We start from the raw sequence: 72,089 nt of genomic DNA, 5'->3' as shown, positions 1-72,089 counted from the left end.
GAACAAGCTATGTTCGCCGGGAACTATTCGCCAGCGAACTATTAGGGACATCTCTAGTTACCATATAAAATGGAGGATGGAGATGGTTGGCAATATCACTTAGTGATGTCATTTCGGCCAACCATTCACACCATGGTTGGATATTTAAAATTATGTTACCATTATGTTACCATTTAAAATGGAGGATGGAGATGGTTGGCAATATCACTTAGTGATGTCACCTCCGCCAACCTTTCACACCATTGGATATTTAAAATTATGTAACCATTTGAAATGGAGGATGGAGATGGTTGGCAATATTACTTAGTGATGTCACTTCCGCCAACCATTCACACCATTGGATATTTAATATTATGTTACTACCAATGAACATTACGTAACTAAACATCACTGATGATTGACAATTTTGTCAACAAATGGCAATTCTCTACCACAGATGTTTTCTCTTTTAACATATAATGTAGAGTGTAGCCTGTTTCCAATTTGTGATTAATTCCACACCATGTGACTTCAAGAGGAGGATCCAAAAGGACTTTCAAACATTTAAAAAGAAGGATTCCTGAGGCTATCATGCAGCTACTGAGGAAGCTCATAGAGTGAAACGCGTTTAGCTGATTATTCTGGACTTTATATTGGACTTTTATTGGATCTTTTTACTTTCTAAGTAGCCATTTATTTTGTTTTTAATGCATTGTTAATAAATGGATATTTACTATTTTATAGTTTAGTCCAAAGTCCTTTCTAGCCATCAGGAACTCCATTGGGGAGAGTGCTATTCCCCCTCTAAAGTAGCACATTGTTTATCAACCTCTGCCGGGATTTCAGGGCTCTGCAGAAGGTGAGCACAACTATTTATATCTCATAATACCATTATAGTATGTTCAATTCTACACAGTTGTTTTTCTGCTTTTCTTCTCGTTGTATACTCCTGGAGGGATACTACCTGGGATAAAGGGGTGTGTTGCTGCCCTAAGAGCATAAAGGATCCTTTTACGGAGCCAATACCATATAGGCTCCTGTCCATGTGAGTGGTTTCAGTCATTATATGCACTATATTTTTTTTGTTTCTTGTTTTTTTGTTTCCTTTTATATGTACATTCAAGTTTTTCACTGAATCAAAGGGGTGAGTAAACCCCTCTACTGTTTAGAGCGCTCCACTTGTTTGGTATAATTTGTATACATAATTTTGTATATTTGTTTTTTGTTGTGGGTAAGGGGTATTCCACTTTTAGTGTTGAGCAGCTTTTACATTTTGGGCACTGTAAAGAAACACTTTCTATCTATTGATTAAGATAACAAAAACTTCCTGTTTTTCTGTTTAGTTAAATAGTTGTACGCTATTCTTGGGTGTTTGTAAGACTATATAAAAGTGAAGAACATCTTCCTGAATGTTGAGAACAATGTCTTGGGAATTGTGATTGGTATAAATTGCAGAATGTAAAGTATTTTAGGTGGTGAATTCATTTTTAGGATGTTTACCCTACTCAGTCAGCTGAACTAAGGTTTATCCCTGGATTTAAGATCCTGCATTATAGTGTGTATGAGAGGCTTGTTATTAAGCTCGTACAGGGCGGAAAGGTTACAAGGGAGAGAACCCCCCAGTCATGTGATTTCTTTTTCCATCCATATGAATGGGAACTGAGTTTGAAGGGTTGTTTTGGTTATTGTGTCTAAATTTAAGGGCAGTATTTAACTTTTCGCGAAAATTACTTTGAAATTGGATATGGTGTTGTATAGTTCCATTTCCTCCACCAGCAGGGCCATGGGTGTATTTGGGTTTACAGTTGTAAAAAGAAGACCATCAGCAAATGCTGAGACCTTAAACTCTTGGTTATGGTATAAAAAACATTGGATTGGGGATAGTCCCTGATTCCCTGAAGGAACGGCTTTAGGATTAAAATGAACAACAAGGCTTACCGGTTTGGACAGTTGACCGTTAATTTTAATCTTCGTGCTGGGGATGGAATATATATTCTGGCTGAATCCACAAGAGTGGAGGATGGCAAACAAGAAGGACCAGTCAACCCTGTCGAACATCTTTTCAGCATTGACAGTTACATAGTTACATAGTTACATAGTTACATAGTTAGATAGCTGAAAAGAGACTTGCGTCCATCAAGTTCAGCCTTCCTCACACCTGTTTTTTGCTGTTGATCCAAAAGAGAGAAAAAAAAAAAAAAAAACCCCAGTTTGAAGCACAATTTTGCAACAAGCTAGGACAAAAAATTCCTTATTGACCAGAATGGCAGTCAGATTTATCCTTGAATCAAGCAGTTATTACCCTACATTGAAAGATTATATCCTTGAATATTCTGTCTTTGCAAGTATGCATCTAGTAGCTGTTTGAACATCTGTATGGACTCTGATAAAACCACTTCTTCAGGCAGAGAATTCCACATCCTGATTGTTCTTACAGTAAAAAAACCTTTCCTTTGCCTTAGACGAAATCTTCTTTCTTCCAGTCTAAACGCATGGCCTCGTGTCCTATGTAAAGTCCGGTTTGTGAATAGATTTCCACACAATGGTTTGTATTGGCCCCGAATATATTTGTATAATGTTATCATATCCCCTCTAAGGCGACGTTTTTCTAAACTAAATAGGTTTAAATTTGTTAACCTTTCTTCATAGCTGATATGTTCCATTCCTTTTATTAATTTTGTAGCCCGCCTCTGCACTTTTTCTAGTGCCATGATATCCTTCTTTAGAACAGGTGCCCAAAATTGCACAGCATATTCAATATGTGGTCTTACCAGTGATTTATAGAGAGGCAAAATGATATTCTCGTCCCGAGAATGAATGCCCTTTTTCATGCATGACAATACCTTACTGGCCTTGGCCACTGCTGATTGACATTGCACATTGTTGCATAGTTTGTTGTCTATAACAATTCCCAAGTCCTTTTCGTGTGTTGTTATCCCTAATTCGCTTCCATTAAGGGTATACGTTGCTTGTGTATTCTTTACGCCGAAGTGCATAACTTTGCATTTTTCAACATTAAATTTCATCTGCCATTTGAGTGCCCAGTCCTCCAGTCTATCTAAATCCTTCTGCAGCAAAGTAATATCTTGCTCACATTGTATTATTTTACAAAGTTTTGTGTCATCTGCAAACACTGAAACATGACTTTCAATGCTGTCTTCAAGATCATTTATAAAAATGTTAAATAGAAGGGGTCCCAGAACAGACCTCTGAGGGACACCACTTGCCACCTCTGTCCAGCTTGAAAATTTACCATTAACGACAACTCTTTGTATTCTGTTTTTAAGCCAATGTTCTACCCAAGAACAAGCATTTTCATCGAGACCGATTTCCTTGAGTTTGAACACTAATCTTTTGTGTGGAACTGTATCAAATGCCTTGGCAAAATCCAAATAGATCACATCCACTGCAACACCCTGATCTATACTTCTACTTACTTCTTCGTAGAATGCAATCAAGTTAGTTTGACATGACCTGTGCTTCATAAAACCGTGCTGATTTTTGCTGATAACCATATTCTTCTCAAGGAATTCTTGAATATTATCCCTTAATAACCTTTCAAATATTTTACCAGCCACAGAAGTTAAGCTCACAGGTCTATAATTTCCAGGCAAGGATTTTGAACCCTTTTTGAATATAGGAACCACATCTGCCTTCCTCCAATCCTCCGGAACACTTCCTGAAAGAAAAGAATCTTGAAAGATTAAAAACAGAGGTTCACTTATTTCTACACTTAGTTCCTTAAGTACACGTGGATGGATACCGTCAGGCCCTGGAGCTTTGTTTATATTAACTTTCTTTAGTTGCTGCAGCACATTGTCTTGAGTTAACCAATTACAATTATTCTGCAAGTTTTTAGTAGCAATCATTTGCACATCTATTGCCATGGGTTCTTCTTTAATATATACGGAGGAGAAATAGTTATTTAGAATTCCTGCCTTTTCTTGGTCTTCATTAACTAACACCCCCGTTTCAGTTTTAAGTGTACCTATACTTTCATTTTTGGGTTTTTTGGAATTTATGTACTTAAAAAATGCTTTAGGGTTGGTTTTGCTCTCTTTAGCTATCATTTTTTCATTTTGAAGTTTAGCAAGTTTAAATGCCTTTTTGCACGCATTATTTGCTTTCTTATATCTTTTATAAGATGCATCTGATTTGTCTGATTTAAATGCTTTAAATGCCCTTTTCTTATTTTTAATCTCTTGTTTTACTTCTCTACTAAGCCACATTGGTTTTAATTTGTTTCTTTTATACTTATTTCCCAATGGTACATACTGAGAAATGTACCTTTCTAATATTTGTTGGAAGATGATCCATTTATCCTCAGTGTTCTTTTCACTAAAGAGTTTATGCCAGTCAATATATTGTAAAGCTTCCCTTATCTTATTGAAATTGGCCTTTTTAAAATTATATGTTTTAGTATACCCCATGTGCTTTTGTTTTTTTGAGTTTATTTCAAAGGACACTATATTGTGATCACTATTTCCCAAGTGCTCACCTACTTGAATGTTGGTCAAAAGATCAACGTTGTTTGTTAAAACCAGGTCCAGACAAGCGTCCATTCTAGTTGGTGCTTGTACAAGTTGTGACATGAAGTTGTCATTTAACAAGTTTAAAAACCTAATTCCCTTTGCTGAGCTACTAGTCCCTATGTCCCAATTTATGTCTGGGTAATTAAAATCTCCAATAATTAAAGTGTTACCAAGATTTGCAGCTTTCTCAATTTGCTCAAACAGCTGTTGTTCCTCGTCAATATTAACATTAGGTGGTTTATAACATATCCCAACCAATAGTTGGTTTCCCTTCTTTTCCCCCAAGCAGTTATTTACCCATAAAGCTTCCACATTTTCCTCATCGCATTCAATTTGCTTAAGATTTGGCTTTAAATCATGGTTGACATACAAACATACCCCACCACCCTTCTTGTTTTTCATATCCTTCCTAAATAATGTGTACCCATTTAAGTTAACTGCCCAGTCATGTGTCTCATCCCACCATGTTTCAGTTATGCCTATTATATCATATTGTTTAGTGTATGCTAATGCCTCTAGTTCCCCCATTTTGTTATTTAGGCTCCTTGCATTAGTAAGCATACATTTAATATCATGCGTCTCTTGTTTATTTTGTGAATTACCAACATTACATAGCTTCTCTGTTCTGAGCTTGCCCCTCCCCCCGTCTCCACCCTCCTTATACTGTTCTAAAGCCCATCTCCTTTCTGTCCTATCTCCATTTTGTAGAATGCTATGACCCTCCCCCCCTACTACTAGTTTAAAATCTCCTCCAACCTTCTAGCCATCCTATCCCCCAGCACTGCAGACCCCCTTCCGTTTAGGTGCAATCCATCACTACTATATAGGTTGTACCCAATCGCAAAGTCGGCCCAGTGCTCTAAAAACCCAAAACCCTCCTTCCTGCACCAAGACTTCAGCCACGCATTAACCTCTCTAATCTCCCGCTGCCTTTCCACTGTAGCACGTGGCACAGGTAATATCTCAGAGAATACCACCTTGGAGGTTCTTTTCTTGAGTTTGCTACCTAATTCCCTGAAATCATTCTTTAGGACCTTCCATCTTCCTCTTACTTTGTCATTGGTACCAACATGGACCATGACCGCTGGGTCATTCCCAGCCCCTCCCAATAATCCATCCACTCTGTCAGCAACATGCCGGACCCGAGCACCCGGGAGACAGCAAACTGTCCGGTTGAGCCGATCAGAGTGGCAGATTGCCCTATCTGCTCTCCTAATGATAGAGTCCCCTACCACCACAACCTGTCTTGCCTTCCTTACATTTTGATCCCCACCCGTACTAGAGGGGCTGTCACCTCGGCTGTTAGAAGTAACAGCTTCCTCTAATACAGCTACTCCTGAGCTGATGCTCCCAACATCTTCCCTCAAACGGGCAAATCTGCTAGGTTGCACCAAATCAGGACTAGCTAGCCCTTTCCTCTTCCCTCCCCCCCTGCTTCCTCGCCCCACTGTCACCCAGCTACATGCCTGTTCCCCATCTGTCATATCTCCTCCCTCTCCACTACCTGTCCCCACTAAACTCTGCTCAGTCAGCAGCAGACTCCTCTCAAGATTGTCGATCTCCCTCAAAGTTGCGATTTGCTTCTCAAGATCTCCAATCTGAGCTTCCAGAGAAGCCACTCGCACACAACCATCACAGAGGTATGGACCATGGACGGGTACATCCAGGCATCCATACATGCAACAAGATGTGCATTGAGTTAAACTAACAATCTTGCAATGATGCACGACAATGATGCACAATGATGCACGGACTGCCGTGAGACCTGGTGTGATAGGTGCATGAGGTTAAAGATTTTATTAGTTGCTCTTTTTAGCTTTGTGAAGAGCTCAGAGAGTGTGGAGGCAAATGTTTTAACATATTTGCCCATAAATACCTCTGATCCTGGACTTTTTCTTGAGGGTAGATGTCTCACAATCATTTAGAATTTGTCCAAGTTATGGGGGAATCAAAAGTTTTTGTTTTTGGCTTCTCGGTGTGGGATGAACACAAATTGATCTAGACTGATAAGGATTTGTAGGAGGGGGCATAGTCTATTTGCAAAGATTTTTATAAATATCTTCAGGTCAACATTTATGAGGGAAATTGGATGATAATTTCCACAATTAGTGGTGTCTTTGCCTTGTTTGGGAAGTAGTGTTATGTGTACTTGTAATGTGGCTTTGGGTAATAATGCAGTGTTTGTGAGTGCGTTAAATGCTTTTGTGAAGGGCTCAGAGAGTGTGGAGGCGAATGTTTTAAAATAGTTGGCTGAAAATCCACCATGTCATGGTCTTTTTCCCGAGGGTAGATGTCTCACAAATGTTTTGAATTTGTCCAATGTTATGGGGGAATCAAAAGTGTGCATGACATTTGCTAGTATAGTATGTTTGATTCTAGTGGACATAAAATGTTCAATCACTTCTTCTTTGGGGGGCGGGAGTTTCTCGTAGGGTATACAGATTAGCATAAAATCATGTATCACGTCCATGATATCTGGAAGCAAATGGGGCATGTCTTCAGATGGTTTCCTGACCTTGGCTATGAATGTGGTTTGTCTGGTTTGCTTTAGTGCATTTACCCTCCCTGGGTGTAGTACGAGCATTTAGTAAGTAATAAATTCTGCTTAATAGTGGTATTTAACAGTTGTTGTAACAGTTGTAACGTGGATCTCTTGTCGGTCAACTTTCTTTATAAGTCTAGGGAATTGTGGAGTTTGTGTGCAGTTTTCTAAAGTCCTTATTTTATGAGCATGTTCTTTTATTTTTTTCACTTTAGAAGCTATTGCTATAATTTCCCCCTGGAGAACACATGTGTGCGCTTCCCACGTGATAGTTGGAAATACTGCGGGGTTGAATTTTCTGTAAAATAATATGCAATTAATTTATATAATTTCTCAACTATGGAGGGGTCATTTAGCAAGAGGTCATTTAATTTACACTGTAATGATATTGGTGGTAAGGAGGGTATCTGAACTGCAAGAGACAGTTATGCATTGTCAGACCAAGTGATTGATCTGTAGGTGCAACTTTGTGTGAGATTTAGGAATCTGTGCATCAGGAAAAGCAGGAACAGTCTAGATTATGTGCCTGTGTCAGGATCGGGACAGGGATCCAACACGCAGAGTACAAAGAGTGGAAAGGTACGTATACCGGGCCTTAGAATGGCCGGACTAACGTACCGAGAGTAATAGAGAATAGTCAGAGACAAGCCGAGGTCGAGGGAACGAGAAGACAGATAAGCGAGAGACAAGCCGGGTCAAGGGATAACAGAGAAGCAGGGTAGTACAACAAGCCGAGTCAAAACCAAATAGAGCAAACCAGAATACCAGAGCACTGAGTGACTAGACAAGCTTGAACCACGACAGGGCAATGAGCTGAAGAGAGAAGTAAGCTTAAATACCCTGGCTCCGGATGGTAAGCACGCCTCTGACAAGTACCGATTGGATATCGGACACTTGAGTGACAGGTCGCTCGTGATAGCGTCATGACGTCACGTATTGAGCGTCCTGCTAGAAAAGGACGTGGATTCCTCGCGGCCGGTGTTTAAGTGACTGGATGAACCGCGAGGAACGAAGGAAACAGCTCGCCTGGACGGGCAAACCACCAAGTCTCTACCTCCCTTAGAGGTAGAGGCCTCAGGTACCCTGACAGTACCCCCCCTCTCAGATACGCCCACCGGGCGGAAGGAACCGGGGCGAGATGGGAAGCGGAGATGAAATGCTCTGCGAAGGCGAGGAGCATGAACGTCCTCCTGAGGTACCCAACTCCTCTCCTCAGGACCATATCCCCTCCAGTTGACCAGATATTGCAATTTTCCCCTTGAAATTCTGGAATCAATGATGGAGCTGACCTCGTACTCCTCCCGACCCTCCACCTGAACAGGACGAGGCGAGGAGGCCTTAGAGGAGAATTTGTTGCAAATAAGAGGTTTCAACAAGGAGACTTGAAAAGAGTTAGGAATGCGTAAGGCAGGTGGCAGAGCAAGGCGATACGCAACCGGATTGATACGAGTGAGAACCCTGTAAGGACCTATGTAGCGAGGAGCAAATTTCATAGATGGAACTTTTAGGCGAATATTCTTAGTACTCAACCATACCCTATCCCCAGGAACAAAAACAGGAGCCGCTCTTCTATGCTTGTCAGCGTGTTTCTTGAACAACGAGGAACTATGTAACAGAATTTGCCGAGTCTGATCCCATAATTTCTTCAGGTTGGCGACATGATCATCAACCGACGGTATCCCCTGAGAAGAGGAAACCGAAGGAAAAATCGAAGGATGAAAGCCATAGTTCATGAAGAAAGGGCTAGAGCGAGTTGAATCGCAAACAAGGTTATTGTGTGCGAACTCCGCCCAAGGAATCAGACCGACCCAATCGTCCTGGTGTTCGGAAACAAAGCAACGCAGATACTGTTCGATCTTTTGATTGGTACGTTCAGCAGCTCCGTTAGACTGAGGGTGATAGGCAGAGGAGAAGTTCAATTTGATACCCATTTGAGAACAAAAGGATCTCCAGAAACGTGAGACAAATTGAGAGCCTCTATCAGAAACAATCTCCGAAGGAATCCCATGTAGGCGAAAAACCTCTCTCGCAAAAATCTCCGCCAATTCAGGAGAAGTCGGAAGTTTAGGTAATGGCACGAAATGGGCCATCTTAGTAAATCTATCCACCACCGTGAGAATAACAGTCTGTCTCTTGGAAGCAGGCAAATCAACGATAAAGTCTATGGACAAACAGGACCAAGGTTTCTCAGGAATGTCCAAGGGGTGTAACAGGCCACATGGAGATGCATGAGGTAGTTTAGTCTTGGCACAAGTCTCACAAGCTGCGACGAACTCCTCAATATCTTTTCGAAGTGAAGGCCACCAGAAATCCTTGGATATCAGAGAGTATGTCTTGCGAATACCAGGGTGACCAGCTATTTTACTTTCGTGAAAACATTGTAAGAGCTCCAGTTGAAGTTCAGGAGGAACAAAGTTTCTTCCCTCAGGAGTGTTTTCGGGAGCTAGATGTTGTGACTTCAAGATCTGGTCAAGTAGCGGAGAATGAATTTTGAGACTGGTATTAGCAATAATATTGCATTTGGGTACAATGGAGGACAAAAGTGGTTCAACTGAAGCAGAAGGCTCATATTGGCGAGATAGCGCATCGGCTTTAGAATTCTTTGACCCAGGTCTGTAAGTCAGAACGTAATTGAAATGGGTAAGAAACAACGACCAACGAGCCTGCCTGGAGGACAAACGCTTGGCCTCTCCGATATAAGACAAATTTTTGTGGTCTGTTAGAATGGTAACAGGATGTAATGTACCTTCCAATAAATGTCTCCACTCTTTCAAAGCCTTGATAACCGCTAGTAATTCTCTGTCACCAATGTCATATCTGCTTTCAGTACCGGTCAATTTTTTAGAGAAAAATCCACATGGATGTAATGGTTTATCAACACCCAACCTTTGAGATAGGACAGCACCTAAACCAGTCTCTGATGCGTCTACCTCAAGTAGAAAAGGCAGAGAAGTGTCGGGGTGAACTAAAATTGGAGCGGAAGCGAAAAGCTCCTTGAGAGTTTTGAACGCAAGGAGAGCTTCAGTAGTCCAATTCTTAGTATCAGCCCCCTGTTTGGTCATATTAGTGATAGGTGCGATAATGGAAGAATAGCCCTTAATAAAGCGCCTATAATAATTAGAAAAACCAATAAATCTCTGTACGGCTTTAAGACCTTTGGGTAAAGGCCACTCTAGAATGGACTGGAGCTTATCCGGATCCATCTTAAATCCCTCCCCAGAGATCACATAGCCGAGAAAGGTTACCTGGGTTTGATCAAAGCTACATTTCTCCAACTTGCAGTACAAGCCATGCTGGAGAAGCTTGTGCAAAACCCTCCTGACTTGCTTGTGATGAGTCTCAATCTCACTAGAATGAATGAGTATATCATCTAGGTATACAATGACGCAATCTTGCTGAAATTCCCTAAGAACCTCATTTATCAGATCCTGGAATACAGCTGGTGCATTGCATAACCCAAAAGGCATAACAGTATATTCATAGTGGCCATATCGAGTATTGAATGCCGTCATCCACTCATGTCCCTGCTGGATTCTCACCAAGTTATATGCCCCTCTGAGGTCTAACTTGGTGAAAATTGTAGAGCCCTTCAAACGATCGAAGAGTTCGGTGATCAAGGGAATCGGGTAGGCATTTTTAATGGTTATCTTATTTAGGCCTCGATAATCAATACAAGGTCTCAAAGAACCATCCTTCTTTTTAACAAAAAAAAATCCAGCCCCGGCAGGGGAGGAGGACCTCCTAATGAATCCCTTGTCTAAATTTTCGTGAATATACTCCTCTAGAACTGAGTTCTCTTTCGTAGATAACGGGTATACATGACCTCTGGGCGGCATGGTACCAGGAAGTAGGTTAATTTTGCAATCAAAGGACCTGTGTGGGGGTAAGGTATCGGCTTTCTTTTTGTCAAATACAGCCTTTAAATCTAGATACTGAGACGGAATTTGTGTCTCTGTAGGGTTGTCAGAGTTAGCCGATGTGTTGGTTAAGCCGAGAGGTGAGACCTTCCGCAAGCATTTCTCTTGACAATTCTGTCCCCACGAAACTATCTCCCCTGACTCCCAATTAATAATAGGGTTATGTCTCCTCAACCAGGAGTACCCCAGGACTATGGGAATAGACGGAGAAGAAATGAGCAGTAAGGATATGTCCTCTCTATGTAGGATGCCAACAGTTAAGTTAATCGGTATGGTCTCATGAAAAATAACAGGCTCAAGTAACGGTCTACCATCGATGGCCTCAACAGCCAGTGGTGTCTCTTTTAACTGGGATGGAATAGCATGCTTGGCAGCAAAACCCTGATCTATAAAGCTCTCAGCAGCTCCAGAATCGATTAGTGCCATAGTCTTAACTACTCCCTTTTCCCACTTTAAAGAAACGGGTAACAGAAGCCTGAGCTCTTTGTAGTTGTGAATAGAGGACAAAGTAGAAACACCCAAGGCCTGTCCTCTAGAGGAACTTAGGTGCGAGCGTTTCCCGAACGATTGGGACAATTTAGGCGTAAATGACCCCTGACTCCACAATACATACATAAACCCTCCCTTCTCCTGTACTGTCTCTCCCTCTCTGTGAGATGAGTACTGCCTATCTGCATAGGTTCAGGAATACGTAAGTCCTCGATCTCAGAATTTTGAAAGGTAGGCGCTAGTTTAAAGGAGGGTCTACGGGTCCTATCTCGAGTGTTCTGCCTCTCTCTTAAGCGTTCATCAATACGAGATAGAAAAGAAATTAAATCCTCCAAATTTTCAGGGAGTTCTCTAGTAGCGACCTCGTCAAGAATTACATCTGATAACCCATTCAGAAACACATCTATATAAGCCTGTTCGTTCCACTTAACTTCTGCCGCCAAGGACCTGAACTCTAGTGCATAATCCACAAGTGTTCGATTGTCCTGTCTAAGGCGCAACAGTAATCTAGCTGCATTGACCTTTCTACCAGGAGGGTCAAAAGTTCTTCTAAACGCAGCTACAAAGGCATTATAATTATAGACTAGTGGATTATCATTCTCCCATAAAGGATTGGCCCATCTCAGAGCTTTTTCAATGAGTAAAGTAATAACAAATCCAACCTTCGCTCTATCTGTAGGATAAGAGCGGGGTTGTAATTCGAAATGGATGCTAATCTGGTTCAGAAAGCCACGACACCTCTCCGGTGACCCGCCATAACGTACTGGTGGGGTGATACGGGAAGAAGCGCCTACAGTGGCTACCTCTAGACCTGAGACTGCAGGAGAAATAGAAGGAGTACGTGTCTCCTCAGGTGGATTACTAGCACGAGACAAAAGTGCCTGTAGTGCCAAAGCCATCAGATCCATCCTATGCTCCATGGCGTCAAACCTGGGATCCGAAGAACCAAGCTGACTGTTTGTACCTGCAGGATCCATTGGCCCTGTCGTAATGTCAGGATCGGGACAGGGATCCAACACGCAGAGTACAAAGAGTGGAAAGGTACGTATACCGGGCCTTAGAATGGCCGGACTTAACGTAAGGAGTAAGTAGAGAATGGTCTAGGAACAAGCCGAGGTCGAGGGAACGAGAAGACAGATAAGCGAGAGACAAGCCGGGTCAAGGGATAACAGAGAAGCAGGGTAGTACAACAAGCCGAGTCAAAACCAAATAGAGCAAACCAGAATACCAGAGCACTGAGTGACTAGACAAGCTAGAACCACGACAGGGCAATGAGCTGAAGAGAGAAGTAAGCTTAAATACCCTGGCTCCGGATGGTAAGCACGCCTCTGACAAGTACCGATTGGATATCGGACACTTGAGTGACAGGTCGCTCGTGATAGCGTCATGACGTCACGTATTGAGCGTCCTGCTAGAAAAGGACGTGGATTCCTCGCGGCCGGTGTTTAAGTGACTGGATGAACCGCGAGGAACGAAGGAAACAGCTCGCCTGGACGGGCAAACCACCAAGTCTCTACCTCCCTTAGAGGTAGAGGCCTCAGGTACCCTGACAGCCTGTGACCGGAGAGTAGTAGGAGTAGTCTTTTGTATGGAGGTTAGTGACCCTCCAACTGTCAAATAGTTAGGAGTCGCCAAGTAGACTCTGTATACACTGAGGTGCAAATGCCTGGTATGTAGTTGCATGTGAGGTCGTGTCTAATCTCGAATCTAAATAGATGATCAAGTCGCCACTACAATGAAGACTCCCTTTATAAACTTTACTATGGGGCTTAAATGTTTATGTAGCATTCTGCCTTGTTTTCTATTCAGTAGGTAAAGGTTAGCAAATGTTACCATGTTGTGTCCTAAAAGGCCTTTCACTATGACCAGCCATATGCTGTCTTCTACTTCATGTACTTTGTGTGTAAAGGGAATGCATGCTGATATGAAGATAGCATCCCCTCTGGATTTTGCCTCCACGTAATAGCTAAAGTAGTCATGGGTGTAATGTCTGTTGATGAGTGTGGGGGTATCGCGTTTGCGCAAGTGTGTCTCCTGTCAGAAAGCTACGTCTGTATTGAGGTTGTGGATTTCCAATAATACCTGTGTATGTTTCTCAGGAGAATTCAGGCCTCTAACATTAAGTGTTGTTACACGTAGGGTCTCCGCTGGTATATTTGTTATGTTTGGGATGGGCATGTTTCCTTCGGGCGGCTATCATAATTGTACATCCGGGAACAATGCCCAGAAAGTATAAACAGTAATGCAAAATTCTAACTATGTACAATCAAAACTAAAAAAGAATGAGAACTGATTGTGGTGAAAGTACCATCAGTGTCTGTCCGAAATTGGAGCTCTTAGTCCAACTGGGATCCTTAACCCCTTAAGGACCAAACTTCTGGAATAAAAGGGGATCATGACGTGTCACACATGTCATGTGTCCTTAAGGGGTTAAAGGAAACCTGACTTACTTTGGGGATCTAATGTCTCTGAAATGGAATAGTGTATGTGTGGGCAGCGTGCATTTTGGCTCATAGCCTGGGATGATAATATGATCAAGTATGAACAGCCAAAGATATACTTAGAGCTAGAGAACACAAATCTTAATGATGCTATCTGTGATCAGTGGAGTGGGCATTGTGTGAGCAAGGGTGTCTGTAGTTTCTATCACCCTGAACTAGCTTCATCTTAATATGTAATTCACCCTAGTTTTGGGTCTTAAAAAAGCTAGGGGGGGTCATTGTCTCCATGCCCAGAAGTGGTGTCTGTCATGTGACTCCAAAGTCTTGCCACCTGATCTACCCATTGGTCTTATGTTTGACATTAATGTGCCAACATTACCTTATATGGTAAGTGGTGGCAATGGGTTGTCATAACTTTCAATATGGCTGGGGGTACCTTCTCTAACCAATCTTGTATGGTTTTGTGTTATATTCAACATTCCTCTGTCCCATCCCTACCGATGTTTGTATAGTTATCCCACCATTTACCTTATATGCATTTTAAAACGTTGTATAAAACCGTATATACCATTGTATAAAAAGGCAAAATAAGAGTCTGTAATCTGTATGCCAGACCTATAGTTGTTGCATATTTAGCTGTTTTATGATCAATCAGGCTAGGTCATGGGTGGTACGGAGGAATATCTGAGAGGTGGGGGTATGCACAGTTTAAGCATGTGGGTTGTAAAGGTGAAACACGGTTGATGTGTGCTATGAAGGGTACACTCTTAATTAACTACAATTGCTTATAAAATTGTTTTGACGATGCTGCATCATAAGGTGTATAAAACCACTTCCCGAAGGCCTCAAATACCTCTACAGTTCAGTTGCAGCACCTGAGAAGTTACCTGAAATAAATAAATGGTTGCTATACATTAGAGTTCAATACTGTAGTGTTGTCCTGGCTCTCAATGTGGCTGGTCTGGCTGATGCTTCTACATGTTCAGGCCTTTTCCTCTTTGGCATTTGTTGCCAACTTTGATGTTGGGGTAGCTGCGGTCTTGCGGTATCCTTCGTATCCATGTGCCAAAAACAGATAATTACCTTCCGAAGATCAAGGGGAGTGCCACTGGGCGGTCTTCTGCCATGATGCCTGGCTTATGCGGCATGTCGGTGCACGATTGGTGGCAGTGGACCCACGCAATTATATAGCCACATGTCCGTCCATGGTAAAGACGACATCAACGTGCGTTAACATCATGCAAAAGATGCACCATTTTGAAGCCTCATCTGGATCTTTCCCCACGGATAGAGATAAAATTGGGTACTTAATGATCCAACTACAAGGTAAACCCTTAGCATGGGCCAATCCATTATGGAAAGTAATTAGACTGTTGCCCATAATTACCATGAATTCCTTGCAGATTTCAAAGTAACGTTTGCACCATTGGGAAGGGAGAGCAACGCCTCCACTGCCCTAATGCATATCAAGCAAGGGAACCAGTCTGTCTCAGAGTATGCAATAGAATTCCGCACCCTGGCTTCTGAGGTAGACTGGACCAATAATGGATTAATCACCGCATTTTCAGAGGGATTATCCGAAGCTATCCTTGATGCGATTGCAGCCAAAGAACTACCAGGGAGATTAAATGAATACATCACTTACGTGATGCATATAGGTAATCGAATTAGGAACAGGGAGATAACTAGAAATGGAACCAGACGTATGGACATGTCATTGGCGCCTCGCTTCTGTAGTCCTATTATTTCTGGCCCTCCTGCAGTCTCAAACTTAACCTATGCAGTTAGGGAGAGTTCTCAGAGGGAGAGTTAGGATACCCCTTTGCATCCTTGTGGGCTCTTTACTAGAAAGTTGTCACCAGCGGAGCATAACTATGATATTAGTAACAGAGAATTGTTGGCCATTATCCTAGCTCTGAAAGAATGAGGGCAGAGAGGCAGTACCTGGTGAGTCAGGTGCCATCTTTATGAAGGTTTCAAGGATCCCCTTCTGATCATAACTGATCACAAAAACTTGGCATACATTGGAGATGCTGAATGGCTGTCTTCTAGACAAGCTAGATGGTCATTGTTCTTGTCACGCTTTAACTTTATCATCACGTACAGACCAGGTCCTAAGAACATTATGGCTGATGCCCTATCTAGGCAATATGACATACTGTCAGAACAAGAACAAGAGACCTCCCTTATCATTCCACCTGAGTGTATCATTGCCTCTACTGTCCTTTCCTTGTCTTCTCCTCTTCTTTGTGCTATCATGGTGTTCAGTCTCAAGCACCTCAAGATAAATTATTTTTTCCGTTGCTAGAAAGAGAGAAGGTACTAAGAGTGTTCCACAATAATGTGACAGCTGGACATCCGGGTATTACTAAAACTGTATCCGTTGTCTCCAGATCATTTTGGTGGCCTTTTCTTAGAAAGGACATCAGAGCGCATATGGAGGCTTGTACTGTTTGTGCAGTTTCTAAGGTTTCCCATAAACTACCATGTGGGTTTTTACAACCACTTCCTATCTCCAGTTTTCCATGGTCTCATTTGTCTATGAACTTCCGATCGTTCTTGGGTTCCTGCTTCTGATATACATGCTAGCCACAAAATCCATTCTTTCCATGCCAAATTTCCTCTCAAACCTGGTCCTGCCCGTCTGGTGGGTGGTTTTCAAGTGGGGGGGGGTAATGTCACGTATCCTTCATATCCATGTGGCAAAAACGGAGATAATTCATTTCCGAAGATCGAGGAGAGTGCCGCTCGGCTGTCTTCTGTCATGATACCTGACTTGTGCGGCATGTCGGTGCATGCCAGCCACTGCAGACCCACGCAATTATATAGTCCCACGTGTATCCATGGTAAAGACGATGTCGGCGTGCGGGTGATGTCACGCAAAAGAGCAAACGCATTGTTTTTCTGGTCAAGGGCTAGATACAGCCAATAGGATCTGCAAGAGAGTTATTTAAACTCACTTATTCCTTAGCTCATTGCCCTGTCTTGGTTTCTCTTAGATGGTTATCTGAGAGTGTGTTCCTGATCGTTTTTTTCTGGTTTTTGACTTTGGCTTAGTTTTGACTTTCCTGATTTGTGGTACCCTTGTCTTTTGGCTTTTCTTTATCAATGTGTCTCGTTCTGTGTCCGTGACCTCGGCTAGTCTTCTGACTATTCTTGGGTACGTTAAGTCCGACCGTTCTAGGTCCGGTAAGTCTTACTAACCCTTAGTTCTAGGGTGTGATAGTATTCTGCGTGCTGGATCAGTATAATTCTGACATTCCCGACGTATGCCAGGTAAGTTCTCTGAGTTATTCTCTGGGAGTAAAGTGATGCGGAGGTTGTTCTGCTTCCCTCTACTATCAATATCATTGAGGGATCTCTGGACTGCAGAAAAGTGAGATGTATGTGTCTCAATAGTGGTCTGCAAGTGCTGGACCTGGAGGTATAAGGCGCCTCCGTCGTCTCTGGCGGATGTCAGTGCCAATTTTTTCCCAGCTTGGATTGGAATGAAGCCTCCAGCTTGCCCAGCATATTTGTAATATCTTGGTTGGGGGGTACGTTTTTTAGGATTTTTTTTTATATCTGTGTCTAATTGTAGCAGTGAGCTGACTGATTCTCCCGGACTTGAGGGTAGAAAGGCAGTACCTGGTGAGTCAGGTGCCATATTGGGACCTATCATGCTTGGATGGGAGTCATTATTGTCCCTGAAATATTTTTTCAAGGCCCCCAATTTAGTTGATATCGTTTTCCCAGTCAAGTGATTAAATGATGTGGAACATTTGGGGTGTCCCATGATGTTTTTAGTGCCTGATGTTGGCGAATTTATGACTTAAAGGACCACTCTAGTGCCAGGAAAGCATACTCGTTTTCCTGGCACTAGAGTGCCCTGAGGGTGCCCCCACCCTCAGGGACCCCCTCCCGCCCGGCTCTGGAAAGGGGAAAGGGGTTAAATCTTACCTTTTTCCAGCGCTGGGCGGAGAGATCTCCTCCTGCTCTCCTCCTCCGATCCTCCTCTTCTCCTCCCCGTCGGCTGAATGCGCACGCGCGGCAAGAGCTGCGCGCGCATTCAGCCGGTCACATAGGAAAGCATTCATAATGCTTTCCTATGGACGCTGGCGTGCTCTCACTGTGAAAATCACAGTGAGAAGCACGCAAGCGCCTCTAGCGGCTGTCAATGAGACAGCCACTAGAGGACATAGGGGGAAGGCTTAACCCATTCATAAACATAGCAGTTTCTCGGAAACTGCTATGTTTATGAAAAAATGGGTTAACCCTAGAAGGACCTGGCACCCAGACCACTTCATTAAGCTGAAGTGGTCTGGGTGCCTAGAGTGGTCCTTTAATCTCTCGGATCTCAGTTACCAGGCGTGCATGCAGCTCGGCAGTTGGCTTCGCACCTCTGTGAACAATAGTTCTATGTAAAACAAATGCCTAACATCCATACTGGTTCTTTACAAATATATATTGACTTAGTCTCATTATTTTTGAAGCACTTTTTATGGAACTTTTTAAAGGAACTATATAGCATTAGGAATTCAAATCTGTATTCCTAATGCTATGGTGTCCCTGTTCTTACTTGTTTTCAGGTCCTCCCACCATGTGCATTAAAATAGTAATAAAAAAATAAAAAAAAGGTTTTACTACATTTTTTCAGCACCAAGGCTCCCTTGGTGCTGTTAAACTCACCGCCTCCTGCAATGTACAATCAAATGCTCTTCATAGAGCAGTATTGGGGAAGTATTGCATCAATGCTTTTCAAAGGGATCTTCAATGCGGTCTTCAATGGGGCAGTCTGGGGGACTATAGAGTCTCCTTAACTTCTGCTTATTTAAGAGGCCTGACATCACTAAATAAATGGCAAATTTTAATTTTATATAGGACTAGAGTGTGGTGGAATGATACCATTATTGGTCCTTAAGGGGTTAAGAATCCATATTTCCCAGTCTCTGGATGTGATCACTTTATAAATTTCATATTTTACTGCATTTACTCCAGAACATCTCCAGCTAAAAAGACAATTTAAAATAACAGTCAAATAACTTTGCAAAGTTCCAGAACATTTTGATCAGATCTTTTAATATGCTTAAGTGCAATCATTTACTCTTGGACTTTGCCCTGTGCATGGTTAAGGTTTAATTATATTGTGAGATTTGTCTTATTAGTTTCTCCTTGGAATACACCAGAGATAAAAATGAATTAAAGTGCATGTAATGTCAACCAATCTTCATAAGCTTTGAGCAGAGCTATGAATAAAAAGTATTCAAATCAGGAGTAGAGGTTTTTTTTTTTAATTTCTAGAACAAGGTTTACGTACAATGCTTGAAGAAAATGAACATCTGACATTTTAGACTTAAAAATGTATTAATATACTTTTTCAATTCTTTAAGTCAACACACATTTTATCATTACATATGAAAAATGTGAATTAAAATAATCCCTGCCAATGTATAAATGTATGCAAAGCACTCAAAAATAAATAAAACTTATTTAAAAAAAATCAGTGTACCTTTCCCATGGCTCCATTGTTGCTTTGCACCCTGCACTAGTGGGCCTTTCTCTATTTCAATTCTCTGTAAAAAAAAAATTGTAGGTAAAAATAAGTATTAGGATGAGACAATGGACTTCCATTGATTCTGCCATAATTTTGCAGTGTAGATTGCTATTAGCACCATCATTATACCACCCTTTAACCTGCTGCTCCAAAGGATGAAAGATACTCAGCATCCCCTGATTTTAATTTTGAACAAAAATTATGCTAAATGGCTGATCAACTGCTCAGGTGGATAGGGATGGACATTCATGAAGTTTAACTGGTTGTCATTAACTTGTATTATCTATCCCCCCTTCTACACTTAGAGTGGAGGAAAGTGTAAGAGATGTTTACCACCCCCCATATTATGGTCCACATTTCATTTTTTTTTTTTTTTTTTTAAATCTTACTTGATAACACTGTAGATATTAAAGAAAATTGTGGTAATGTAATAGACAGATGAATTACTGGAATAAAAATTGAAACAGTGCAGATAATCCACTCTTTCTCTCCATCCAACCAATTTCTCATTTCTTTAAGAAAAAAAAATAGTGCAATTAATTAAAATAAAAACACATTTACAAACTTTAACAAAGCCTACATGTTCTATTTAAATTTGTGGGTGCCCTTAAGTTAAGCTCTGTTTTATAGTAGACATTCTTACATAAGATATGTTCTGATCGTCAGTTTGCTGTCTCTTGGTTGCTTGGGTCCGGCATGTTGCTGACAGAGTTATTATTGGGAGGGGCAGGTGATGGCCCACTGCCATGGTCCATAATGGCACCAATGACAAAATCAGAGGAAAATTTAAGGTCATAAAGAATGAGTTCAGGGAATTAGGAAGTAAACAGAAGAAAAGGACCTTGAGGGTAGTATTTTCAGAAATATTATCTGTGATGTTCGCTATAGTAGAAAGGCAGCTGGAGATGAGGGAGGTTAAAGCACGGCTAAAATCATGAAGTAGGATGGAGGGCTTTTGGCTTTTTAGCGCACTGGGTGATTTTGCCCTTGGTTACAATTTTATATTCATGATGAAATGCACCTAAATGGAAGAGGGCTTGATGTGCTGGGGAACAGGATGGCTAGATGGTGGGAAGAGATTTTTAACTAGTGGTGGGGGGGGTGGGCATATAAATCTATAAAATCAAGACAGGGCAGAAATGAGATGGTCTTTATCTCAGCACAGGGGGTAGGGATGGGAGAAGGTATGTAATAGTAATAAAAATTCACATAACGTAGATGTGATTCATGATAGTATTAAATATATGCGTACTAATGCAAGGAGCCTTACTAACAAAATGGGGGACTTGAGGTAATGGCATAATTAGGGAACTAGAAGCAATAGCATATACTAAGTAATATGACATAATAGACATACCAGAAACATGGTGGATCAGACACATTACTGGGAAGTAAACTTAAATAGTTACACATTATTTAGGAAGGATATAAAACACTTGAATGGTGATGGGGTATTTGTGTATGTCAACCATGGGTTAAAGTGAAATCTTAAACATGTGGAATAAGATGAGGAAAATGTGGAAGCTTTATGGGTAGATATCTGCTTAGGGCAAAAGAAGGGAAATCAGTTATTTCTTGGCATATATTAAAACCACCTAATGTTAATATTGATGAGGAAGAACTACTGTTAGAGCAAATTGGGAAAGCTGCACATCTGGCTAACATATTACTTATTGGAGATTTTAATTACCCGGACATAAATTCAGATAGAGGGACTAGAAGTTCAGCAAGGGGAATCGTTTTTTTTTTAACATGCTAATTTACACCTTCACATAGGCGTGCGCAGCCTATTGCATTAGGGTGTGCACCCTAAAGCACAAGCGGCGTGTATATATATATATATATATATATGTATATGTATGTATATATATATATATATATATATATATATATACAAATATATACACACACAGACACAAAGCTGTGTGTGTGCTGTGTGAGGGTGCTGTTAGTGTGATGTGTGTGTGAGGGTTCTGGTAGTGTACTATGTGGGTGAGGGTGTTTGTGTGTGCGTGCTTGTGAGGGTGCTGTGAATGTACTGTGTGTCAGGGTGCTGTTTGTGTGTGTGCACTTGTGAGGGTGCTGTAAATGTACTGTGTGTGAGGGTGATGTTTGTGTGTGAGGGTACTGGTAGTGTGCTGTGTGTGTTTGTTAGGGTCCTGTTTGTGTTTGTGAGGGTACTGTTAGTGTGCTGTGTGAGTGTGAGAGTGCTGTTTGTGTAATGTGTGTGAGAGTGCTGTGTGTTTGTGAGGGTGCTGTGTGTGTGGGTGCTGTATGTGTGTTGGTGCTGTGTATGTGTGTTGGTGCTGTATGTGTGTGTGGGTGCTGTATGTGTGTGGGTGCTGTATGTGTGTGGGTGCTGTATGTGTGTAGGTGCTGTGTATGTGTGTGGGTGCTGTATGTATGTAGCTGCTGTGTATGTATGTGTGTAGCTGCTGTGTATTTCTGTGGGTGCTGAATGTGTGTTGGTGCTGTGTATGTGTGTGGGTGCTGTGTATGTGTGTGGGTGCTGTATGTGTGTGGGTGCTGTATGTGTGTGGGTGCTGTATGTGTGTTGGTGCTGTATGTGTGTTGGTGCTGTGTATGTGTGTGGGTGCTGTATGTGTGTGGGTGCTGTATGTGTGTGGGTGATGTATGTGTGTGGGTGCTGTATGTCTGTGGGTGCTGTGTATGTGTGTGGGTGCTGTGTATGTCTGTGGGTGCTGTGTATGTGTGTGGGTGCTGTGTATGTGTGTGGGTGCTGTATGTGTGTGGGTGCTGTATGTGTGTGGGTGCTGTATGTGTGTGGGTGCTGTGTATGTGTGTGGGTGCTGTGTATGTGTGTGGGTGCTGTGTATGTCTGTGGGTGCTGTGTATGTCTGTGGGTGCTGTGTATGTCTGTGGGTGCTGTGTATGTGTGTGGGTGCTGTGTATGTGTGTGGGTGCTGTGTATGTCTGTGGGTGCTGTGTATGGGTGTGGGTGCTGTGTATGTCTATGGGTGCTGTGTGTGGGTGCTGTGTATATGTGTGTGTGGGTGATTGTGGGGGGTGGAGGTGGGGGTACATTACTTAATATCCCCCCTCCCTTCTTACTTTATGTAGGGAGGGGGGATCCTTCCTTGCTGCTTTCCCTGGTGGTCCAGTGGAGGTGGGGGCAGATCAGTTATCCCCCCTCCCTTCTTACCTTATGCCTGGGAGGGGGGATCCTGCTGCCGCCATCCATCCCTGGTGGTCCAGTGGAGAGTGAACTCTAGCCCCGCAGGGCTAGAGTTCACTCACGCGAGATCTGAGCGTTGCCGCGGCAACGCTCAGATCTCGCGAGAGGAACCCGGCGGAGCTGCTGGCAAGAGCTCCGCCGGTCCTCTCCTGCCTCCCTCCCTGCCTGTGAGCCGGTGAGGGGAGGCTGAGAGCAGAGCCGGCGCTCGGATAGCGCCGGCTCTGCATGAGCCGGCAGGGGAGATCCTGAGATCTCCCCTGCCGGTCTCAATACATAGCGCGTGCCGCGGGGATTAGGGTGTGCCCAGGCACACCCGGCACACCCCGTGCGCAAGCCTATGCACCTTCATGTCACAACTGGTATAAGCATCCACTATAAAGGATGCATGTCTGGATCTGTAATAACAAACAATATTTAACTTTTGACCAACTTTCAAGTATGGAAGCACACAGGAAATAGTGATTAAAACATGGTGTCTTTTGAAATAAACTCGAAAAAGCAAAATCACATGGGTTTTAGTGTTACCCATGTGCTTTTGCCTTTTTCAATTTAAAAAGGCCAGTTTCAATACGATAAGGACAGTTTTACAACATATTGACTAGCATAAACTAATTAGCACCAAAACACTGAGGATAAATGGAATAGCTTCAAACAAATATTAGAAAGGTACATTTCTCAGTATGTACTATTGGGTAATAAATATAAAAGAAACAATTGAACCCAATGTGGCTTAGTGGGAAAGTAACCATATAAGATATAAGAATGCCAAAAATGCAATAGAGTGGCTAAACTAAATACTGAGAAAGTGATAGCAAAAGAGAGTAAAATTACCCTAATACATTACTTCAGTACATAAATTATAAAATGCTTGTTCTTGGATAGAATATTGGCTTAAAGATACAGTACAGAGAGTTGCTATTAATTGTAAATTTTCAAGTCGGACAAAAGTGGCAAGTGGTGTCCCTCAGGGTTCTGTTCTGGAAACACTTCTGTTTAACATATGTATAAATGATCTTGAAATAGGAATAGAAAAACCATGCTTCAGTGTGTGCAGATGACACAAAACTGTGTAAAGTAACACAATATGAGCAGGATATTTTGGGAGAGACTTGGAGATTGGGCACTCAAATGGCAGATTAAATTTAATGTAGAAGTAAAGAATGCAAAGCAACGAACACCCTAAATGGTAGTGAATTAGGAATAACACACAAAAAAGATTTGGGAATTGTCATAGACATCAGACTAGGCACAATGTCAATCGTCAGTTGTTAAAGCCAGTAAGGTATTGTATAAATAGAGGCATTAAAGGGACACTATAGTCACCTGAACAACTTTAGCTTAATTAAGCAGTTTTGGTGTATAGAACATGCCCCTGCAGCCTCACTGCTCAATCCTCTGCCATTTTGGAGTTAAATCCCTTTGTTTATGAACCCTAGCCACACCTCCCTGCATGTGACTTGCACAGCCTTCCATAAACACTTCCTGTAAAGAGAGCCCTACTTAGGCTTTCTTTATTGCAAGTTCTGTTTAATTAAGATTTTCTTATCCCCTGCTATGTTAAGAGCTTGCTAGACCCTCAAGAGCCTCATGTGATTAAAGTTCAATTTAGAGATTGAGATACAATTATTTAAGGTAAATTACATCTGTTTGAAAGTGAAACCAGTTTTTTTTTTTCATGCAGGCTCTGTCAATCATAGCCAGGGGAGGTGTGGCTAGGGCTGCATAAATAGAAACAAAGTAATTTAACTCCTAAATGACAGTGAATTGAGCAGTGGAATTGCAGGGGAATGATCTATACACTAAAACTGCTTTATTTAGCTAAAGTAATTTAGGTGACTATAGTGTTCCTTTAATTCTCAGGGTGAAAATACAATGTTGCCTCTTTATAAATCAATGTTAAGACAACACCTTGAATATGCTGTGAAATTTTGGGCACCTATTCTTAGGAAGGATATTACAGCACTAGGAAAACCACAGAGGTGGGCTACAAAATGAATAAAAAGAATAGAACATTTTATATATGAAGAAAGGTTAAAAAATGCCACCTCAGAGGGAATATAATGGCATTATACAAATATATTCAGGACCAATACAAACCATTGTCTGGAAATCTATTCATAAACAGGACTATACAACTGGAAGAAAGAAGATTTAGTCTAAGACAACGGAAAGTTTTTTTTACAGTGAGAACAATAAGGATGTGGAATTCTCTGCCTGAACAAGTGGTTTTATCAGAGTCTATACAGATATTTAAACAGCAATTGGATACATACTTGCAAAAACGTAATATTCAGGGATATAATTTTCAATGAGTGGGGTAATACCTCCTTGATCCAAGGAGATATCTGACTGCCATTCATGGGTCAAGAAGGATATTTGCTTCAAACTGTTTTTTTTGTTTTCTTTTGGATCTATAGCAAAACAAATGTGGGAAAGCCTGAACTTGATGGATGCATGTCTCTTTTCAGCTATGTAACTATGTAGCTATAAATATTGATCAACAAGTGTTTCTAATAAAGAACAGCATGCATGAATCATGCAACCACAATGAAAGAAAAATAACAGTAAATCGTAATGCATCCTGCAAATATATTCAACATTAATCATCACAAACTCATAGAGCATGTCATCAAACTTCTAATTATTAAAAATCAATAAAATTAACACTAAAGGGAAGAAAACCAAGTATTGATAATGACCATAACTTAATCTCTAAAAAGTAAGGGAACGTTTTTAGACCCTGTAGATTTGAAGAAAACTCTATTCTTCTTTCTTCCATGTATCAATCAAAATGTTCTACAAGAGGCTCAGGTGCACTGAGGATGATTGAAAAATAGAGACAATATTGTAATTCACAAAACATGTATTACATGCAAGACAGAGAAACACATCTGTCTTATGTTCTAGTATTAAATGTTTGGATGTATTATGGTGCATGCTGTAGATTCAGACAGTTTTTTTTTCTATTAGGCACATTTTCTATCAATATTTGTTGTTCAATCCTATGTTACCTCTTTCATGAATTCTGTTTTGTTATTTTTGTAGGGTTCAGTAATTTTCGTTTCCAATATAGAGCTACCAATGTCAGACTGATTTAAGATTAAGATATGCACTCTATTTCTAACTCCTTCAACTGCTGGTGCAATGTTCAATTAAAAAAAAAATGGCAAGTCACATTTATTTTAAACTTAATTATAGATGCCAAAATGCAATACATTTTCAATAAAATCATTTTTTATCAATAAAATCAATAAAAACACAATAAATTGTACCACTGAGATACGTAATCTTAATCCTAACAACTTTATCAATATAAATGTGACGTATACTCATTCAGTTGCAAAATTATATCTGTAAAGTTATTAAAATTATGTTTGAAGAAGTCTAAATGAAAAGCAAATTCCATTGACAGTCATTGGTTGTCAAAAAAATAAAAGTAATTTTGACAATACCATACAGGCTGCAGAGATTAATGTATAAGGAATTGTTCTGTATTCCGCAAAGCTGCAGGTAAAATATTTGTATGTCTCTGGAGTTAGCTGAATCTGACTGTAGCATGCTGAAAGAATAAAGTAACTGAAGCAGAACTTTTGTTTGATATTTAAGAGACACAAAGGACCAGACTGAATTGCTCCAACTCTCAAATGTGAGCCTAAAGTTTATTTTAAATCCACTGCATAGCGTATCATGATATGTGAAGCTTGTAATACATTATGGAATGGCAAGATGCGGATAATAGCATTTTTTATGAAATTCTCTCAAGATAATTGTCTCAACAGTTTACTTATCTTGTATAGAATGTGCCTATTGAAAGGTATAGCTGATGTAATAAGAGCAAGGCATGATAGCAATTTGTTATAATGAGAATGATCTAATTATTAAAATGTATGTAAATCTGGGTGCATTATAAAATAAGGTAAAGTGGCACTGACAACACTCCTGACCTAAGATACAGGTAATAGAGCATGGTTACAGCTCAGTAACATGTGAGGGCAGAAACCCAATTTTATATTACACTATATTGGGATATTCACATGTTTAAATTATTATGCTGCTAAATTGGCAATAATTACCAAAGCAAGTGATAATTGTTGTTATGTTATAGTGAGTTAGAGTGCCTATATTAGAGTGTAATAATATGCTATGTTTGATCATCGAAAATAATTAAATGTGCACGGAAATGAGTTATGGTACAATATCTGAGGTACCAGCACCTCCTCTCATTCACACTGTTAAAACATCCTAATTGGAAAATGAATCACAAAATATGCATGCAAAACATTTCATGTACCAACACCCACACTTGTTCTGATTTAAAATGATTATCTTACATTTCCAAATTGCAGTACAACAGAAAGGTCAATTTGTTAACGGATTTACAAAATCCATTCAGTGGTAGAACATGCTTTATGAAATCCACTTTTCTATTGCTTTTTATAATTTTGTTTTCAATTTGTGTATTACAAGTTTACATGTTTCCCCTTATAGTTATTCTGCAAGTTTTTCCCTCCCCCTCAGGTATTACTACTTAACAAAAAAAAAGGGATGCTTTGGAGCCCCACAAGCAAGGTCGACATAAGGGGTAGCACATCTACTGCAGATGTCTTCCAAATCCCAAGATGCACAATCTAGTACACCCATATTGCTTACCAAGGGTGCTGATGGCACTAAGTTACCCAGTCCAATTTGAACACCACCAACAACACATCCATCTCCTGTAAAGGGAAATAAATTATGACAGCTCTCCACTGAGGGAAACCACCCCTTCTCTAGAGAAGCCACACAATTTTCACAAAACACAAATGTCTACCGAATGCCAATGCTTAACCCTGTGTTAATATATGAATGTATAACAAAACAAATGTACTGTACATGTATGTTGTTGTTACTGTTATTTTGATATCTTATGTGGAGACTATAAACCTATTGTGTTTTTGCTGCCATGCCACACTGTTCCCCAGGCATCAATACAAAATTTCCAATAGGGGAAAAAAAAGGTACACTTTAAGTATCATAACCAGTACAGCGCATGGTTGTGGTTATGGTGCATTTAACATTTTCTTAGTTTTCTGTTTATTCCAAACCCAATACTCCCAGCCTACTATTATTGGTTAGTTGGCTGTGAATAATTAATGCACAAGTGAATCTTCCACATTATATGAGTAGACATATACTGGTCTTTAGGTACCAGGAGAGGCACAGTTTTGTCAAATTGCTCCAAAGTTGAGATATGACATTAAAACTGATAGTACCATCACAACAATGTGCTGTTGTTGGCTATGATTGTTCCTTTAACCCCTTAAGGACCAAACTTCTGGAATAAAATGGAATCATGACGTGTCAGACATGTCATGTGTCCTTAAGGGGTTAACTAATAATAATAATAATAATTATTATTATTATATTTATTATTAGTATTATAACAATGTGATTCCTTCTTTCACCTTGTATATTGTTGTGATATAAAACAATTATTTATTACAGAATTTTGGCAGTAGTATTTACTTTTTTTCAACAAATCAAGTTCATAAGGATCACTCCTATACTTTCAGAAAATAATTAAAAAATACTTTCTCTTTTCTTGAAAATACTGCTATTAATATTTTTAGTAACCTGTAATGAACTTCTCTCAAAGTTTCTTTAGCAACCAACTTTTATCATCTCTGTGCCACTATTAATATTCACATTTCAAATTCACAACCAGCAGAATTCTAAAACTAACTTTTTTTTTAGAAATTGTTAAAGTACTTTTAAACCCAGAGAAACTAATCCATAATTGAAAACAGTGCCCCATAATACATAATGCTGTCAAGATTTAAGCAGCACACATCTGATGGCATTTTCATAATATGATGGTAAAATACAATCTTCACTACATAGAACATGAATTGTATTTATAGTTTGCCTTGCTAATTAAGACAATTTTTGGAGTTATAAAACTTGACTTTTTAACCATTCTGAGTTTAGATTTTTATTTTTTTTTGGGAGTCCATGCACTTGCTTTTAATACAGTTAAAAGGAGACAATTTAATCCAGAAATCTGTGTTCTTTAATTTATAATGCAGCTATTTTTAGATTAAATTAGATGTTGATGACCCATCCTCTGTTAACACACTTTATCATGGCAGCATCCTTTAATGTTATTGCTCAAGTTTGTAGGTTTCTTCGAACATAACACAAAAATCATAACATGTTAAACCTTTGCTTGAAGTGTGAATAACAGTGGTATAATGAAATTGTTTATGTAATCTGCAATACCTGTGCAATAAAAAAGGTCAGTTAATGCTCAATAAAATAATTATATACTCTGATCAGCCACACTTTTAAAACCCCTGATAGTTGAAGTGAATATCATTGATGGGCAATTGAAAAGATATGAGTGACTTTAACAAGGGCCAAATTGTGACGTCAAGATAACTGAAATAGAGCATCTTCAAAACAGCATGCAGTGGTTAGGCCCTACCAAAAGTGGTGCAAGGAAGGACAACCAGTGATCTGGCCTCAGGGTTATGGACACTCAAGGCTTATTGATGCACGTGGGGAGAGAAGGCTTCTTTAAGATCAAGTGGGTGGCTGTATGACTATGTGTCATTTACCTGGGGAAGGGATGGCAGTAGGATGTAGTATGGGAAGAAGGCAGGCCAGTGAAGGTGTTATTCTCTAACCAATGTTTAAGTGAGTTACCTTGGGTCCTGGCATTCATGTGGATGTTACTGTGACTCGTGCCAACTACCTGGAGATTGTTTCATACCATGTACACCCCTTCATGGCAATGGTGTAGCCAGATGGCAGTGGCCTCTTTTAGCATAAAAATGCACCCTGACACACTGCTAAAAAATTCAGGTATGATTTAAGGAACATGACAAAGAGTTCAAGCTGTTATCGTGGCCTCCAAATTCCCCAGATCTCCAACTTGCAGTAATAAAGGATCTGCTGTTAATGTCGGAAACCACAGAACACATTTAGAGATTTTGTGGAGTCCATGCCCCAACACATCAGGGCTGTTTTGGCCGCACAAGGGGGGCCTACACAATATTAGTCAGGTGGTTGTGACTGATCAGTATATGAGCTTGTTGGTCTCTGTGATGGTGTTAGTTTGTAGATAGTGCCTCAACCACTGCTAGCATTCTGTTTGATGATAGTTTTCAAGTGATCTTTGGTCGTCTTGTTGTACAGTAGTCATGGACTCCTCGTAAAGACAAATAAGTTGATGGGGCCTGATGCGATACACCCAAAGTTATTAAAATAACTTAGTGGTGTACTAGCAAAGCCATTAACATATTTGTTTTAACCAATCATTGTTAAAAGGAGTAGTCCCAGAAGATTGGAAATTAGATATTATAATTTAAAAAATGTGCAGTGATTCAGACATGTGATGTATTATACTTGTTAATACTTCCTGATGGTACCTCTTGGAATGTCTCTGTTTCTCTGTGAAATTTGAAAAGCACTACAAAAATATAGAATTACAAAATAGCAAAAATATAAAAAGCATACAAGTTAAAGGGAAATGCAAATAACTTCAAACATTACAGATATTGCAACTGTCACAATACAAGGAGGTTGTGAGTGCAATCACTCCCATTTTTGTCATGAAAACTGGAGGAATCTTTGTGCGTGCAAGGTGGAGTAATGTAATATTTTTTATGCATTATTAAAAAATAATTATTACTATTTCCTCTCCCTCTTTTTTACCTTGGCCAGAGAAGGAAGATATGCTGTTCTCTGGTGGTCCACTGGTCAGGGCATCTAGTCTACACCTCTAATTGGTGTAGACCAAGCATAGGCAACCTTCGGCACTCCAGATGTTTTGGACTACACCTCCAATGATGCTTTGCAGCAATATGGTTGTAAGAGCATTATGGGGAATGTAGTCCATAACATCGGTAGTACCGAAGGTTGCCTATCCATGGTTTAGACCATGTGTTTTTCTCCTGTGAGCTCTGGCATTACAATAATATCAAAGCAATACCATGGTAACTTGTAATATTGCTCTTAAACAGCTTGCGTCATCTGGGGTTGCAAACCACATGCTCTCTGGACCCCTGGAGTTAAAGTGTGCTTGATCTTGCTATTGGCCCATGAAGGAACATATCTTCCTCTGTTTGTGGCATGGTACTGTGATTTGCCCTATTGGACTAAATCCATTGCCATTGCATCTCACCAGGTATTTTCCCTGTTTTCCCAATGGCCTATTGGATCTTGCAAAATGAAAATTAGCATGCTTGTTGCATGTTGCTGAGAGGGAGAAGGAAAATTAATTATATTGTTTTCTTGGAAATTTCCTCTTGTTTTATTAAATAATTTCTCTCATATTTAAAAACATATATAATGCAGCACAGAAAGGCATGGATTAACCACAAGTTAAAGGGGAACACAAAGAATGTTAGTCAATACAGATTATTGCAGTTGTCAAAATGCATGGAGGCTGTGGGTGCAATCACTTTTTTATGCAAAAAAAAAACTAAAAAAGGTTTTACTTCGTCATCATTAAGCAAAAGTATTTGTACAATGTATCATAACCACTACAATAGACTTCAGAGGTTATAATGCATGGAATGCCCCTTCGAGGAAAGTAAATGACTATGTTACACAGGTCCCCCCTGTGCACAAAAAATATTATCTTTTGACAGTTATGTATAGATATTTCGCACAGATTAAAACACAAAAGGAAACAGTTTCAACATGTTATAATAAAGACACACAATATCTTCAAAAGCTGCGTAGGTTGCACTTCCACTTTAATCCGATCCTTAAAATGGATAATTATCAGTACATTTGTCGTTAAAGTAAACACAAGCTTTTTGATCAGAAAGCTGTGCCTTGTGATTCTTGTGTGCTAAGCTAGATGGAAGATATTAAATTAAGTACTTTCAGCTGATTATTTTGACAAATGTTGCAAATGTTTTAATCACAGGTTGATCAGACAGCTTAATTAATTCAAGTTCTACTTATGAAATGATTGCAGATACTTTTGAGAAACATTTTGTGAAGCCAGTGCTTAATCTGCTCATTAATCTTAAGGGAAATGAACCTTTAGAATGGCTATATTAGAGTTTTCATGCGTAAAATAGAAACATACACATTAATTCACAGTGGCTGACTCAGTACTTACTGGCATTGCGGCAAAGTTGAAAATGCTATTTACTAACAGGCAGCAGTTTGCTGCAATGCCAGTTAGTTAATAGATCCATCTGGAGTGTGTGCTCTCAATAGAAAACATGATGTTATTTGCTATTTTTCAAATGGCTTTGCCTTTTAATGGTATAAATACCATAGTTAGTGACACCAGGTATAAGACTAGACTAGCTGTGCCTGTACAATAAATGCACTGTTCTCCAGCTAAGCATTAAAAAGTAAGTAAAGTTATTAAATATATGCTGGTGTCTGTTAGACCCAGGCATAGAATTAGAGAAATATATCTTGGTATGTGGTTGGATGCTAATCTCTCATTTAGCATACATAGTTACAAAACTATTCCCCAAATTATATCCCAAATGTGGTGTTTTGTGCAGGAATAAAGCCAGTCTTGATCTTCTTATAAAAAGAAGTGCAGCAAATGGCAATGCCAAGCATAGACTATGCCAAGAGTAGACAACCATCAGTACTCCAGATGTTTTACACTACATCTCCCCTGATGCTTTGCAAGTATTTTCCCTAGAGCATAATCGGATATGTAGGCTACAACATCTGACCTTCTCTCCCATGGGTTAATGTCCATATGAACACAAATATCTATACGTTATAGGATTAGTATCCCCCACATCCATTATTTTGTTATTTACATGTTCATCTTTTTTATCATTACCTGTTTATTATTTTTTTGTTTGTTTACTATTTTGTTTATTATTTCATTATTTATTTTCATTTTTTATTCCTCACTCTTTATTTTTTATTACTTATTCTTTATTTCTTTATTTTTTTTGATTATATATATTTTATTATTTTCATTTTATTTTATTTTATTTTTATTTTTATATTTTTTTCATTGTTATGTTTATTTTTATGTTTATTTTCATTTTTATTTTTATTTTACAATTTTACTAGAAAACAACAAAATTTAAAATACCATATGGTTAATACAAATATAATTATTGCCAAATTATTGGCAATAATTATATTTGTATTATCCATATGGTATTTTAAATTTTGTTGTTTTCTAGTAAAATTGTATACATAATTTTACAAATTCTATTTTATAATAAATATACATTTTTATGCTCAACCAACCTTGCTGCATCCTGTTGAAGTGATTCCAGAAAGGGGTAGTGTCACCCCACAAATTGACACTAGGCCAATATACTTAGATCCTGTTATCAAAGGCTCTAAAGAAGGTGAGCAATACTATATTTTATTTACATTGATATTTATAGTATTTGAAATACTACGCTCAGATTGGATTACCTGTGTCTTTTTTCTATCTAACGTGGAGGAAAATACACATACGTATATCGTGAGAGAAGGGTCGTGTGGTCTACCCAAAAAAGACACAGACACCAGGAAGTTTAGAGCCTTATATCTGTAAAAGGCTCTAAAAAATGTGAGTGCATTTGATTCAATCTCCAGAGTTCACTATATAATTTAATTCACTCTAATATACTGCACAATTATTTGTATATTTTCTCTTTTTTTCCATATATACAAGTGTGATAAAGAGGGTAAGTGCAATTAGAGCACTATTCACTTTTATATTTCCAATTACACCCAGCGCTACACTCAAGAAAACTTAGGTTTTCATTGTTGATTTTGGTGATCTTTTATGTGTGGTGGGTTTATAGGAGTACCCACGGAGTGTTTTTAGCGGCTACTTTATATAATTATACACGAATACATAAGCGCCACCTATTCCACATCTTTGTGTGTTTTGAACATCTTTATATATATATATATATATATATAGAAGGCGTATGCCTGAAGTTATGGGAGGGATTTAAGCCTATTTAAACCCAGCAAACCCCTCACTCACCTGTCTTCGACGATTTCGGAAATTCCCGCCTTCGTTTCCGCTTCACGGACCTATGACGTCAGTCTGCCGCGACGCTTGTACACAGCCCGCCGGTTTCGTGAGTATTTTCATACGCATCAGGACGCCATTCGTCGATCCATCCAAACCGTAAGTCGGATAATCTTCATGGTATACACCCTTTCCGTACGCATATTCACTCGGCGGTTTTTGATACTCCGAACAGCCAGTTCGTCTCGGTAAGCAAAAATATATTTGGAATGGTGGTGTAATTCTATCAGTCTATGCTTCGCGCATGCCGGTCAACGATTACATTAAAGCATACAAATTTGTAGGGGGTTTTAACGTCCCTGGCCATTTAATCTATACGTGCATTTGCTATTTTATTTTACTTTTACATGCTTGTTTCACTCTCATGGGGATTGGCTCATTCTGGGTTAATGCGAGCACACGACTTTTACTCCATGAGTGGAGAGGGATTTCTGGTGGTGGATGGAGAGGGTTAAATGAATTCTCTGTCCCCCGAGTGTCACAGATGGAGATTAATTGCCAATCTCCAGCCGTGACTCAGTAAATGCTTTGCTAGGCCATGGATGCCATTTAATGCTTCGTTTTCGCTTTTCCATAATCGATGCCGAACTGTCTGGGATGCCTCACGGCTGTGCCATACAGTAACGAAAACGAAAACTCGCCAGGATCTCAAAAAAAAAAAAAACCTTCTTTATTCAATATTAGCCTGGTCTAGCAGGAATAGTCTGCATGCAGGAGGTGTAGAGTGGTACAGACTTCGCATAACACTTTACAGAGGTTCTGTACGGCACATCCGGTGGCTGTGAGATGATAAGGTTTGAGAGCTCACCCTGAAAGGAGAGCGCTGTAATCTGGATGATAACTAAGTCTTTACAAACCTTTTAAACCGTTCTTGTAATTTTTTATGGTATGTATACGCTTTGTACCAACTATAACTCGTGCTATACTGCATGTAGGCTCTGTGGGCGGGTCACCATTCTAATGCGCCTATTTTGATAAACAGACAGCGGTATTTAATACTAGGCACATGAGAGCATTTTCAAGGCTATCCTGTGTAACGGAATGGTTAGCGGGTTCTGCAAATTAATGAGTCTTTCTAAATGAACATGTCAATCACATGTCATATGATACAGAGCGGAGAGTGGCATTCATGCTCTAGGCATGGAGGGGTTACAGTGCCCCCTTTGCTTGCTGTGTTCCAGTTTTAGCGCACAGGTCCGAGTAAATGACATGGATCTTCACACCTGTTGGATTGCAGTCTCTCCTGCCTTGGAATACTATTGGTCTCATTCGGTGCTACCTGCAAAGCGCAGACTCAGAGCCGCGAACACGCTGAGTACGGATAGTCTTTGTATACAGTATCTTATCTACATTAAGCTGTCTGTATACGGCGCAGGAAGGTGATCCCCCCCCCTCTTTTCCCCACACCCCCCTCTCCCATTGTCTGCCCATTGTCGGTACGCGGTAGCACATTGATGGTGATAACGTATTAATAGAGAGTTTCAGTACGCAGAGTGAATGCTCCCCTCGGCTGAGTTAGATCCTTCATACATTAACACTATCCCCACAGAGGGCTTGGTTACATACTGGTAGCGTTACGGGAAGCCGTACAGGCATCCGATTAGGAGTACTGATTGTATGTAGATATGAGAGAACGCCGCTCTGACTTTCTTTAACCTGCTCATCATTGTGAGGGTCATTTGAAACAATGTATTTACACTACAAACGCAGCGTTGTCCGAACCAGTCCTAATTCATCTTCAGTCGGTGCAGCAATATGCGTTCAGTGGAAAACCCGGCGTACTCCTACGCAGACAAGCACATATGTTACTGGACAAGTGCATCTCAGTTCACGCTGCAGTTCTGGTGTACGAGCCTCGGCAAAGGCACGTACGCGTTTTTAACAATACTATGAATGAGATCGGCACATATTTAAAAAAAAAAAAATTAAAAAATAAAGAAAATATGTTTATTCGTATTCCGTTGTGAATCAAGGCCACGATCTGGCACCACGAGCCCCGAGGGCCATGCATGCAATCGTACACGCATTCTGGTTCGTACGCCCCGACCATCTGGACCCCACATGCTCACCGGCCACTTCTGTTTCGGTCAAACCATACGATCCTAACTCATTGCCACCCACGTTTCGGTCAGTGGTATGTCCTCTCTCACTAACTAACCCCCATCTTAGTTAGCAACTGCTGGCTGTTAGGTTCCTAGGTGTCCACTAGTTGTTATTCCCCCTGGCCTCTTCGCCATAGGTTAGTGGTCCTGCGAGGCCAACACCCATCCTCATTCTTGGAGGTACTACGCCCCTCGGGCCAAATCATAGTTAGTCGCCTCGCATTGTGGCATAGAGAGGGCCTCATCTGTCACTCCCAGTCTATCTTATGTTAACTGTCACCGAGAGGCCGACACCCCGCCGCATCATTCAGTGGCCACGCTACCCCCTCGCGCCAACGCATAGATAGAGCCTCTCAAGCCGCTTGGCAACTAGCAGGGCCTCACCTGTCACCAACCTAGAGTAATCGTTTCGCCGCGTTGCGGCACTAGCTAGTCAGCCAGCACACACACGCACACGCACTCACGCCCGCGCTCCTAGTAAGCTGGGGGGGGACAGCACAGACCCATCACGCATAATCACTATGTTTTAGATCCCATAACCACGTCAGGTATCCTAGCGCTTTATTTCCCCCTTTAGTTTCGATCGTGAGTTACATACTCCTACTGTGATACAAACAGTATTTCAGAACTATCTTACTTGGCTAATCCTGTGCTTTCAATACGTTGTCTCCTACGGGCTAAGGGTCTGCTAGATGCTTAGTTATAGCAGTACGAGGATACCTATATATATTACCCCAACCTGTCGCTCGCTGGTGATCCTTAGGTACCACGTACACTACGTGCCCAGGCCAAGCTAGTAGACACCAAGACCAGCGGTTCCTCCAACAACTTGTTTCAGGCATTTCTTACATATATTCAGTTAATTACGTACGTTGGGTCTCACGTTGCCTTCCACGTTACACGTTGTACAGGTTTGGCCTCGTATTGGACCATCATCGGGTCCTCCACACGCTGACGTACGTACAGTGACTGCTTCCGGACTTGTGTATTACGGATGTACTACTTATTACTTCGCAACTTTTTGGGGGCATTTTTAGTACATTGAGTTCTGAATTACCGTTTATCGATTCATACTATCACTCAATTTTCCACGTCTGCGTCACTTATACAAGCAATGCAGGATACGCTTTAGCAATCTGATTGGACCGGGTGAACAGAATTCCCACTTGTTTCATATCGAACATCGAGGCATCACTCTGCCTCCATTTTGGCCAATCGTATACCATTCAATTCCTTAGTCTGCTAATTAGGGACTTGTCTGCACGCTTGACATTCACAGGGTCCTCCATGCGCATTCAATTCATTCGTCACGCATTTGACGTTGTTCACGTTTCACTTTATGTAAGTTTAAGTAGTCCATCGGGAGTTACTTTCGGTCATGCTGGATGTTTCGATTTACGTTGTAGCACCTATGCATCCTGTAGTACAATCTTTTACGGTCTCATGCCTACCATGTAACTGCTATAGGGTACTTGCTATACAAACACATATCGTCTTCGAATTTAGTCAAAGCTTCTTTTCAGGTTCCTCTCTCGTGCAAACTTTCCCTACGGTAAGTCACGGCTTTGCATTCTATTCTTCAATTCACATCACGACAGTTAGTTTCATCAGGTGCCTGTTACAGTCCTTTTTCGCTGTGGTTTAATGCAGGTAATCACACGTGTACGGTCAGGTTAACGCTTGTCCACAGGAGGTTACTACCCTGCGGCGCTTAGTTGGTACAAGACCACATGGCCCAAATCTTAGGTAGGGCCTCTCTCAAACACAGGGCTGCTGGCACGGCCTCAACTCTTTCGGGATAGTCCTTATCTTCGCCTATTGGTACCCATTAGCTAGCAGCTCTACTACACGAGAAAGTTCAACGGGCTTCTGAGTTTCGCGTAATTTAAACTTATCACGTTTCCTTCCTCCTCACAGCATGCTACAAGAACTAGCTCCAGGTATCGTATTATCTCTAATAAACGCTAACCCTGCCGTCTCAAATCCCCTGCAGTATCCTCCGCTTTAGCCACTTCCGAAGTCCTGAAGTCGGACCTTGCTTAAACGTAACGGTTGAGATAAAAGAACACGCAGTCCAGATTTCCTCTGCAGGTCAATAAAGGTATCGATCATGCCTGGAGTAAGAGTCTACACAGGTAAGATTTGTCTACTAATACTAAGCAAACGTTCTCTACGGATTACGATATGTGTAAGTAGCGTATGTGGTTCAAGATACTAAATGCGTTCCGATTATGATGGTTGCTCGTACAATTTTTGCCACATCTCTCAAACAGTTCATGCTATACATTCGCTCCTTGTTTATTAGTCTTGGCCTCAATCCAAGTTCCCTCTCGGGACATTCATTCCGTGTTGGGGCCGCCACAGCAGCCTCAAGCTGTCAAGTTCCAACTCATCCTGTAGAGAAGATGGGACGCTGGAAGTCCTCGGCACATAACCGGTACATTCCAAATCCAGAGAGGAAATCAGGCTCGCTTTCTATAATATGTCTATATGATGTTGTTATGATTAATAAATGTTACATACTTTTTGGCCCTCTTTTTGCAGGCCTAACCTCGCGTCGGTTTCGGCACACCTCAACCGACTCTTATATATTAAACTACACATAATTTATTGTGCGCCCCTTCCATAATCCCGTACACAAATAGAAGGCGTATGCCTGAAGTTGTGGGAGGGATTTAAGCCTATTTAAACCCAGCAAACCCCTCACTCACCTGTCTTCGACGATTTCGGAAATTCCCTCCCACCACACCCTCTTTATTTATCATTATATCTGGGTGGGCCCTCTTTTTGCAGGCCTAACCTCGCGTCGGTTTCGGCACACCTCAACCGACTCTTATATATTAAACTACACACACTTTATTGTGCGCCCCTTCCATAATCCCGTACACAAATATATATATATATATATATATATATATATATATATTTGGCATACATTAATAACTTGTTTAAATGTCTAACCGATTACATATATATATATCACTTTATGTTTTTGTTTACTTGTTTTCTGCAATAATTACATTTACTGTTTGACAAAGTAAATTGACAGTTTTGCATCTATATCAATATTATTGAATACCAAAATAAGAGGAGATATAGAACATATTTTATTCAAGACATGTGTGTTAATCTGCATTAAAGGGAAAAAAATAAATGTACCTTTATTGACAATGTGACAGTCTCTAGTCAGCGGGGAGCCAATGGTTTACATTTTCGCTAATTAGCAACTGTTTAGTTCTTCACAATAAGACAAAAAAGGAAATCCCCAAGAGTCAGATTTACATTGTCTGTTTGGTTTTGTTTTTCCCAGATATTTAGAAAGTATAGTATTTAAGAATTGTTGTAACAATGTAATTCAGTGCCAATTTCCCTTAGGTACCTACTAAAGGTTACCACCATGATGAGCCTCATATCAACTTTTGGAAGAAAATTAGACTTTTTTATATTGATTAACCTACTTAAAATATCATTATAGTTTCATCTCATTTGTGCTTAAAGGTTTTAATGCTCTGCTTTAGGAAGGTTTGTGGAATTAAAACAATGCATTTGAAACTCTTTCATTTAACTTTACTGCTATATACTTTCCAAAGGTTTTGTAACCTTGAATAGTCAAGGAACAATGCTCAAGTCAGATGAGTAAATCAAAATTAAATTATAAAGGAGAAATCGGGGACAGGAAGAAAACATAAATTAGTGAATTATTTTTTACTTGAATGATTTGAAGAGACTAAATTAAATGACAGTGGCTCGCAGACACAATTGTCAAATGCAGAATAGGATGACTATTTCAGGCAGCCCATTGGCATAGCACAACGTAGTCACATATGTGAAATGTACAATAATTTTACAGTTTTTTTTGTTTGTTTTTTATCAAAATGGAAATTCTTAAAGACTTTTTTTTTTGGGGGGGGGAGCTCTTTGGAAATGGAAATGGAACAAATTTTGTTTCTTATTTTTAACTAATAACTGATTTTGTATTTATCTAAATGACATTTTATTATCTAAAATGTTGTGTATGATTTATTGAATATTTGTTAAAATGTATTGATTCTATTAAAATGTTTTATAGAAAATATAATACAGTCTATACAGGTGCACTTATGCTGTAAGTAAAATTCATTTTTAATTAGCTTTGTTGCCTTCATAAAATGTAGTTTTATTTTACAAATCCATTAAGTTAACTTATTTTCTTACTTTAATACTATATAATTATAAAGTATGCTCTATACTTTTTGAACAATCAAACCAATAGCAAATTAAAACAGAATTAAAACTCCCAACCTTGAGCTGCATTTAGACGTTTGTGATTGGACATCCACATAAAAAATGGGTGGGGTTATAAGGAGAGAGCTTGCAAAGGCTGTAGACAAGAAAACTACAGGTTTTGCAATCTGGGTTTAGATATACCCAAAATTAAAAAAAATGCGGAATTAAATGCATGCAAGTTTTAATTTGGGGAATATCTAATAAACAGTGATTTATTTATGTATTTTGTATTTGGGCAATGGAATATCCATTAAAGGAATCTAGATATAAAAAAACAGAAGTGCAGCTGTAGATTGACAGAAGAAATATAGATAATAAAACATACTGCTCAGCTAGGTAAAAAGAAGATTGACTAAAAAGACCAAAGTAGCCTTAAAGTAGTGATGTACCGATGTTGTAAATTTACTATGTTTAAGTTAAAGGACCACTATAGTGCCAGGAAAACAAACTTGTTTTCTTTGCACTATAGTGCCCTGAGGGTGCCCCCACCCTCATGGCACCCCTCCCGCCGGGCTGCAGTGGGAGGAAGGGGTTAAACACTCACCTTTCTCCAGCACTGGGCTCCCTCGGCGCTAGGGACTCTCCTCCTCCTTTGGACGTCATCAGCTGAATGCGCATGTGCCTCAAGAGCCATGCACGCATTCAGTCAGTCCATAGGAAAGCATTATCAATTCTTTAATATGGACGCTGGCGTCTTCTCACTGTGAAAATCACAGTGAGAAGCGCGGAAGCGCCTCTAGCGGCTGTCAATGAGACAGCCACTAGAGGCTGGATTAACCCTAATGTAAGCATAGCAGTTTCTCTGAAACTGCTATGTTTACAGCAGGCAGGGTTCACCCTAGAGGGACCTGGCACCCAGACCACTTCATTGAGCTGAAGTGGTCTGGGTGCCTATAGTGGTCCTTTAAATCTCAATTTTATTAAAGGACATGGAAGCTCATATTATGCATTCTCTTTCTTTATTCCTGAGCAGCAAAGAAATGATATTGAAATATTCAAAGAAAACAAAATAACATGTACCACAAAGGGTTAAACACAGTACAACATATTAACCAATGAGATGTCCCATGTGGCCTTAAGCCACTCCTCTTTCTTTGTTGCTGCCTCCTCAGCTAAGTACTTCTCACATATTTCTCTAGCTTTAATTTGTGGATTTACTGATTTTAATATTATTATCTGTATTTGTGTACATATCTATTGTCCTATTTTATGTTGCATTATTGCCTGTGAACTCTCCTGGCACTCAGTGCCACTTTTTTCCCTTCACCCAGCCTCCCTCCCACTTCTTCCCTATATCAAGTAGGCTCCCTCACACCTCTCCATCAAACTGCGAGCCTCGGCCGGCGGCTTCGTGTGTGGGTGCTACACAGCTCGTGTGCATTGTGGCGGCCATTTTTTGGTTGGCAATTTTGCCGTCATTTTCCAGTCGTTTGAGGGGTGGATCAACTCTGATTGGCAGGTTGGGTTGCTGGGCAAGCTCCCAGTGTTCCCCAGGGCGCAAACCTAAGGGAACACTCGGTGAGGTTGTACTTGCCTGTCTTATTACTGTGCCTATCTGCTATTGTGCCTTACACTGTGATTGCCATCACAGTCACCTATCATAATATCCAGTGTTGATTTCTCCACACTGTTAGTGTGTACCATAACTGTTTCCCCTTTTATTACTACCCCTAGTCTGGATAATCCTATCATGCAGTCCCAGAAGGATTTAGATGCTCCTTCCGCTAGAGCCTCTAGATTCCCTAGCCCCTGGTGGGCGTAAATCCACAAAAATATCCTGTCACATAGACGAGGAGACCTCAAAAATTTTGAGACGGACAGAGTACATCCTGTCACAGAGGATGTTGTTAAACCACAACAAAGAGCCCCCCACCGGGCAAAATCGGTGAGGACCTGGAAGAGGGCTAAAGCCCTCATTGAATCTTCCGACTTCAAATCGGAACAAGAGGAGGCATTGAGTGAGTCAGATGAGGACTCTTATGATTCAGGTGCATATTTTCCTGTCCACAGCTCCAAGGCCGGAGTGGATGACTCCAGCCTTTTGGACCCTCAGGGCGAATCGCTCTTTGATCCGAACAGCTTACAGCATACGCGATCTTCAGAGTGGTATCCTTTGGATCATATGGCTAAATACATTGAGGTACAAATTAGGAAACCTCTTGACAAGGAAGCACGATATAAACTCAGGGTGGAATGCCCACGTCCCACACTCCCTGATATGACCTGTACCACACCAGACATGGATCCCCAAATCACCCAATTTCTTAGCAAAACAGGGTGGAAGGTCAAAAAAGGCCTGTACTTTTTCCTGCATAATTGCCAGGATAAAATCATGAATGTCCTAGGGCCAGGCGCCCACATTTTTTTACATGGCCGAAACAGCCTTAGCACGGTGTATCCCTGCAGACTAACTGGCCATCAGGGGTTGGATACAAAGATCTGTGTGCTTACTTGGTAATTCCAATACGGCACTGGCCACGGAGAGACGCAGGTCCATATTAAAGAAAATCAAACCTAAGCTAGTAAACCTAGCAATCTCAGAGTCTGTACAACAGACTAAAGGTCTCTTATTTGGGGAAAACTTTGTGAAGGAGTTAGGCACCTATGTAGGGATGTTCACGGCACTTGTTAAGGCATGAGCCAACATGAAGTGGGTTTTCTCCCACAGAGTTTTTGGCAGGGCCAGCAGATATCGGGCTGTCTGCCCGGCCGTTCCTTCTGGGGTTCATATCAGGGATATCAAGGTTCCATCCACTCCAGGTTTCAACCACCTGAGCACAAGACCGCCTCACCATTTTTTCCAGTTCAAGGCAGACCTTGGCAATCTAATGGACCCAGAGGTTCTTAATATGGCCTTATGGTAAGATCAATTCATGTTTCTACAACATCTATGGTTGGTGGTAGATTGAAGAGATTTGTACATGCCTGGCACACATTAACTGCAGATGCTTGGGTCCTCCATACTGTCCTGGGTTATTCCATAGATATTGTGCAATGGTCTCTTCCCAACCGCATCGTGCTCTCTTCACATGACCAACAGATGGTGTCGCAGGAAATACAATCCCTTGCATCCAAGGGTGCTGTTCGTGAAACTCAACCCCAAACTCCAGGGTTCCTGAGCAACATCTTTTTGGTCCCCAAAAAAGGGAGAGGCGTTCGACCGGTCATCAACCTGCAACCACTGGATGCCTTTGTCGCATACCACCACTTCAAGATGGACGGAATTCACTTACTCTAAGACCTTCTACTCTCAGGATATTGGATGGTCAAACTCGACTTGCAAGACGCCTATTTCACCACACCGATGGCCAAAGATTGCCAACAATATCTCCAATTTCAATGGGAATAGACCATGTGGCGATTAAATTACTTCAATTCGGTCTCGCCTCAGCCCCATGGTGTTTCAAGAAACTTATGAAACCAGTGGTTGAGCTACTTCGCAGCAGAGGAGTTCGCCTCATAATATACTTGAACGATATACTCCTGATGGCACAGGAACCTCACCTGCTTCAAATATATTTGAATAGGACAATGACCCTCATGGATAATCTTAGTTTCCTCATAAACTGGGAAATATTCGGTCTTCGAACCTTCCCAATCAATAAAATTCCTAGGATTCACCATAGATTCCGTATGTGGGGCACTTCTCCTACACCCTCTAAAGTCAAGTCCATCAAGAAGGAGACCTGTCAGACCACGGCCCATCTGGTTCTGACCCTGAGACAACTAGCAAGAATCATTGGCCTCCTCTCGGCATTGATAATTTTTCACGGCCCACTCCACTACAGAGCACTTCAACGCCTCAAAGCCCAACACCTTCGCTTGGGTCAATCATATTCAGTTTCTGTTCCTCTCGACTATTCAGCCAAATTGGAACTCCGGTGGTGACTGCAACACATGGAGGTGTGGAATGGAGGAGCAATCTTCAGCACCGCTCCGGACTTCATAATAGAATCAGATGCAAGTATGCTCGGCTGGGGCGCGTGCTGCGGTCCTTCCTCCACAGGGAGAAATGATCTATAGTGGAACAAAACATGCATATAAATTGCCTCGAATAACTAGCAGGTTTGTTTGCCCTGCAAAGCCTCTTGGGTATATCGACCAACAGCTCCATCCTCTTGCGGATGGACAACATATCGGCGATTCGTTACATCAACCACCTTGGGGGCTCAAAATCAAAGGTTTTGGCAGGTCTGGCAAAGGAATTCTGGAAATTTTGCCTGTATCACAATATCTCAGTACAAGCGGAGTACATATCGGGGATGTGCAATGTTGTGGCGGACTGGAATTCCAGACACCTGAGGGACACCAGCGATTGGCACCTGAACCCTTCAATTTTTCCTTATCTACAGGCACTGTGGGGACCCCTGGATATCGACCTATTTGAATTACGGTTGAATTCCCAACTACCACGGTTTTTCAGTTTGTGACGCTCTGGCGTCAGATGCTTTCCTACACTCATGGCCGAACACACAACATTATGCTTTTTCTCCATTTGCTCTGATTGACCGGACACTTCTCCACCTCAGGCATTACCAGACTTTGCTGATTTTCATATCCCCATTTTGGACGGCTCAGCCCTGGTTCCCTACGCTCATGGAAATGTCCATAGATTACCCGAGATTACTCTTCTCGGATCTTTTGCTGGACCCCAACTGGAACTGTCATCCGCTTTTACTCCAGGACATCTCAGGCTATTGGCTTGGCTCCTTTGCGGGGATTCGGACTCCTCAAAGAAGTTTCACGAACAATTCTGGATCTCTTAGCAGGACCTGGGGCTCTAGGAACAAGGAGATCCTACCTCCATACCTGGAACTCATGGAAAGGTTGGTGCGTGGAACAACAATTGGATCCCTTGTCTATGCCTGTGAGTCATGTTTTGAGTTTCCTCACATCACTTTTTGAACGCGGATTGGCATATTGTACGGTGAATCTTTATAGATCGGCTATATTGGAAGGCCACCAAGGTTGGAAGAGATTCCCAGCAGGGCAACACCCCTTAGTGTGTCGACTCCTTCGTGGCATCAGATTTGCATGTCCAACTAGTCCTAAATATTCCTCAGTATGGGATGTGAACAGATTGTTTGATTACTCACCTCAGAATAAAGACCTTTCATTCAAACAGATCATGTTATTATGCTTAATTTCCTGTTAACGTGTTTCAGATCTTTGTGCACTGGACATTACAACACATTCCTTTACTCCGGATGGAGTTACCTTTAACATTTCTAGACGTACGAAGACATCCATTACATCGTTTTTTTTTATCCAGCCTTTCCACATTATATCAACCTATGTCCTGTCGTTTGCCTCAAGGAATATGAAGACCGGACATCTTCCATACGTGACAATTCATACCCTGACTTGTTTATAGCTCTTTGACATCTATATCGCCCTGTTTCCACGGTTACGTTATCTAGATGGGTTAAATGGATTATGACATCAGCTGACATTGACACTTCCACGTATGGAGCACACTCTGTTAGAGGCGCTATAGCATCGAAAGCCTTCTCGTTGGCATGCAGACTGGAAGACCTCCTGCTGATTGGTCCCGAAAATCTATTTAGCGGAAGTTTTATTTTTGTCCAATTCCACATTTTTTTTCTACGGTGGTGACACAACTTTGAACTAGCATAATACTCGCCTCCGTGTGCTTTAATAAAATTACCAGATTTGACTAGTTTCATGACGTAAAATCATGATTTTATTAAAGTCACGGAGGCGAGTATTATCCCACCCGGTAAAGGTAAGTTGCAACCTTACTAGGTCACTGATGGGCATTTAACCTCCACAACACTGTTGGTTATGTTTTGATTTACCTAATTCCTGTTAATTTAATGTTTACAATAGACATTTCGATACATAATTACTAAATTGTGGATGTATTGATGTAATTACAGTCCAGGATCATATTTTACCACTTATTGCCCTGTTTCTTACAGCCTCGTAATTGGTCCTCTATGTCACGGTGTGGCGGTCCGGTGACTGGGACACCTGTGCCTGATCTTGATGTTGGGATTCTCAACGTGTAAATAGACTATCAGGGTCTCGTGCAGGGTAACCACATGCCCCCTGGTGTTGAGCACCAGCGTTTGTGCAGCCACATACCAAGGCCCTGATGCAGCTTCTGCGGATCCCAAGAGCTAGGAGCTAGATGATATGCAGTCCTCCCAGGAAGTGGATAGGGATGCTCTGCAGCAGATATGTATCCAGTACAGAAACAAGGCAAAACTAGAACAGACACCTAACAAGAAAACAAGACAAGACTAGAAGAACCCAGAACCGGAGCAGGACAGAAAGCAAAGCCCAGAACATGTACACAAGACATGAGGGAAACATGAACAGTGCAGGACAGGGCTGTACATGAACTGGGAATACAAGACAAAATAAAACAAGGCCAGAGATGCAAGGCAAAACAAGAGGAGACATTACTAAGTACTAATATGTGCATACATAATTGACCAAGATGTATGCAGCCCACCACTGCGTCAAAGTACTTCAATTACGGTGGGTTCCTATCTGCCTAGATATGCATGACTAAATAAACAATAATAAAACACACACAGTACTTACCAGCAAGAAAGGGGCAGATGACTTGGAACAACTGCCTGCCGGAACCAACTGAAACAAAAGGATTAATGGAAAAGGAAAGGGCGTGGCAACAAAAACCTAACATTTAAAGGAATCCAAGAGACTGGGAACGGAATACAGGAATGAACCTAGAAAACCCAACATAAAGAAAACCAGACATGGAATAGAAAGCCAGATAAACCAAGAAAAACTAAACAAGAATTGTAAAAAGAGTACTGGATACCAGAAGTCAAAGCCAGACAACTGGATAGGATGTGACACTCTATACCGATACCAGTTGTCTCATGGAACATTTGAGCATTTGTTTCACGGTTCCTTCAAGTTCTATGGTTCAGTTATTCGGAAGCAAGGTTCTTCATGTCTAATTCGGCCTACGGTTCTGGGTTGTTTGTTGGCACCATCAAGAAAGAGGAGTGGTTTAAGGTCACAGGGGACATTATAGTGGAAGAAGCATTCTCATTGGTCAATATGTTATACTGTGTTTATCCCTTTGTGGTACATATTAATTTGTTTTCTTTGAATATTTCGATATCCTTTCTTTGCTGCTGAGGAATAAAGAAAGAGATAAAGCATAATACTCGCCTCTGTGTCCTTAATAAAATCATGACTTTACATCATGAAATTAGTCAAATCTTGTAATTATGAGTATAAATTCACAGAGTCAGTAAAAACGAATATATAAAAAGCAATGTATTACTAATAGACAGAAGTCTACTAAGTCAATTAAGTCCCTCAAACTCAAAGCCATACAAATCAGAGGGAAAGCATTGAAACAAGTAATAATACATGTAAATCAAATAAAAATAAACAGCTAACATGAACCGAAGGTGAGAAATACATCCCATTCACACCAAACTAGTGGCACAATGGGCTGGTAAATGTTTTATATAGATTTACAAGGCTAAGAAAGTCAAGTGATTAATATAAGATGTTGTCTAAGAGTGGAATGTAAACAGGATATAATGGAGCAAACTGCATTGCAGAGATAGCTAGAACTATATCTCTTATAAAATTAACAAAAAAAAAAAGTATCTACTGCATTTATGTTAGTATATATCTTCTGGTGTTGCAGGATAAAGATATTCTGGTGTTGGAGGATTAAGAACATTTGTTAATGAGTGAACAATTACCTGCATCCTAGTCAGTGTTAAAACTAAGAATCTAGCATTAGATATTTTAATGAATGCAATTTGTGCACTAGAGGTCCATTGTTCAAACATCTAGCAAATATAGAATTGAATATTAAATAAATATACTATATACCCCTGAGATTCAAAAGAAAACTAAAGCTGACTCAAATAATAAACACTAATGTGAGTGAGCACTAAGCAGTAAGTGTTATATGAGGTCCGTGTACCCATATGTCCACCAAACCACAGTCTTAAATACTCTGTCATCTCCATCTGTTCCAAGCATATAAACATACAGAGTTTCTTCTCAGAAAGGCTCTTTAAGTGGGCACAATCACAAATGAATTAGGAAATCATAGGACATTATTTCAAATGTATTCTGTTTAAATAATAGCTTTAAAGTAATCAATGTTGTTGATGAACAAAAATCACAAGGACATAGACTATTTAAAATATCACACCGCCTGAGACAGATAGGAACGTTTATTATCTACTCATTTCTTACTTGCCAACATGTTTTACATTTGAAACAATACATTAAATATCAAGCGAGGGAAAGTCATTTAATATACTAGTAAGAAATTATGGACACTGTTGGCAAGTGCATATACTGTAGCAGAATGTGCTAATAATCTATTAGACCAACAAAGGGGTTTTGTGTTTGTTGGAGTGACATTAAAGTAACTTTGGAAAGCAACAAGAACATAAAAAATACATAAATATTAGGTAGTTGTGAAGTATAGTAAACAACAAGACTCTTATCTAAAACCCCTGATGTGTATACTATGTCCTTCCTTGAAACATGTGCATAGCAAAGTGATTTTTCTTTTTCTTCCTTGATTTTTTTCATGTGTTCCAACTGCAAGTGAGTAACTGGTTAGGTCCATGTAGCTGAACTGAAAGGTATCTTTTTAGTCTTTTTAGATATTGTTGCGACCTACTGTTGCTTACATTTTTGTTTTATATGGTTTGAGTAAAAGTGTCAAAACATCCAGTAGAGCCAGTGGGGATGCAAGATTTCATTTTCAGATAATGTAAGAAAGGCTTACTACTGCAGAAGTATTGTGTGTTAAGGACAAAACATATTCTAAAAACACACCAGGACTTTGCTATGCAGCATAGTTTAGAGGATCTCATCTTCTAACTGCTTGACCAATTTGGTGATTGTTAGAATGTTATTTGATGTACCTTCAAAGACTATATTCTACTATTAAACATCTGTTAACAGAAAAAAAAGGTCTATTAATTCAAGATAGCATTTTTAGCAGTAACATGTACAGTAAGCGGCAAATATAAAACAATCACTTTGCTGTAGTCAAACACCATTGTTTTAAAGCTATAAAGAGGAATTAATTAAAACAGCAAAAAGAGACATAGCCATAGAGTTTTCAGAAAAAGGATCTTTATGAAACATGCACATAACTGCATGTTTTCCACAAACCTCATGATGTGCTTTTGAATAGTCTCCTTTAGGCCTAATCACCTTGCTATTGCAATTTAAGTGAACATAATAAATATTTAATGTTATGAATGATGAATTAACTTGTGGGCATTTCTAGGTTCAAGAAACACCTGGAGCTTGAACCTTAAGGAAAATGTGATGACCCCTGCCCTCTCAGATAGGAGAGAATGTGTCATGCCATATTCCTTTTGATGTTATGTTCCCTACTGTCTACCTATGAACAGTATGCTTCTCATACTCCCTGGGAAACAAGCACATCTGGCAAGCCAGCTAATCAATGGTATCCCATCACCCAACCTAACTAATGGAGAAACATAGAAACATGGAATGTGATGGCAGATACAACCATTCAGACCATCTAGTCTTCCCAATTTTCTACTTTCATTAGTCCCTGGCCTTATCTGATATCTAGAATAGCCTAATGCTTATCCCACACATGCTTAAGCTCCCTCATCAGCTGGAAGGTTGATCCATGCCTCCACCACCCTCTCAGTAAAGTAATACTTCCTGAAATGAAGTACACGAGGCATACAAGGTATCAACCTGAGTGTTTGCGGACAAATTTTTTTACTGCCTCCCGCAAAGTGCTGTCCAAGGCAAATGCCTTGTTTGCCTCATGTAAGATACATCGCTGTCCTGACCCTTCCACCAACTGTAGAAATCCAGAGCTAAAAAAATGAAAATCTGGAACTTCAACCCCAAAAGTCCCCCCCAGTAATGCCTATGAATTCACGTATTTTTCATGTAACAGATATGCAATGCTCACATATATAGTAAACCATGAGTATCAGCTTATCAAATATGTTTTATCTGTGTTTGAAAATTAGCTGATCCCATCCTTTTACTGTCTTACATAAGTCCTGAAGCAGGGCCAGCCCATCCATGGGATGGACTGGGGCAATGGTCCCAGGTGGCACTTTAACATGGGTGGCATTTTGCCACCCCAGGTCACCTCTACTGCATATATATACAATGAGGTGGCTCTCTAATTGGTCAATTTAGGTGGCTGCCTAAGGCTTCGCGACTTCCTAAATCACTTTGAGGCAGACTGATTCGTTGGGTCCTCGGTAAGTGACCAAGGGCCCGACACAAGGAGGGGGCTCGGTAGCTTGCCCTGTATGCAGCCGGGTGCGGGGCCCCTCCATCAGTCTGCCCTGGAGGAGAGCATCTCCCAGAGTGTTGCTGCCAGTTACCACGGAAACGAGTTTTCCGGAGCTTGTGAGAACCCCATCACGTGGTCTGCAGCTCAAACCCGGCAGAGTTGCAGACTGAAGAACCAGCCCACTGGACCACCAGGGAATGGAACACTGAAAAAGTGGTATGTGAGTGTGGGGAGGCTGATCCCCACAGCCTGGCTCCCCCAACTGTCACACCCACAGCCTGCCCCACACAACTGGCACCCCACACCCATTGTCACCCCCACAGCCGGCCCTACACCACCATCACCCCCCCACAGCCTCTCCCCCCACTGTGTCCCCAACAGCCTGCTCCCCCACTGTCACCCCCATAGCCTGACCTACACCACTGTCACCCTCCACAGCGTCTCTCTCCCCTCCCACTTTCACCACCACAGCTGTCTCCACACTACTGGCACACCCACAGTCTGCCCTACACCCCTGTCACCCCCACAGCCTGCCCCACACCACTGGCACCCCCACAGCCACCCCCCGACTGGCACCCCCACAGCTTCCCCACACCACTGTCATTGTCATCATCACATCCTGCTCCTCACACTGCCAGTCACCCCCACTCCCTGCAGCTACACTGTCACCCTCACATCCTGCCCCACACCATTGTTACGGTCACCCTCACATCCTGCCCCCCACACTGCCACTGTCACCCCCACAGCCTTCCCCCCACTGGCACCCCCACAGCTTCCCCACACCACGGTCATTGTCACCATCACATCCTGCCCCCCCCACACTGCCACTGTCACACCCACACTCTGCCCTAAACACTGTCAACCTCACATCCTGCTCCTTACACTGCCACTTTCACCCCCACTCCCTGCATCTACACTGTCACCCTCACATCCTGCCCCACACCATTGTTACTGTCACCCTCACATCCTGCCCCCCACACTGCCACTGTCACCCCCACACCCTGCCCCCACTACTGTCACCCTCACATCCTGCCCATCACAACTCTCACCCCCACACTGTCACCCCAAACCCTGCCCCCCACTACTGTATCCTCACATCCTGCCACCCACCACTGTCACCCTCACACCCTCCCACCCACACTCTGCCCCCACACTGTCACCCTCACACTCTGCCCCCCACATTGTCACCACCACACCCTGCCCCTACACATACATCCTACATACTGCCCCCCCACACTGCCTCCTTCCTACACTCTGACCCCACACTGTCACCTTCCTACACACTATTCCCCTCTGTACTGTCACCTTCTTACACACCGTCCCCTGGAAGAGCCAGCTCTTGGCGAAATGCGCATCGGGACTTTGCTAGCAGTGGTCAGGCATTTAGATTAGGGATGATGCTGCAGTTATTTCTTCAGACTAGGACAAGCCACCATGCTAAGATTGATTATTAGATTCATAATTTTTCATTACATTATTTTTTTCCTTTGTTTTTGTGTTGCTGGGGGTTAGTGGGATTAGGGCTTTGTTTCTAGTTTTTAGTTTTGATTTATGTTTGGAACTTGGAAGGTTTGGAGCAGTAGACTTTTTTAAGGAGTGCCCTACCTTCCCTCATTTACCCGTTACCTGCCATTTGCAGATAGGTTTCATACATTAACTTATTTATTTTTTGTCTCCCTTTAGTCTCCATCCACTCTGCATTTTCAACAATTTTTATGCTCAGGCTCCTGTATGTATACAACTTAGCACTTATCAAGATTTTTAATTACTGTATTTTCCCACATTTGTTGGGATTTTAGTCAACTTAATAAAAGTTATATTTTAATTTTACTTTATTTATGGGTTGCTCTCCTTCCTCTAGAGGGCAGACTTGTGAGGGCTATATTATCTTTCCTGGGATTCTCCCCTTGGTTCTTTATTGTTTATTTATCTTTGTTCATAAGGGTTAGCACCCACCTTAAGGAGCAACCGGACATATCTTCTCTGCGTCCATCTCTTATAATTGTAAATTATTTGAAGGATTATTCAGGGACAGTATTCAGGAATTCTTTTTGAACACTATTATTAGTGATAGGTTGAGATTATGCTATCTATGTATGGATTCAGCAATCAATTAATTAGGTCTGTATTATTATATGGGTTTAAAAGGAACCTTTTTCAGTGCTCTTTTATTATTGCAAGTCTCAAGAAAGCCTGTTATATGTGGTCTCTCTGTCTATGTAATCACAATTCTCTATTTTTAACCTTGTTATTAAGAATATACATTGTGTACTTACACACACACACACACACACACACACACACATATATATATATATATATATATATATATTATATATTGTATATTATATATATATATATATATATATATATATATATATATATATATATATATATATATATATATATATATATATATATATTGTATCGTGTCACATTATATAGGCATATGTCATGTGTCATGGTTTTCCAATGACTCCAGGTTTTTTTTTCTGGATTTTTTTTTACAATTTTATTCTGTCTCTCACTGTTAAAATACACCTACCATTAAAATTATAGACTGATCTTTTTTTTATCAGTAGGCAAACGTTTCAAAATCAGCAGGGGATGAAATACTTTTTTCCTTCACTGTAATATGTGGGGTAAAAAGTTGTTGAAACAAGAAAAAAGTGACTGCCATATTGAAGTCAAGAAGGGGTATTTTTTTCAATTTGTAGTCAAATTGAAAACCACTCAACATTGAGTGTTTATCCTTCTTTTAAATGAAGAGCAGTACTATAGATGTGTGAGCAGCTGAGCTCGATGGACTCTTGTACTATGTACACACACCTGCTCTTACATAGAGGAGAAAGAATTAGACAGATCAATGGGCCATTTTCTAACTTGTAACATGACATAAAGAAACATGCACAGTTTTGATGCAGTGTGTAGAGGTGATCTTTATGTCATATAGTCTAGTGGTATCTTAAACCAACGTAATCATGTCTTCTGATGTATTGCAAGAAGCTGAATTGCACCTTGATGCAATCTGAAGACAACTCTATAAATGAATATATTCTCAATGCAGTATTATTATATTTCATGCAAAGCATACTCTTTTTATAATATTTGTGAGTTGGCTTTCTTAATTATAGCTGGATTTGTGTGCTTATTTTTATATATCATATTATTATTTAGATTCCTTGATTACCTTGAACTGCATCTAATATTGATTACCTTGTACATATATTATCTAGAATTAATCAGAAAAGAAGTATATAATACACAAAATATAACATAAATATAACATAAATGTCAGATACATCATAAATGTATAACAACATAAAAACATAGGGACAACCTTGGAGAACAAAAGAATGGGCGATACCAGTATCGTTTCTTTGATAGTATTTTCAAATCAATGTAGAACCATTTACAAGATAATAATAACAGCATTTTACCAAATGGATGTATCTATGGAAGGGTTTTATTCACTAGAGGTAGACAATCTATTCTGTATAATAATCAAACCACATTGTCCATATCTCAAAATCCAGATTTATCTAGATGAATTAGGTCTGATATTATTTGTGTAAGTCTGTCTGCTAAGATTTTTGAAAATATTGTTGTCTAAATTAATGAGAGAAATTGGACAGTAATTGGATATATAATGTGGATCATTTCCAGGTTTTGGGATTGGGGAAATCGTAGCATTTAACATTTCAGAGGAGAAAAGTTGTTTTATCTGAAAATATTTTTTTTTATAATTGATTACCTTAAACTACATATATAAGAGTGGTTTTGCAAGATATCATATGAACTTATTAACCCTTTTTGCTTCTGGATAATTTCACATCCTCATGCTAAAGCCATTATTTGTGTTTTGTACTAATTTGTTTTACTAAAGTTTAGTGTTTTATTTTATTAATCTACATAAGGATACCGAGGAGTTCCTAAAAATTGGTGACGTGAATGTCATTAGAGTTTGCACCTGGGAATTCCTTGTCTATGCTATTTGTTATTTAAATGTACTGTGAACATGTTTTAAATATGCAATTAATGTAACATTAAACTCAATGAGTTGTATGTATGTGTATGGAGGCTGTGCATATGTAAGATGAATGGGAGAGTTGTCATGTGTTATGAGTTGTATGTGACAGTGTGTATGGAAGCCGTGTATGTGTGATGTGGAGAGTTATCATATGTGTTATGAATGTGAGGGGTGGCTGTAAGTATTGTAACTGTGCATGATGTGTATGTTGACTATGTGTTATGAGTGTGTTTTGTCTGTGTTATGTGTGTGTGATATATGGTTGGCTTTGTGTAATATGTGTTGTGTTCACAAAATGTACACACAAAGATAATCTGAATTGTTTTTTGTTGGTTCCAAGTACAGCACCTACATATCTGCACATTATTAAGAATAATATTTTACATTGTCTCGTATTAGCATTATCCTGTGGCACCATATACAGAAGTCAAAACTGATTCCTCACTGTCTTGGATTTGTATGCCTTTTTTTTCATTTTTGAGAAGTGTGAGTGACTATTCTTAGCTGAAGAGAGACAAGTATTTCAATAAGTCTCCAATCAATCATTGAACAGTGGTAAATTACAATTGAAAACATATTTTGAAATCTATTTTTAAAATATACATCTAAATAAATGCATATTTAAAATGTAGTTATTCTTGGTGAACAAGTGGGTACATTTAATCATATTTAATTGTTTGAAATGTAATTGTTTAAATTACGATAAGATTTGTGCATTTACTGCACATCTAAGAGCATACCACTGAAGTTATGTTCTTTTGTATTACTATTGATCTGTTTTAAAAATAAGCCTGTGGTGTATTCTGAGCCAAATCTTTCCTGAACATAATTTTCTATAATTGGAGAAAAACAGAAACAATATTTTAGATAATCTTTCAACATAAAAATATAAGGAAGAAGAATCAATGATATCCTATGAAAGGTATATAACTATAACATTTCCCAAGAAACCATACAGTATTCGTATTAAAAGTAAAAAAGTGTTCTTGCTTAACTTCTATATTTTTTATAATGACTTCTAAGTGCTAAATAAATCTGTAAGAGTAAAGTAAAACTTCATAGACAGTGCCTATTCAGTTCTCTAAATATTAGTAATTGAGTTAGAATATTTGGAAAAAATAACAGAGCAGATCATTACAATTATTGTTGAATGCCATGTGTACAGCTATGCAAAGCATGCTGGTACTTTATAAATAAAAATAATTATAATAATATTGTGTACCTTTTTTTTGTAAATTGCATATTGGGAGAAATACATGTTAAACAATCTGAAACAGTCATAAAATGGTTGAAATATTGAAAAATAAGTAAACACATACTTTCTATATAAAAGTTGAGAGGAACCATCTCTTTGATCCGATTTTGAAAATGTAAATACTGTACAAAAATGAATCTCCAGGTCTAAATCTCTCAATTTTGAGAGATTTGCCAGTAAAGTCCATGAACAAAACACAAGTTTTACCATACCATAAGGTTTCTTTGTTTCTTTGGATATAGATATTTGTCATTCTTCACCAAATAATTAGTGACATTTGTGATTTTTTTTTTATAGAAAGCAAACACAGTTTAAATCAAAAAGGTAGAACCTTGGGCATGGGAATTATTTAATATTGATGTTTTCTTCAGGTTTAGAACTGCTTTTAATTTAATCTCACAAATGTCACAAATAACTTTGTCTTTGCTCAAGAGAATGGAATGCAATGCTAAGTCTAATAGAAAAGACTCCTTGTTTCACTTTCATTACAGAAAATTCTATTTGTGTTTGCTAAAGCAGATTATTGTTACTTGTAGATTTGTGCACGGCAAAAAAAATGTAATTTGGCTGAATCAATTTATCTGGAGAAAAATTTAGAGTTTTGGCAGTTCACCACGTGGCAGTTCCGCAGTGCGGCTCACCAGAATATCATCCAAGCAAAAATATTCTGGAAAACAATTCAGATGAATCAAAAAGGGATGCAAATAGCTAATGGTTGTAATGCACAATATAAATATTATGCATATATTTCCCAGTACATTGATAGGGAATTTTTCATGTTTGGTTTACAGTTTAAGTAATAAAAGATAATCAATACAGTGAAGGAGAGAAGGTGCAGTAAAAAAAATATATATCTATTGTATATACTACATATGTATTAAAAATATATTAATAATAACATATAGATTTTTTTTTTTCTCTTCCTAATTTTTACCTCTATTGGCCACTTCTCACTTCATCTGTGAATAAAATCAACAATTAATAGCTGTCCATAACCATTTTTGGCACAACAGATTGTACTACAAATCACGTATCAAATGAACATGCCCGTCCAATACTCAAGTTGTTTATTAGGTTGCATGTTCATTATTTTTATGATTATTAGAATTCATATAGCACTAGCATATTATGCAATGCTTTACAATTTGACAACAAGTAATTGAAATACTAAATAATATAGGCAGAGACAAGGGGTGAAGAATGCCCTGCTCAAACAAGCTTTGAGGAAGGGGCAAAGACACATAAGAGGACAAAATAGCATGTCAGAGGGGAGGATGGATTGATGACAATGTTGCCACTTTCTGGGCTGTGGAATTTAGGGAAAAGAGCCACCTTAGAAGATGGTAGGTTTTCCAAAAGAGGTGTGTTTTAAGTGAACTAGAGGCAAATGTAGCCATTTGGTAGTTTGTTTGATCTTGAATCGGGTCACCAATCTGTGCACGGTGTCTTGCTAGGAACACATTAAAAGAACAATTATTTTCTTCCCAAACTAATCAATGTTCTTGAGATGATGAAGGTATATTTACTCCTTTTATGTTCTGTATTTACTGATACAATTTTTTTTTTTTTGCAGTGAAACTTACGTTCTGGTATTATTATTTTAATTTTTTTTTATTTATAAAAATTAAAATCAAGTTTTTTTTTATGCAAATTGGATAGATTTGTTTTCTTCTTTTTATATTCTTTCAACAGCATGTGAAACCTTTATTAAAAAATGCACAGAGTGAATTAATTCAAACAGCATATCTAGCACTCAAACTGCATTTTTTTTCAGATCACGCATTTTTGCACATTTTCTATGAATTAGCAGTAGAGGACCTAAAAGTAAATCATCCAAATAAGAATAGCAATACTTTAATTAAGATAGTGTATTGATCATGTAATTCTTGCATTATGTTACAGGATAAGTACAGAAAGGCTTTTTCAAATGTTTTCACATCTACTGTTAATAGACATATGACTTTTGCCATATCTTTATCAAATACAGCAGAGGACAAAAGCAAAGTGAGCAGCATGTTAATATTTTGATTTTCTCATGAAAATGAGTATCTGTCCCTAAAAGATAAATGGGAAGCAAAGCTACATTGTTTAGTACTTGGTTTTAGCAATAGCATCCTGCTTTTCACATACTCTATCAAAAAGAGTGATATGTACTGGATGAAGAGCTGCTTATATAGCTTTTTCAATTTGCCCTTCAATCTGGTTGTTTCCTTGAGAATATTTTCTGAATAAATATAATTCTTGGCACATAGAGCTTGATTTATAGTGTTCTAAACAGCAGTGGTTACCTTGTGCTTATTATACAGTAAGAACTCAATAACTATTTTTAGTTCATCCTCTTGTTCGGCCATGAACTTAAATTGAAAAAATGTCAATGCATTGTTTAGTTTTTTAGTTTTTTTAAAAGCACCACAGCATTTAGCATTTGCTAAATGAAATGGAAAGCAAATGGGTTGTAATTTGAAAATCTGTCAGCATATTTATTTTATAAGTCATTTGCCCAAAATGTACCAGTCTGTAGAACTTATAAAACATGTTTTTAAGTTTTCATAAAATATTCCATTAGAACACGTTTGAAAATCAGTGCATTTTGAAATTGAAAGAGAAACTGGTTATTCAAAAGTTGATGAAAGTAATCATTTTTTTTCTATAATTGCAATGCAGATGTAATCCTAAAGTAAGTAAGGACTCACTGATATTGGGGTACTGTGATGTAGTGGTGGGCTTAACACATTATGGCCAAATGGTGGAACTGAATCCCGATATTTGTTTGCTGACGTAGGTGATTTTAAGTAGCCTTACAAAATGTAAAACTGTATTTTTATGTGTGCATTGTCTATTAGGCTGTAATATTGATAGACTGTGACTCGAAATGCGAGGGCATTCATGCACAATTTACTGGCTCTTGCCTTGGCTATTGCAACATAAATAACACAAAGCATCATGAACTTCTGAAACGCACACTTGATGTTTAAAAATAAAATTCATATTTTCAGCAAGTGTCACCTGACTAGACAAGCAGGGTTTATATATTAACATTTTAATTATAGTTAATTAAAACCTGAACATCAATTTAGGATAAAATAACCAAGCTGTAACTTTAGCTGATATAGCAAAAAAAGTGCAATCTAAATAAGTCATAAATAGTGCAGCCTAAAAGACAGAACCCCCTCTTATGGTTCTACAAATACAATATGCAAAAAAAAGGTATACAATGTATAACCTATGTCTTGGGACAAATTAAAGATATAAAATAGTGCAATCACACAAAACTACCTTATTGTGAAAAGGTGTGTGTATAGTAATACATCTGTTACCTGGAGTAGGAATATAGATGGACAGTTGTACAGGTTTAGGTATTCCGTAGTATAGTAACAGTAAAATGGAAAGAAAGGAAGAAACAAACTTTTAGTGTAGAATTAGGGAAAATATAAAGAAAACACACTCACAATTTAAAAGGGCACAAAAAAAGAATATTTTGTGCAAAAGAGCCTTGCTCCAAGTGGAGTCACTTATATCCAGGAAGTTGCACACATGGATGCTCTGTAAGTACTGTGGAGTCCTGATGGGTTGTAAGACACCGAATTCACCCTTCTTGTAAGTCCAAAATAGGAATGTAAGTTATTTAAGGTGGAACACTCCTTCAATCCAGGTTTCTTATCCAGAGTCGTAGTGCAAATATAGTTCGCTCGACGCGTTTCGTCTTTAAGGTATACTTTTTCAAGAGCTGTCTTCTGTTTGGCTCTGCTTCATTCAAATATCATGCCGTGGAGTATCCCCTCCCCCTCTCTGCTCTCATTTTATTGTTGGGCGTCATCAATACGTGTGACATAATCATGTGAACGTGGAGACACACGCGCCAGACACGGCGAGAGGAAAGACGTCAAAAACGTCCCCCCCTCCCCCAGCCTCGGCACGCGCGTGTCTCTTAACTAGTGATGTCGCGAACATAAAATTTTCGGTTCGTGATCCGCGAACGCGAACTTCCGCAAATGTTTGCGAACCGGGCGAACCGCCATAGACTTCAATAGGCAGGCAAATTTTAAAACCCACAGGGACTCTTTCTGGCCACAATAGTGGTTGAAGGGGGAGGGGAGCCATAAAGATAATAAGGGGGATCTACTGTCCTCCCCCTCTCCGGCCCCCACCCCTGGGCGGCGGGTGGGGGCCATAATGCTAATGAGGGGGGGACCTACTGTCCTCCCCCTCTCTGGCCCCCACCCCTGGGCGGCGGGTGGGGGCCATAATGGTAATGAGGGGGTACCTACTGTCCCTGGGCGGTGGGTGAGGGCCATAAGGATAATTAGGTGGGACCTACTGTCCTCCCCCTCTACGGCCCCCACCCCTGGGCGGCAGATGGGGGCCATATAGGTAAAGAGGGGGGGACCTACTGTCCTCCCCCCGGCCCCCACCGTGGGTGGGGGCCATAAAGATAACAAGAAGGGGGACCTACTGTCCCCCCCGGCCCCTGGCCCCCACCCCTGAACGGTGGGTGGCGGCCCTAAAATTAACAATAAGGGGGGACCTATTGTCCCCCCCGGCCCCCACCCCTGAGTGGTGTGTGGGGGCCCTAAAATTAACAATAAGGGGGACCTACTGTCCCCCCCGGACCCCACCCCTGAGCGGTGGGTGGGGGCCCTAAAATTAACAATAAGGGGGACCTACTGTCCCCCCCCTGGCCCCCACCCCTGAGCGGTGGGTGGGGGCCCTAAATACAAAGATGGGGGACCCTAGTCACCCCTCCCCCCCAAAAAAAAATTATCCCCCTACCTATCCCCTCACCCTAAAAATAATGAGGGGGGGACACCTTTAACTAAAACATGTAAAAAAAAAAAAAAATAGATAAAAACAGCTTACCATTCGATGTTTTCTTTCTTCTAAAATCTTCTTTTTTCAGCCCCAAAAAAGGCAAATAAAAAACCATAATAACTGATGCAATAAAAAAAAAAAAAAAAATTGTGCGCAAAAAAAAAAAAAATCCGTCTTCACCCATGGAGGGCTCCGCGCAGACTGAGCTCTGCAGGGCGGGGGAAGGCTTATAAAGCCTTGCCACGCCCTGCAATTAGGCTAAGAACACTCTGATTGGCTGGTTTAAGCTAATCAGAGTGCTCTTTGTCATTTTACACAGCGTGGGAAAATAACTTTCCCACGCTGTGTAAAATGACACAGAGCACTGTGATTGGATGGATTTCAAGCCATCCAATCACAATGCTCTGTGTCATTTTACACAGCGTGGGAAAGTTCTTTGGAATTTTCCCACGCTGTGTAAAATGACACAGAGCACTGTGATTGGATGGATTTCGAGCCCACCAATCAGAGTGCTCTTTGTCATTTTACACAGCGTGGGAAAGTTCTTTGGCATTTTCCCACGCTGTGTAAAATGACAAAGAGCACTCTGATTGGCTTAAACCAGCCAATCAGAGTGTTCTTAGCCTAATTGCAGGGCGTGGCAAGGCTTTATAAGCTTTCCCCCGCCCTACAGAGCTTAGTCTGCGCGGAGCCCTCCATGGGTGAAGATGGATTTTTTTTTGCGCTCAATTTTTTTATTTATTTTTTTTAATTGTGTCGGTTATTATGGTTTTTTATTTGGACTTTTTTGGGGGCTGAAAAAAGAAGATTTTAGAAGTAGGTCCCCCTTATTGTTTTTTTTAGGGCCTCCACCCACGACTCAGGGGTGGGGGCTGCGGGGAGAACAATAGGTCCCCCCCTTATTGGTATTTAGGGCCCCCACCCACCGCTCATGGGTGGGGGCCGGTGGGGACAGTAGGTCCCCCTTGTTGTTTTTTTAGGGCCCCCACCCGCCGCTCAGGGGTGGGGGCCGGGGGGAGGACAATAGGTCCTTCCCACTTTTTTTACTTTAGGGCCCCCACCCGCCACAGGCTGCTCACTGTTTAATAGACATGCCCCTACTCGCGGTATTGCGAGTAGGGGCACAATTTACTAATCAAAAGTAATTTTTACTTAGTATTAGTAAATTTGGCCACAAACAAAAAATAATTAGGGGGCGGACCGAACATCGCAGATGTTCGCCGGGAACTATTCACCAGCGAACCGTTCGGGACATCACTACTCGTAACGCCTGAGAGAGTTCTCTAATTGAATACCTAAACTTTATATAAATGTCCACATTGACATTTTGACTTTCTAGGGGTCAATATAAACGAGTATAGTTTATATATGCGCCTTCAAAAATATGAGAGTATCTCAAATCCAAAACACTATCTGTATCAGTAGATATACATAGTGAAATACTCTATGTGTAAAAATAATCTATATGTAACAATAAATAAAAAAAATATTAATTCATACAAATATAAAAAACATAATTCTAATCTCAATATAAATGTATAATTATTATGTGTCTTGGATTTGAAGGGTTCATTAACTTAAAGGTGCACTGTGTCACATATATAATACAATAAATACATATGTAGTTGTAATTTTAATTACAATTTATTTCTAAAATACATAAAAACCTTAATTATTGCACATGTTTTGTGTAGTTAGTTGGAGGACAACTATTGACAAAAAATAGATACATTGAGGAACTTTATCTCACATCAATAATCTTTATCTTAAGTTTTTTTAAAAAAACCTAAATCTTAAGGGGAAATAAGAAGAATAGACATTATTAAAGGAAGATATATATATATATATATATATATATATATATATATATATATATATATATATATATATCGAACTGGCATTTTAATTATATTAAAACAAATGTACAATATAATTAAAATTTATTTAAAAAAAATGTAAAAAATATATATAAAAATATATAAAACATATAAATAATATATGGTTCAGGGCGGCAGCCCTAATATATTTTTCGAGTATCACCTGTATATATATATATATATATATATATATACAGGTGATACTCGAAAAATTAGAATATCATGCAAAAGTTCATTTATTTCAGTAATACAAAGTGAAGGGGGAAAATAATATATGAGATTGACGCATTACATGCAAAGCAAGATAGTTCAAGCCATGATTTGTCATAAGTGTGATGATTATGGCTTACAGCTCATGAAAACCCCAAATCCACATTCTCAGTAAATTAGAATATTACATGCAATCAATAAAACAAGGAGTGTACATAGAACAATATCGACCTCTGAAAAGTATAAGCATGCATATGGACTCAGTACTTTGTTTGGCTCCCTTTTGCAGCAATTGCTGCCTCAATGCAGCGTGGCATGGAAGCTATCATATTATCAGGATGTTCACTAAAGTGACAATTCAAAGAAAAGTTAAGGTGAATTTCAAAATCAGCTATGTTTCCAGTTCAGCTATTCTGGCTTTAAATTTAAAGGACCACTCTAGTGCCAGGAAAACATACTCGTTTTCCTGGCGTTAGAGTGCCCTGAGGGTGCCCCCACCCTCAGGGACCCCCTCCCGCCCGGCTCTGGAAAGGGGAAAGTGTTTAAAACTTACCTTTTGCCAGCGGTGGGCAGAGAGCTCTCCTCCTCCGATCCTCCTCTTCTCCTCCCCGTCGGCTGAATGCGCACGCGCGGCAAGAGCTGCGCGCGCATTCAGCCGGTCACATAGGAAAGCATTCATAATGCTTTCCTATGGATGCTTGCGTGCTCTCACTGTGATTTTCACAGTGAGAATCACGCAAGCGCCTCTAGCGGCTGTCAATGAGACAGCCACTAGAGGAAATAGGGGAAGGCTTAACCCATTCACAAACATAGCAGTTTCTCTGAAACTGCTATGTTTATGAAAAAATGGGTTAACCCTAGAAGGACCTGACACCCAGACCACTTCATTAAGCTGAAGTGGTCTGGTGCATAGAGTGGTCCTTTAAAATTAAATTTGAATTCACTTTGGATTCTATCTTTAGTAAATAACCCTGTCAGGCATTTTGATTCATTTGAGTCATTTGGCACCTTTATGATATTATTCATGCCTTAAAATGTTTTGCTGATTATAAATTTACACATTTTTACTTTCAAAGGTATGCTGACCAAAATATCCAAGGTGGGAAAAAACAATCTTAGTGAAAATGAAGTCCTTTTTTTTTTTGTTTAGTTAGATGATTTTGTGGATTTAAATGATAAACAGGAATGGAAAAAGGAACACGATTAGATAGTTGCGGCTAAGAGAGTCAAGGAAAGGAGAAAAAGGGGTTGGGTAGCTAAAGCAAACATTTGTTGTGCACAATTGAAAAGTTTACCAACCAAATTCTATGAACCACAATATGAATAGCTGGATGTACATTAAATAGTAATAGAATATAATCACTGAAAACAGCAATGAAAAATGTACAGAACAATGATACTTACAAGCAATTCACAGGATGACATTATAGAAAATTGGAGATTTTTTTTCTTTCATACATCAATATTAAACTGATAACTGCTAATGTGAATATAAGTCAAGTAAAGACAAATACTGAGAGGACATGAAAAAGAAAGGTAAAATGATGACAATAAAATTTGGCAATGTACTTTAGTCTCGTATCATAAAGTAATGGTCATGAAGTGACTTTTTCAGATGGGGAATAGCAGAAAGTACAAATGTTGGTTTTATGCTTTTCGGATGTGTTGCAGCCTCCAGCAATATACTTGACCTTTAAGAAAAATAATTAATAAAATAAGAGAATGCAAACCTTAAAGCAGAATGCTTTAAAAAAAAAAGAGAGAAAGAAATTAAAAAGTTTTGCATAGCTAAAAATGTGCAATTTTGCTAAACACAGCTCTGTAGATTTGTATTTATATTATCTGTATATTATCTTTCAAATAAATATACATGGATCCTGACAAACTATATCAGTTGTTTCTTATGAAGAAGTGAGAAAAAGCATAGATAAAGTTGTTGCAGTGGATCTTGTATACTGGGATTTTGCTAGAGCATTACAGGGAGTGCAGAATTATTAGGCAAGTTGTATTTTTGAGGATTAATTTTATTATTGAACAACAACCATGTTCTCAATGAACCCAAAAAACTCATTAATATCAAAGCTGAATATTTTTGGAAGTAGTTTTTAGTTTGTTTTTAGTTATAGCTATTTTAGGGGGATATCTGTGTGTGCAGGTGACTATTACTGTGCATAATTATTAGGCAACTTAACAAAAAACAAATATATACCCATTTCAATTATTTATTTTTACCAGTGAAACCAATATAACATCTCAACATTCACAAATATACATTTCTGACATTCAAAAACATAACAAAAACAAATCAGTGACCAATATAGCCACCTTTCTTTGCAAGGACATTCAAAAGCCTGCCATCCATGGATTCTGTCAGTGTTTTGATCTGTTCACCATCAACATTGCGTGCAGCAGCAACCACAGCCTCCCAGACACTGTTCAGAGAGGTGTACTGTTTTCCCTCCTTGTAAATCTCACATTTTATGATGGACCACATGTTCTCAATGGGGTTCAGATCAGGTGAACAAGGAGGCCATGTCATTAGATTTTCTTCTTTTATACCCTTTCTTGCCAGCCACGCTGTGGAGTACTTGGACGCGTGTGATGGAGCATTGTCCTGCATGAAAATCATGTTTTTCTTGAAGGATGCAGACTTCTTCCTGTACCACTGCTTGAAGAAGGTGTCTTCCAGAAACTGGCAGTAGGACTGGGAGTTGAGCTTGACTCCATCCTCAACCCGAAAAGGCCCCACAAGCTCATCTTTGATGATACCAGCCCAAACCAGTACTCCACCTCCACCTTGCTGGCGTCTGAGTCAGACTGGAGCTCTCTGCCCTTTACCAATCCAGCCACGGGCCCATCCATCTGGCCCATCAAGACTCACTCTCATTTCATCAGTCCATAAAACCTTAGAAAAATCAGTCTTGAGATATTTCTTGGCCCAGTCTTGACGTTTCAGCTTGTGTGTCTTGTTCAGTGGTGTGTCTTGTTACCTTGGCCATGTCTCTGAGTATTGCACACCTTGTGCTTTTGGGCACTCCAGTGATGTTGCAGCTCTGAAATATGGCCAAACTGGTGGCAAGTGGCATCTTGGCAGCTGCACGCTTGACTTTTCTCAGTTCATGGGCAGTTATTTTGCGCCTTGGTTTCTCCACACGCTTCTTGCTACCCTGTTGACTATTTTGAATGAAACGCTTGATTGTTCGATGATCACGCTTCAGAAGCTTTGCAATTTTAAGAGTGCTGCATCCCTCTGCAAGATATCTCACTATTTTTGACTTTTCTGAGCCTGTCAAGTCCTTCTTTTGACCCATTTTGCCAAAGGAAAGGAAGTTGCCTAATAATTATGCACACCTGATATAGGGTGTTGATGTCATTAGACCACACCCCTTCTCATTACAGAGATGCACATCACCTAATATGCTTAATTGGTAGTAGGCTTTCGAGCCTATACAGCTTGGAGTAAGGCAACATGCATAAAGAGGATGATGTGGTCAAAATACTCATTTGCCTAATAATTCTGCACTCCCTGTATGTAGTTCTCCTATAAGACTACTGTATATATTAATAATGATCAGTTTAGAGAGCAGGATAACAATGTGGAATTTGTTTTTTTTATATTTTGCGTTGATCAGTTTTAAAATCATTAAAAGGGACACCCAGACCAGTTCAACTCATTGAATTGAATCTAGAAGGAACCTAAAACATATAGATAGTGAAGTACAGTTAGCACAATCAATTATGCGCTATACATAGGAGCACTCACGAGATTGTGTAGAATGTATCGCTCTGAGGGTGCCTCTCCCGATGTAGTGGGGGGCTAGTGATCCCTTTCTTTGTTATGAAGTAGCCAGTGGTATTCAGGACTTCAAACGGGTGATGGTAGAAATCGATAATTTTATTGATAAAAAAAGGTGAACAATCACCATCAATATAAAATAGAATATGAATGGACCATACTGTTTTTCCTTCATATTCTATTTTCTATTGATGGTGATTGTTCACCTTTTTTATCAATAAAATAATCGTTTTCTACCATCACCCATTTGAAGTCCTGAATACCACCATATAATTTTGAAGACATTGTTTTATTATTCTATGCAGACCTCTCGGGTAGCACCACTACTCACTACCCTCCTCCAACAACATACCATTCAATACAATTGGACCCTTCCCGAGTTCTAACAGTTCTCCACGGGGACACGTGTTGTGGAGGCTGTATTGTAACGATTCAGGATCCACATGAAAGTGAGATTCTATGCCAGAAACTGGGATTTCCAGCTGCCGCCCTGAACCAAGAAGATCGGAACATAGCTGTCAGGATTTGAACCTGGGTACTTACCGGTTCTGGTCCTGCTTCCTACCTCTAAGCTTTGTTTCTTACCAGCTATTTCAGTTCTATTGATCCTGGCTTGTCTGCAGCACTGGGGGGTGGCCCTTGTTGATAGCCATGCTTCACCTGATCCTGATCAGATATCAGCAGGGTATATAAACTCAGCCTCAACCTGTGATCTGGATCAAGTCTTTGATCCTGTTGTATGTGTTCCGTACCAGTGTTCCTGTATATTACTTCTCTGCTTCATATTGACCCCGGCTCCTGGCATAATTTACTCTGACCTCTGGCATCCCTTGACTTCGGCTATTCCTCGTTGTTCCTGTCCTCTGGCATCCTTTGACCTCTGCTATCCCTTGACTATCCTGCTGTTTGAGTCCTTGCCTGTGCTGCGTTTTGGAACTTCATCCTGCACAGCCCTCGAGCACAGATCCACAGGCCAGGTGAATTGTTTCCTGACCACCTTGGCCTGTGGCTATTTGCAAGGGTGAGCATCATATCTGCGCTACAGACTCCCAACTCAGGTAAGACCCTGACATAAGACTTGATCAATATGGAGTCCGCAGAGATGAGCTCACCCCTGTTCCAGCAAGTGTCCAGCCTGGCTCAGACTGTTTCAGAGCTGCAGCAAGAAATTTTTTTCTTAAAAGTGCAGCACACCGAGCCCCGGAACCTGCTTATCCTGAACCGTTTGTCATCATGCCCGATCGATTTGATGGTAGCCGCACGTCCTTTCAGTCCTTCAAGATGGATTGCGTGGTGTTGTTTTCTTTAACCCCTTAAGGACACATGACATGTGTGACATGTCATGATTCCCTTTTATTCCAGAAGTTTGGTTCTTAAGGGGTTAAAGCCTCGAACATATGTCACAGATTTCATCAAGGTCCGAGCGGCTATCAACCTGTCTGGACGCATCAAAGAATGAGCTCACCAAATGTTGATGACGAAGAGTCCTGTCCTTGTCAGCTGGGAATCCTTTACTACTGCTATGGACTCGCAATGCAAGACCACTGTGTCAAAGCCTGTTCCACATACCAAAAGACCCCAGATTCTTAGAAAGCAAGAAACCCAGTACCAACGCTACACCCCAGTGTTGCCTCCTTACGATCCTATTCCTAGGAGAACACCAGAGGTTTTCTGTGTTCCTATTGACCTTGAGGAACCCATGCAAATAGGACTTGTCCACTGCAAAGTGACGCGTGAGGAAAAAGACCGGAGGAGAGGCCATGATCTATGTTTCTATTGTGGAGAAAGAGGGCATTTCATCTATCTCTGCCCAATTCGTCCACCTAGGCAAAGACCTCTTCTATTGGGTGTCCTACGGACTTATCCAGTTAACTCAGAGATACAGTCTAGAAGCTGCCACGGTTGCTGCCAGCCATGTCCCCATTCTGTAATACAGAAGGGTACTCGGACTGTAATGAATAACCTACCCAGTACCCCTGAGAGATCTGAACCTCTGCCGGAAAATATTCATGTTAGAGTTGGTACCATCACCACTTCATGTCAACCTAAAGATGAGTTACCTGGTCCAGAGAATAAGACTCATGAGGTCAAGGTACTTACCGCTCGCACCGAATCCTTGACCGATCTTAACCTCTCTCCAGTAGTTCCTGAAACATCTGCTCCTTGTTTGGTGGAGAAATATCCTCCTCCTGGCTGTACCTACGCCCCACCCATAGTTACACTTTGGCCCAAAGCAGGATGCCCATGTATGCAAACTGAGGGCGCACTCTTTAAACGTGCAATAGCCTCACAACAAACCCTGTTGTTAAGTTTACCCTTTAAGTTAATGCATATGCATGCTCTGTCCATTTTTGCTTCCATGAACGTACACATGCAGTACGCAACACACAGGTTGATAGGGCAGAACAGCACCACGCATAAGACATATAAAGGCATGTATCAATTGCACCAATTGTGTTTTTATCTCAGTTTTTATCTCTCTTTTTGTGGTGATATTAAGGGGATCTCTTGGGTGAATTGTTCCTGCTAACTTCTGTGCCAGATGATACAACTTGACTCTAAGCTAACCATTCTAGTTTAGCCTACCTCTACTGGTCCATAGACTAACTCAATGAATATCTTGTCTTGCAATATTTGACCAACCTGAACCTACTTTTATAAAATTGTGCAGAATAGGATATTGCTTGCATATCATTACTATATCACTACGAATATCACTGTTTTCTGTTTTTTTTTTTTTTTTTGTTTTTTTTATTACTACTTAGTACTCTATTCACTGACCTATGGGATGTAAACGTGTTCATTAATACTCTACTGTATACCTCATCTTTACTTGTCGATCTACAATATCTCTTATTAACACTCTGACCTAGATATGTCTGTATAGCATGTTTAATTAATACTACAAAAAGTGTGCAGCTCTACCGCTTGCCATGTACAGATTTATCGTTATATGTTACCGCGCTTGTTGCTGCTGTTGTGGCACTGCAAGCCTAAATGTATCTCACAAAATGCACAACAAAAATAAAGAATTATAAAAAAAAGACTTTCTGAACATTCTTAATAGTGATGCATTGATTTAATGCATGATTCATTGAGCAGATGCTGATTAGCCAGGGTGGTGTCTGACCCTTCCCCTGTAGAATTAACTATTATATGGGAAAGCATTGAATTGGCTGAGATTATCAATTCAGAGGATGTCAGCCAGGGGGCGGCTCGGGGGCAGGCCCGTGCCGGCAGACCTGTGTGGTGCTGGAATAAAGATAAGCTTATTACCTATTTAAGGAGGTATAGAGGGGAAGGGGTAATAGTGTTTTTAACACTATATTGCAAGGAATACATGGCTACATGCAAAATGCAAAAATAGGACATTCTTTTTCTAAAAAGGAGAAATAAAAAAATGGTGCAAATGGTGATGCTTTGAGTAAAGCTAAAATATAACTAATTTTTACTCTGAAAATAAATTTTCAAACTAACATTTTATATTACCTAGATAAAAGGATAGGCAGTTAGAAAGAAAATTTGGTCTGTTATGTAGCATTCAGAAAAAAAAGAAAAGAGAAAAAAAAATAATGGTTTTAATGGCATTTTCTGACACTGAGAAATTGCCTCAAAAATATAAGAAAGGTACATATCAGTCTTTAGTTCTTTGATGGATGGTACATCAATATGTGTTCTGGGTTATTTCATGTGTCTGTTAGAAACTGTAAAATAATTTGATGCTTAATGAGAATGATTGTATTAGGTTATTGTCACACTGGCTCAGCTTTTTCAGCTGGTCAAATGTACTGCAGAAGCAGGAATCACATCAGAGACAATTATGAAAGACATTAACACCCTATCCAATCCAACATATAGCCAGGGTGCTTGCTAAATAAACAGGGTCAGATTAAATAATTAGTAGAGAAAACTTAGGCAAGCCTCTCCAAACGTGATTCACTTTAAAAAAAAGAGTTTATTTTGATGGTAAATATTATGAGACCAACCCTAACATCAAAACATTTTCATAAGGCAGGGATAAAAATGGGTCTGTTATGAATCCCAAGCAAAAAAGTTTTCTTCAACTTAGCTACCAAAACGTGTTCCTTACCAACTATGGAGAAAAGATTGGGTGCGAAAGACGAGTCATTAGATGGAACAGAGGGGATCCTAATCCCTCCGTGAAACCTTCCCTCCCAATGCCTGGGGCATCTCTCGAGCCACATAAGTAGCTTGACTGTGATCACTGGTGTCCTCCTCTTTGCAACCATCATTCCTGGTGGACTTTAGCAATGGCTTTCCCATCTTAAAGCAGCGATCTGCAGGGTAAGCGCCTACACAGTGTGCATCAGTGCATGATCTTTGACTCTAAAGGAGCATTGGATGTGATCTGTACCCAGCTGAGGTGGGAACAAAAATTTGTTTGCAAACTTTGTTTGCAATGAATGAATACCACTTGCAATTTGTAACATTGTGCATACACAAACTCTGGGATAGGGGTGTATAACCTGGGAATTATATATACATGAGTCTAAGTGTGAAGGAGTTAATTTTAACAATTATCAATCAGTCAGAAAATTAGGTCATGTTTTTTTTTTAATTTGACAATTTTTATTTGCAATAGAGAGGTAGGGGGAACGGGTACAGAAGGCAAGAGGGGGTTAGGTAATGTCATATAAATCATCACATGAGTTATCATGTTTACAGTAGATTATCATGGTCACAGTGCAGAGTTGAGGTAATACAGTATGTCTACAACACCCATGGTACCATAACATTAGAACTCTGGCATTTGTTCGTGAATCGTGTTTGTACACATCGGGTCGGACGTGGCTTGGGTTTACGATTCAATGTTACTTGCGTAGTCAGATATTCAAGTGGAGGGCAAGGGGGATTTGGTTGAGGATAGGATAGAGATTGTGTATGTTGCATGGGTTTGTGTGGGGTATATGTGGAGTGGGGTGTGTATGTGGTGTAGGTGTGTAGGTGCGAGCCAGCGTGAGAGTTGTTTATTGCCTCCAGTCGGGGAGTTGTGTCTGTTGATTCAGGTAGCGTTTTGTTGTTGGTTCAACGTGGTTTGTGTCTATCCCATATGTCCCATGCTGCAGTCCAATAGGGGTTGTTCAGTCCTGATTTCCTTGCCATGGTTTCATAAGTTTAGTGGTTTCTATAGCTGTAAGGCACTGGTTGATCGTCGGAGCAGTAGTTTGTTTCCATTGTCTACTTATGATGGTAAGGGCTGCTATACAGATGTGGTACAACAAATATTTGGTGTGTGTGTGAGGCGTTCGAGGGAGCAATAGTAGCAGGAATATTTCAGGTAGCAGGGAGATGTGCATTTGGGTGCAGCGTATCGCTAGGTCTAGGACTTGTGACCAGTATTGTTTCAATAGCAGGTATTGCCACCATATGTGTAGCAAGGTGCCTCGGTCCTCCTGGCATCGCCAGCAGACATTCGGCATGTTTGGGTAGCTGTGTTTAAGTCTCGTGGGAACAAGATACCACCGATATAGCAGTTTGCGGGAGAGTTCTGTGTGGGATGTGCAGAGGGTTAGCTTTTTATTGGCATGAAAGATGTCTAACCATTGGTCGTTCATGAGTTTGTGCCCTATGTCACGTTCCCATGCTACTCTAAAGGAAGGTGGTTTTGCCTGGGTGTCCGTATTTTCGGAAGTGTAGATTATCGAGATAGGTTTTGTTGCCGGCTTCGTCCTAGTGCATATCGCTGTTAGTTTAAGCCAGTGTGGGTCAGGTGGGCTCACGGTTTGATGTGGTTTATGGAGGTTTAGCCATGATTGTAGTTGGATGTAGGAGAAAGTCGCCTTCGGTAATTTGAA

The sequence above is a fragment of the Pelobates fuscus genome, chromosome 9 (genome assembly GCF_036172605.1).
Source record: "Pelobates fuscus isolate aPelFus1 chromosome 9, aPelFus1.pri, whole genome shotgun sequence".
Classification (NCBI taxonomy): Eukaryota; Metazoa; Chordata; class Amphibia; order Anura; family Pelobatidae; genus Pelobates; species Pelobates fuscus.
Note: the sequence above shows the minus strand (reverse complement) of the source record.